Here is a 72089-nt window from a genome sequence, read left to right as displayed (position 1 = left end):
CCCCGTGCTCGGGCCAGGCTGCTCTCTTCCACCCCCCCCCCCCCCCCCCCCACTGTGGCCAAGATTTCAGCAAAGCGGCACCGCTGTCCGGCAGAGGCCAGGTGACTGACAGTGATAAGCTTCATTCCAGCTGCAAGGCCGAGGTGAGATTAACCCTTTTAGTGCTGTGAAGAGCTGAAAACCTGAGGGAAGAGAAAGAGGAGATGCTTAAAGCTGAAAGTCGGTTGTGAAGCTATGATATATCAGAGTATCCCGTTGTAATTTCATGAAGATATGGGGGGTGGAGTGTTCAACTCGTGAGCAAAAGCACCTGCGCCGAGATAGGCAGATGCTGACGCAGCTGTAATTTCATGAGAAGTTTGGACAGGGAGAGATGGAAGTAATGAGGACTTTGGCTCCAAATGGGAAAGGAGAAAACCTCATTTCCTAGAGATGCTCCCAGATAGTCCTAAAGATGAAGATGAGGAGGACCCTTTGCTCCCAGGGAAGGAGAAGGGCCTCTGTTCTTAGAGATGAAATGCTCCCAGAGATGGGTGAAGAGAACTTCTGTTTCTGAACGGCTCAAACTTAAAACTGTACCCCAAAAAACTTCAAGAGTGGACCCTCGAAAGCAGTTGCGGGAAAAGCTGCAGGTCGGTGGAATGGACTCACATGCAGGCAGAGAGACTCCTCTTCCTAAATGGACTGAACAATATTTGGAAGTGGGCGGCTCTCTCGTTGTGATAATGTTTTCATAGCATGAGCAAGAAGAGACTTCTCTTTCTAAATGGACTGAACAAGGTTATTATGGAAGTGGTAAACAGACTGAACATCTTAAGGGTTGTCTTTTTACATTGTCAGTGGGAGAAGGGAGGAAGGTGGGGGGAGGAGGAGAGTTCTGAAGGTATGGTATAATTTTTTTTCCCCTCTTTTAAGTCTGTTAATAAACTTCTTTATATTCTTTCAAGTTTGGTGCCTGCTTTGCGTTTCTCCTAATTCTTATCTCACAGAAGATAAACAGCAATGAGTATCTTGGACCAAACCACTACACTAAATTGGTGTTTCTGCCTGGTTACAAACCCGCTGAACGCGCTACAGGGGGAAAAACCCTGAATAAAGAAAAATGTATTCTGAAAGGGAATCAGAAGAGACACGATATGATGGCAGAAAAAAGGAAAAGAGGTGCAGAGAAATCAATGTTTTTATGTAGCAATATAAAACCCCCTATATTTGCCCATTAAATAATTTAGTGTGTGTTACAGTGGGGATACTGCAACATGTGTATCAATCAACGAGGCCTGTGGAAAGAATATATTTATGGACCAATTCTTGATAGCTGTTTCAGAGATGTTTATTTCTCCAGCCGCTTGGCCGGAGCTCTGCCGAGGAACTGAGGCAATCATGGGACCCGAGGGTCCTTGCCCGTGCAGGGAACACAAACCAACCAATGGGAACGAGACTGACCAGGGACAGGGAAACTCCGTGCCTCCCCCCAGGGCCCCTCTCCCAGGACCACATGGCAGGGGGGAAGGGACCCCGAGAAGTGTGTGTCAATCGGGAAATGCTAGAGGCCTTAAGAAATATCTACGCGTATTTAAATTAGGAAGAAAAAAGGGAAAAGCATTCATTTTCAAAGTAGGAAGGAATTACATTTTTTGTTTTTAGATCAATATTGCTCCTAAATCTAAATTGAACCATGATAGGAATCAGAGTGGAAAACTGGGGTTGCACCATATTGATGCATGTTAATGCACCTTTATGCTACCATGTGCAGCTCCTTGAGAAGCAAATTTCCCTATTCATAAGAGTTACCTTCTTTCTATTAGTTTTTCTGCCCCATCTTTTACCTCCAGAAGAGAGTGTCAAATAAAATTAATACTTATGAAGAGGGTGTGCTGTGTGATTCCTACATGAGCATCTCTTGAACAGGAAGAAGCTGGGCTCTGTATTACCTTTTCTGAACTTCTGAGTATTTCCAATTTCTATAGAAGTCAAAGGGAATAGAGCAAGTTGTCAGCTGTCATTTCAGACCCATATTCCCTTAGAAGAATCATAAATATTCTTGTAAGATACTACAGCATTGCAGTTACAAGATATGGCATTTTATACCTTTCAATTTTCTTCCTCAAAGATCTTCATAAAAATATAGGAAGAGAAATCACTGGAATGCTTTTCTTTAAATAATTCTGATATTTCCTAGAACTCCATATAAAGTAATACATTTCTTCAGTTGGAGATTCAGGTAGTTAGATAGATTCAGTGCTTTTGTTCTTACATTAATGAAAAAAAGATTTTTGCTGTGTAAAATTCCAGAATAACCAAAAGGGGAAACATCAAAGTTAACTTCTAGAAAACATTAAAATATTTCCTTTTGTGAAAATAAAAGATAAATTACAAAAGCCATTTTTTCTGTTCTTGAACAAAGCTTTGTTAGTACTCCTTTTTCAGCTTTTTGTGTTTTTGTTTGTTTGTTTGTTTTTGATGTGAGTTTAGTAAAGTGTAGAACCAGGAATTGCACTTCCATTTAAATGCAAAAAGATCAAACTTTGGATTTTATAGCAAAACTTTTGCTTTTCTTGGACATTCTACAAATAGAGGAAGAACCCTTGCCCATTCATTATGGCATGAGATTGTGATAGACATATTGATGAAATCTACTGAAAAAATACTTGTTTATATACATGGTCTTGCAGCCTCTATCAAAAAACTGGAGAAGATACCTTATAGATTTCCAAGTCATGGATACATTTCATCAGCAAATCCTAAACTTTGTTTCCAAAGTGATATATGTGGATTTATAAAATGTACACAAATATACAATATAAACATTAGGCTTAAAAATACTACAACACTACAAATACATTGCCAAATCCAATGAAGAATTAAAGTCTGATATTCAACATGATTAATGATTATGAGGCTTTTAAAAGGAAAATAATCATGGAAATAATTATTAAAAAGTTATTTAAAAGAGAACTTTTGTCAATCTCAAGATGGTATTTTTAAGTAAACGCACACATCAGCATTCTGCAAAAGCTGAGAAGAGGAAAAATAAAAATAAATCAAAATTATGTTCACTGTGAGAGAAAAGTAGCAACCAGATTGTAAGCTAATGCTAGAGACCTATATAAAAAGGCTTAAATGTTCTGAATTTATCTTCAGCTATCATAAATTAGGCTATGCCAGAGATGTACTGAGAGAGAAAAATATGTTCTACACCCTGCCTTTCATTCTGAAGGTTCTGCAATCTGAGTACCAGATAAGCAATTTAAGTATACTAAACCTGAATGCTCAGTCTTCAAGTTGTGCTCACTCTTTTTTTTTTTTAATACCTGAATTATAAATAGGGCGATTTGCTGTCATTGATGGAAGAAATGTTTAATAAAGTGTTGAAGTGAATAAGAAGTTTGCGTGAACAGCAGGAGAAAAGCTTCTGAGATGACAAGTAGCTCTTCCATACACATTTGGATTAGGCATAGTCCTACTTTGCCCATTAGTATATGGTATTAAAACAAGAAGCTGTGGAAGAGAGTGTTGGGCATAAATTTAAACAAACTGACATATCTGTATTATCCATATTGTCTGATAAGGAGGGGAAAAAGAAGATATGGCCATAAATCACCTCTGAGTCAGAACAAAATATATAATTTAAAGTGTGTGGGAACTAAAAATAGTGTACACTGACACTAGAACATGCCACAGTGAATGAAAGAACAAATGTAGACTCCAGTCTTGTCTGGAGACAATAAAAACTAATCATATGGAGAGAAAATAAATAAGATCTATAACTAATTACAACACTAGGATTGATCTTTCTAGTTTAGTTATCTGAATGCATAGGAATGCATAACTGCTTATTGACAGGTGTGCAGCAGTATATTTCTCGTGGTGCTTTAGTTCATGACAGAGGCTTTTTGACTACTTGATCTATATATATTTTTCTGCATCTCTTGAAGACTCTGTATTAGTCATAATGGCATTTTTCATAAATTTAGAAGACATGAGCATTCCCAGGCTGTAATGAGCATTATTGGACAAAGCAGATGGCCCAATAAAGGGCCTGTGTGATGAGATCCTCCTAAAGAGATAATTATTACAGAGTTTTAAACTTATATTAACACTGGGATTAAGTTCGTGAACGGGGGTACTTTTCTAACAAATTGCAATTAAAACAATTGTATAGTAGTATCTCTTTAAACTTTTGAAAGTTTCCAAAAGGTGTAAGCAAAACTCCATACGAAACAAAAGCTTTTTCATCATAGTATTTGAAATAGATAGGATCACTTGCTGTGCGATATGTAAAAATGGTAATGTTTTCCTTCTTGGCTGACAAATAGTTGACTAAAGATGAACTTATTACCCTTGAATGGATGGATGCTATAGAAATGAATACTACCTGAATCCTATTACACTGTTTTCCCCCCTTTTATAAAAATTTAAAACTGTTTAAAACAGTAAGGAGAAAAATCCTGAGAAAGTAACATGGAGTTTGGCAAACAAGACTGGTATTCAAGGTCAGTCTATCTTCTCACGAAAAATATTGTGTGGGTCTTGATGGTTAGGAACTGCCTTCTCATCCCAAACTCATATGTATCACGCCTACTAATATGCAAAATTCATCCAGATTTGATGTATTTGAACAAAAAACCAGTAGCAAGCTTTTTGTGCTGACTTTTGCTTGTACTAGCTATGCAATTTAACTTTGCTGTGATAGGGAACAGAAGAAAAAAACACTCACACCTTGAGCCATGACCTCAGCTGGAAACAGGCACCAACAGCTGTGAAACTACTGTGAGATGTTCCCCTTGTCAGAGCAATGCCTGACTGAGAGAAAGCTTCTCGACTTTATGTCAGTGCAATATTGAAACCTAAGCTTCCAGCTGTTTGCTCTGAATGGAGCTGTGCAGAGTTTTATCTAAGCAGACTTCCTTGCTTAACTTTTAAATTGTCCCCTTCTGTAATAAAGATGCCTGGAAAAGTGAGTATTTTCTTCCAGCAAAAGCTATGAAAGGGCTAAATGAAACTATTCATCATTACAGGAGAATTAAGCAGAGGAATAACTCTCCAGTTTAGTAGCAGTCTCAGCTTTAAGGTGCTGACCCGTGGCTGTGAAGAGCATGACAACTATCTAAGGCCATCAGGAGAGATGGATACCTGTTTACATGACCTCCTTAATTGCTCCACCACAGTGAAAATCATATTAATTTAATGCTTTTTTTTATCTTGTTGGTTTGGATTGTCAGGAGGGCAAAGTGGGCAGTTAGACCATGAGAGGAATAATTAGATATAAACTTAACTGCATGGTGATATTACACAAATAGCCATATATTGTTGGGGTTTTCTGTAACCCAGAAAAGGCTGTAGTTTACTCAGGCCAGAAAGAATTATTTTTTATTTTCCTTTTATCAATAGAACATTCAGGCAAAAATAAAAATTAAATTTTTAATAGTTGCTTTAATTCACTTTAACAGAAACATTCAACATTTAAAAGTTCATATGTCTTTCCAGAACAGTTCTGAGCAATTTCTAGGTGTGACTTCCAAGGTAGAAAATGGTGATTGCTTTTCTGAAGTTGCCATTTTTCCTTTGGAATATTCACAACTAACTTGTGTATGCATGTGACTGGTTGTGGGCATGCTCACATGTACATATACTCCCTTACTTTTTGAATTATGAAATAAGGTGAAATGAGAAAAAAATTTTGATCTGAAAATGCAGAACACAAGAGTCCAAAACCAAATAAGTAATCCAGAAATTTTCTGAAAAAAGTTTTGTACACTTTTTGTTTTCTGAAGTCTTGCTATTGAGCTCAGTTGTACCCAAGGTAGTTCTAGGATAATTCCACTGACACTGGTGTTCTTCTGTCTTTGTACTAATGAGAATGAGTCAAATTTTGTCTCTAGGCTTTTTCTATGAATTTATTATTTCTAGAACAAAAATTGTGTGTCATTTGCCACTGCTCAGAAATTACTGGGAAGTGGCTACTGGGCATATTTATCATCCGTTTGTGTTTGTCTTCTACATTTTCTTGCATTCAGCTTGGTTTTGTGTTTTTTATTTTCCTTACTACTTGTGAAAATTTAATTGAACATATTACACAGTATTTGACAATTTATTAATCCCATGTCCTGTTGTAATAGGAAATGAGGAAATCTCCAATGTCACCTTCTAGCATATTCATGTAGGTCATACATGTAATCGAGGTCAGAATTTATACAAGCAGCTACTGTCAGGAAGTAAATTTTGTAAATACTAATGAATGTAATGCTGTCTGAATACTGATACCCTGAAACAAAACCAAGTGTCTTCTCCTCTATAGTTTCATTCTTTAGCGTTAATACCATTATCAGCTTGTTTTATGAAGGAATTGAAGTTGAAAAAAACCAAGAATGCATTAACTAACTTTACCATCTGGACATATGGTAAGCCATAGGGTCATTAACAATAACACATTAGCCCCAATAATGTTTTCTGAAAGCTCACAGGGATTTCATCTGTTGTTGCATATTAAAGATACACATATTGTTTCCTGTCACCTTACAGATCATACTGAGTCTACAAAAATAATACCCAAGTTTTATTCATCTGGAAACTTACATGGAACAGCTGCACACAACAAGCGGATAATTTCTGTCAAAATGTTCTTGATTTATCCATTAGAAATATTCCCCCTTGCATAAGGCAATGGCCATTCATTCACTCTGAAACTAGAGAATCTAGCTGTTCTGATATAGCGGTAGGGTGTTTCTATAAAGAGACTTATTTGTATGGATAGATATCTGGGAGGAGTATTAGGTTATCATATGGATGTTATTCCAAAGAAATGATAACAGGATTAACTGAGTGGTTTAATAATATATGCTACTCTAGCCATTAAATCAAGAAACAACTTTGTTTGTCTGACTTAACTGATATTGCCAATGAGTTAACTCAGCTCCCTGGCACAGTTTGGCCATGGAAGCACAGGCTAGATGAGTCCTGTAAAGGTACTACAGGTTGATAATGAAGAGTTCAAATATTTTTCTGCTACTTTGGGTTCTGCAGTGTCAACACACTTTAGGTAAAATATCTCAAAATCCCTAAAAATGGGTTGTTAAATCTAAGGAAAAACTATGGGAAGGAGTTTAACAAGAATGGAATTTATATAAAGAATCATTGTGGAAAAGAGAGAAAGACTCAGCATTGGGGAAAAGTTAAAAAGGGACAGAGACTGACTGTTCCTGCTATAGCATATTCTTTCCTAGGGCTGGGCCCTAAACCTCTTCCTATATATCACTTAGTTGTCAAGTAATATTTATCAACAGCTAGGTAATATACAGTAGCAATACTTGGACAATTGAACTGGTGGCAGACTGTAACTGATGGGTGGGATGATGGCATTGCATCATAGGCTTCTTAAATCTGCTTCATCACCAAGAAAAGGTGAATGGAACTGCAGTCTGATTCTGAGTATCTCATAATGAGCTGGTCCACAGAGACAGCTTAGCACCACAGATCCAGCAAGTGAGGTCAGATGAAAAAAGATGGAAAGAAGCTATTCTTTATGACTAATAAAATTATTGAACATCTGTCAGTTTAACACACAATAAAATATAATTCACTCAAGGCATTTATTAATTTGAAAGTGCAATTTTTGTTTGAATGTCACTAAATCTATTACTTTCTTTAGTAGATTTAGTTTCTTCCGTAGGGACTTAAACTGGCCCATATGATCATAAAGTATGAACTAGAGAGTGGTATGTGGGGTACAAATTCTTCTGGCTAATGAAGCATTTCAGATTGTTTCCATGAAATCTTTTCTTCATGAATTATTTACCAAAAGCTGTACCAGTACCTTTCATGATAGCTGGTATCCCCTTTGAAAAAGTATTTTAAAAAATCCTTTAGCATAAGTTGACAGTTACTATGCTGAAGTAATCAAAGCTAATTGGATTTAAATAATACAATGAAACATTTTTATTTTAAGTTGAATGTGCAATATAATTGTATTTTTCTTTCCATTTAGAATTAACTAGACAAACTGAAATTAGTATATATACACTAGTATCCATTACTTCTAAAAACCTACATAAATGGGTGTTGACTGTGAAGATCAAAATACTTATTAGGCAGGACAGCACTTCCCAGTGATTCATTGCACATCTGAGATCTGTGGACAGCTTTCCATTAATTTTAATGGAGCCTGAACCAGGCCCTTGTAGAATTATATAAACAGCCTAGTATTCATAATTTCCTAACTCCTGAGAAACCTGTTGTCACCAGCTATTTCACTGGTAATTTGAAACCACAGAAATGCTTTCCCATTGCTTGTAAATTAAGAATGACACAAACTTGGGGATGGTTGTGATAATAAAGTGAGGAATAATAGCCTAATGATATTTAAAAGTTTTAGTCCATCCACAGAAGTATAGATAGCAATGTTGGTACAAAACCACCTATATTTTGCATAATATCTTTTTAATTATGTTGCTAACCTAGGAAGTAGTATCTGGCTTCCTAATCACTGCTTCAGCCTGAGAGGCTTTCATTCACCATTTAATAAGACTGAGACTCACAGTGTTTACCTGAATATATGACAGGGAGAGTCTCATTTCTGATGCCTAAATCACTGAACGCTAAACTTCTACTACCTTCACATGGCTTGAATTATGAAAATATTTATGTCCTTTCAGCTTATGTTGTTTTTTCCATTTTGTAGTCTGGAGAAAAGGAGGCTGAGGGAAGACCTCATTGCTCTTTACAACTACCTGAAAGGCTATTGTAGTGAGGTGGGTCTCAGTCTCTTCTCCCAAGTAGCAAGAAATAGGACAAGAGGAAATGGCCTCAAATTGTGCCAGAGGTGGTTTAGATTGGATATTAAGAAAAATTTCTTTATGAAAACAGTTGTCAAGCATTGGACCAGGCTGCCCAGGGAAGTGGTGGAATCACCATGCCTGGTGGTATCAAAATGATGTATAGGTCTGGAACTTATGGACATGATTCAGTGGCAGACTTGTCAGTGTTGGGATAATGGTTGGACTCGATGATCTAAAAGGTCTTTTCCAACATAAACTGTTCTGATTCTATGATTGCTCCACCTGAACTAGAGATCTACATCTTGTCAATGGACATGGAGGGGCTTCTATTTGCTACAATACAAAATGAGCACCATCCTTAGGAATTTGTTTCCCTGAACAAGTGTAGGGAGCAATTGCCAAGATAAGTGCCTATTAATTTGCAGGATTTCTCACATCTTGCCTGGTGTTCTCTCTTATTGGTTTGAATATCATGGCTTTTCACATGATATGTGTTGTCTCTGGATAGTTGTTGCTTTTCTTTCTCTTACATCTCACATCTATTTTAGGAAACCTAGTCTGACATTTTGGTGCTATATATCTGACCACTAGGTACTGTCATGACTAAAGTAAAACTTTGTAGTCTTGCTTTAGCTGGTTTTAAAGCACTTCTCCTTTTAGTGACTATCAAGTTTTACTGGTTTACTGCTCCTGGAGGTTGATATAAATATTGAATTAACCTCTTTTAACATCTGTTTCTTATGCCAATACATCTGAATAAAAATACACAGTCTGCCACAGGGTTTCTTTTTGCCCTTTCATCTTCATTTTCGCTATCAAATACTGCCTGTCACCATCTTAGGTTAGGCATGCTTGCAGCTGTTTTGCATTTATGTAATGAAAAATAAATATGTAGGCCATTGTAAACTGTTCTGTATTTCTCTCTTAAATGTAGATCTAATGAATGAAACTTTGATGCCCTTATCAGTTGCATCAGTTTTACCCAATTTTTTCAAGCCCAGCTCCAATTTCAAAGTTCATAGTGTAAGAAGGAAATTACCCTGGGGAAAGGTTCTTCCAGTTTATGAGATAATAGTTGTTCAGTAATTATTATAAGTCATTAACCTGTTTTGAAATCATTTGGTCTCCTACTGCTCACTTGGTGAAAGTAGCTATGAAGTCTTTTTCCAGTAACAATATTTTGAGCTAATAATTTTCATGGGTTCAGGAGAGGATTGTGTTAAAGCTTACATAACAATTAGTGTCACATCCCAAGCTTGTGCATATACATGTATTGGGATTTTGGCATTGTTAAGGGCTGCATTTCTTCCATGATAGTCATAATTAATGGGTACAAACTAAATTTGCTAGAGAATGGAAGTTGAAATTACAGCTAAATGAGTTCTATTAGGCCTAAGCAGAACAACATGAAAAAATTCTACAATGCAATTAAGAATTATAGTTGCTTGATTGGTTATAGGTGTTTGTTTCTTTCCCAGACAGAAGCATGCTGAATTTCTGAATTTCTGAAGAAAATGTCACTTGCAACTTTAATTTTAATATCAGGATTTTTTTCCCAATTATTCATTATAAATTGAACTTTTCCATAAGCCTCACATTTTGTAATGCTTTCCATTGTTTTTTTCAAGATGTTGCTGAATCTATGTGGTACAGGAATACTTTGTAAAAGATGAGAGAGAATAAAGTTGTCCTAGTTGAAACATAGTAAGATTTATCAAATCTTGTCTTGTGGTTCCTTAGGAAAAAAACAAACTCTTTCATGGTGGAAGAGTATCTGAAATAGACTTTATGACATTTATTTTTTAAATAGTTTTCTCTTTTATGATACAAAAAATGTTCTCCATCATTGCTTGAGTAGAATGACGGTAGAATATGATGTAAAATGAAAAAGACAATATGTAATATGTGATATTATATTAGATCTGCTCCAATGTGTGCATCACAGTGTTTTAGTCTTTTCAGCTGATAACACTTGATGTACACGAGTACATTACTCTCTGCAGCTATTTATTTCTTTTTCTGAAAGATAGAGAAGTAAATTCTAAGAGCACAGTGAACGAAAGTAAACCGAAATATTTGCTCAAATGGTTAGTGAAGTTACTTTCTGTCATTACTGACCGCCCATGAACCCAGCAGAATTGCCACCCACCTGTAACTTCTGACTTTGTTTACTACTATATGGAACAGTAAGTAGTTATATATTTCAAATGTGTAAATAATAATTTTGCAGAAATACAGCTAAGTCAGCTTCCACTGGAATTTTGGCATGCCCACAAGACCCCATGTTTCTTCTGGTTACACAGTACTTGTAACGATCCACTTAATTATAGCTTTTAAAACCTTGAAATTTTGTGGTAAAATGGAATACTATAGACCAGCTGAGTGTCAGTGGATTAGGCTTATAGGGGGCATATATGCCTTGATTACTTCCTGCTGTGAAGGTTGTTACGTTTGAATGTTTCTGGAATTACTTTGTAATGTTATCAGGTATTCTTTGAAACTCTTCACTATCCCTCACTGCCTATTGCTTGAAAAAATCTGCAGTATAATGTGCAATGAGCATGCCAGATAAAGACTGACAGATACCATATTCCTTCCTACTCTATAATTTAGTGATATATGTGCTTTACATTGTACAAACAGTTATAACTTTGTTGCAGCACAGACCATTGAATAGAATCACACAATCACAGAATGGTTTGGAAGGGACCTTAAATATCTAGCTCCAAACTCCCTATCCAGGGAATATCACTGATTAATGGAAGAAGGCAAAAGTCATACCCACTTACAAGAAGAGTACTGAGGAATATAGAGGCCCATTAGTCTTATCTAAGTCCCTGGAAAAGTAATAGAGTGAGTCCTCCTGGAAACTGTTAAAAAACAAATGAAGCAGATGATCGGGAAAAGCCAGGATGGATTTACCAAGGACAAATGTGGGAAAAAAAAAATTCTGTCAGCATGGGGAGAACTATGGATGTTGTTTACCCGGACTTCAGCAAAGCATTTGCCACTGTTTCCCACAACCTTCTCCTGGCAAAACTGAGATGATCCTGGATAGGTAATTTGAAAGACGGGTAGGAAATTTACTGTCAGGCTGTACTCAGAGGGTGGGTTTTACTTAGGCTGGCAGCCTGTCACAGGTGGGTCCCCCAGGGCCCCATGTTGTTCAGCATCTTCATAAATGATCTGGATGATGGGATTGGAAGCACCCTCACCAAGTTTGCTTGGTGGTAAGGTGGACATGTGTATTGGTTTTGCATGGCCTGGTTTTGGTAGCAGGGGAGCTACAGGGGTAGCTTCTGTGAGAAGCTGATGGAAGCTTCCACCATGTCTGGCAGAGCCAATCCCTTGTGGCTTCAAAAGATGGATGTGCTGCTGGCCAAGGCTGGGCCAGGTAGAAAGGATGGTAATGGCTGTGTGATCACATATTTAAGAAGAAATCAAAACAAAAAGTTGTTACACAGTTTTAATCTCAGCCAGAGAAGAGTGAGAACATGTGGGAGAACCAGCTCTGCAGACACCAAGGGCAATGGAGAAGGAGGGGGAGGAGGTGCTCCTGGTGCCAGAGCCGAGATTCCTTTGCAGGCCGTAGTGAGGACCATGGTGAAGCAGGTTGTCCCCCTGCAGCCCATGGGTCCACGGAGAATGCAGAGATCCACCTGCAGCCTGTGGGGGAGGTGCCCATGCTGGAGCAGGTTGATGCCTGGAGGAGGCTGTGATCCAATGGGAGAGAGATGGCCCCTGCTTCCAGGCTGGAGCAGCCTCTCCTTGGAGGACTGCACCCTGTGGAAGAGACCCACGCTGCAGGAGTTTGAGGGAGACTGTTGCCCATGGGATGGACTCACACTGCAGCAGTTCTCAGGCAGCTGTTGCTCATGAGATGGACTCACACTGGAGAAGTTCTTGGAGAATTGTCTCACGTGGGAGGGACTCCACAGTGGAGCAGGGGAATGACTCCTCTCCCTGAGCAGTGGGAGAAGCCAAGGGTGATGAACTGACCATAATGCCCATCCTCTGCCTCCTTGCACCACTGGGGTGGGAGGTAGAGCTGGAAAGGGTGGTGGGGGGATAGGTGTTTTGAAGGTTTTATTTTACTTCTTATTATCCTGTTCTGATTTTCTTAGTAGTAATTTCACTTCATATTCTCTAAGTTGAAACTGTTTTGCCCTTGATGGTATTTGATGAGCGATCTCTCACTGTCCTTACCTCTATGCATGAACTGTTCATTAAATTTTCTCTCCTCTGTCTGGCTGCAGCAGGGAGTGAGTGAGCAGCTTTTGTGGGTTCCTAGTACCAAGCCAGTGTCAATCCACGACAATGTGTCTGAAGAGACAGCATCTTAAAGACCTGGACAGGCTGGTAGCGTGGGCTAGAAATAACAGCATGAAGTTTAACAAAGACAAGAGCATGGTCCTGCACTTGGGACAAATAGCCCAGTACTGGCTCAGTTCTGTGTGGCTGGGGAGCAGCCTTGCTGAAAGGAACCGGTGGGTCCTGGTGGGAAATGAGCTGAGCAGAAGTCAGCAGAGCGCTGCTGCAATGACAAAGGCAAATCAGTCCCTGGAGCATTGCTAGTAGAGATACAGACATGGTCATTCCACTCTACTCAGCACTTGTTTGGCTACATTTGGAGTAATGTGTGCAGTGCTGGTCCCCACAATTCAAGAAAGGCAGGGAGAGTACAAGAGGGTCCAAAGAAGGGCCATGAAGATGATCAAAGAGCTGGAAAATCTGCCCTGTGAGAAAAAGCTGAAAGAGTTAGGCTTTGTCTGACTGGAGAAGAAAAGACTCAAGGGGGATCTTCTTCACAGTGTTCCAGTACTTAAACGGTGGCTACAAAGAAGATGGAGGCTATCTCTTTGGAAGAGCCACATGGGGATGACAAGGGGCAACAGATATAATTTGCATTGGGGAAGTTTCATCTTGACATAAGAAAGAATTTTTTTTTGTTCCATTCACTGGAACAACCTTCCCAGGGACATGGCAGAAAAATTGTTAGGCTATTTTTTCATTTTGCTTTTTGAAGTGAGAGTGCCCTGTAGTACAACTGGAAAGATCTTGGGATATGCCTTTACTTTCACTTATGGACATCTCTGCAAGTTCATAGTCACAAACCCAGCATAGTGAATCTGGGAAAATCAAGCCATATTTCAATATAATTTACCTTAAATATTTGCAGGAACATCAAAACAGGCATATGTGTGTATATATAAAGGCTTATCCTACATGAAGACATTCTCTTTCACTAGACAAAAAACCAACCAACCAACCAACCAAAACCCAATTAAAAAAAACAAAATAAGATGCCTGAAATCTCTGCTAATCTGAAATTAGGCTCATTTAATTGTAACTGGCCCCATTTCCAAGCATGAGGTTCAGCAATACCAACTTATGAAACAAGTAATAAGGTATTGTGGCCCATGGTTGTATGTCCATGATCAATTACTAAAAAATTATCACTTTTCATTAATACTAAATCATTTTAATACTTTAAAGGATGTATTATAAGAAAGGTAATCATTCATGTAAAATCTGATTGGGAAATAAGGTATGTGTTTGGTTTTGAGTAATTCACATGGGTCAATTCTACCTGCAGCAAAAGTTTAAATGAACTTGGCTGCACCTAAAGGATCTCTTGATGGCAAATAAAACTTGGTGGTAAAAGAGATAAAAAACCCCCTAAAACATCAGGGAGAAATAAAGGATTCAGAGTTTGAACGTAGGAACACCAGGAATGCATCACACCCACGATTAATGCAAGACCTTTCTTTATTATATTGAGTTTTGTGCACATTCAAATTTTCAGCTCAATTTCAAGTTTCTTATTTCTCATAGTTGTCTTTAACCCTTACCCTTTCCAAGAATGTCTGTAAGAGGATTGCTGGAAAAGAATATCTTCCTTCTATTTTTCAGTCTCGACTTTGCAACACAGGGGACTTTGAAATATTTATTATTTCTCAGTGGATTTTTTTCTGTGTTTTTTTCCCCTAAACCTCATATAGACTGCCAGCACAAATAAGAACCTTTGGCAACAACTCTCCCAGGCTTCCTGCTGGGTGAATTATTAGTTTCAGTTTTAATTGTTATTTTTGGTGTTGTTATTGTTGAATCTGCTACTTTCCTTTGATTCTTCATAGTTCTTTTATTGTAAAAGATGGGGAATGACCTTTCTAGTCCACTCATGAAAGTCAGATCCCATATACTATACTCTATATTCTCTTCACTCTCTATCATTTTTCACATTGAAGAGCTCTTAGTCTGCTTAGTAATTTCTTGGACAGAAGCTGAACGATATCTTTGAGCTTGCTTGTCTGAAGCTTTTACATATCAGCCATCACTTCAAATGCCTTTGTCAATTGTATCTGAGGTATTTTAATCCATGAACTAATGCTGACAAATCTTTTTTTTTTATTGCGCAGCCAGTGCTGACTGAGTGATTCTTTCAAATATTGAAGGACTCTTCCTTCATGAAATCCCATGACAACTTTTTGGAATTTATTCTTTAAACTCATCAGAGACTACACGAATGAAAATCCAACCTTCTGTCAGTTCTTAAAAAGCTAATGTTTTCACCTGCTCCAGATCCTGCCCACCTCACCAACTGTAGTCTTGCTTAAAAAGTCAGTATTTTGAAAGATACAGTATAAATTTTTTAATATTATTACATTTATGTTTGGCATTTGTAGCTATGTAAAATAACCAGTGCTTGAGTATGTTACACTATTGTGTTCTGAGTTTTTATTGTGTGAATGTCCTTAATCCCAAGATTATGACTAGCTCATTTAAACTCCTGCCTCATAATGGTAATTTAATATCTGTGCTACACTGAAAATATCCAATATGAATGAATTAATGAATATTAAAAATGTAATCAATTACTGAAGTAGGAAAACTTTACCTTTAGTAGAGAATAATTTTTACACAGCAAAATACAGTATGTGGAAAGGGTAACTTAACATTGAAGTAGAGGAGAAAAGTTTTATTAAAGCCATTAAAGTTCCATCTCCTCTTACTGCAGTGAAACGAATAAAAAACACAACCTCCTTTTGTCTAGGAAAAAAAAGAAAAAAAGACTGAAAAGCATGCTTGGATCTATGGAATGGAGAGTTGATGGACAGGTAAAAGAGAAGTTGGAAGCTAAAAGAAAAGAATATATTAAGTATCAAGAGACTGCAGGGGAGAATGTGAAGGACATACTGAAAAGAAAATGTTCCTGCACCAATACTTTGTGATTGTAACAAAAGTAAATATCTGGCTTTTAAGAATGAAGAGGTCATATAAAATATTAGTTTGTTTTGTTTATATATTTGAAGGATGCAATTATGTACTTCTATTTCCTGAGTTCTCCTAGATTTTCCCGCCTGCTTGAAAAAGAATTAGCCATTCTATAACCCAGAATAGCACACAATGAGTGCCATTAATGTTAGGAATTTGTCATTTCAAATCACTAAAAGAAACTATGGAAGGAGTTTTAGAAATCACCTTATGCCTGAATAAGAGGGAAAAGGAAGGAACATGGTCAATTTACAATTGAGGGGTTTTCCACTCTCTTCTTTCTGGAAGGTTGCTGTTCTGTCAAGTGCAGCACGCTGAGGACCTAATTTCTTTCTATACCTCATTACTTAACATCTTTTTTTAAAATCGATGTCTTATATACCAGGTATGGCAAATCAGTTTTAAATGGTTTAATGTCTGAAAAATAAAGCATATAAAATTTATTACACCCATGAAGGCAAGCACGTGTAAGCATATCTTTTGTAAATAGAACAAATAAGCCTATTGACAAGGTTGTCTGAGGGACCAATGTCACTTGTGTTAGAGTATTCATTCTGGAGAGAACTAAAGGGGAAAATTTAGGATTTGCATCAGTTTCTCTGAGAAAAATTTAGACCTTTTTTCTCATAACTAATTTTTGTTTAGTTTCATCACAGTGTCTCTTTTCCTTATCATGAGTTCATAAATGCTATGCACTATGTAACCAAGAATGTGACAGGCCCTATCGAAACATGTCGAAAAGCTTGTTTCTTTTCATTTGCCCAAGCATTATTCTGGAGTCACAACAGTCACAGCAACCACTGGTATTGTGCCAGAAAGAATCTGAATAAACTGATGAGATTTAACGGAAGGTTTTTAAGGCAGTGAGTCCGTCCATTAGTCTAACAAAAATATGCAGAGAGATTTGCAGATTCATCTGTCTTTGAATTAAAGGAAGAAAGGAAACAGACGAAAGAGAAAGTTATATAGCTAAAATTAGATATGATGACAGATAGCAAATCTCTAGCCTTTATCAAATGGTTTAAACCTCTTTCCTGATGGTATTTAGGCTATAAAGAGAACTCTCTGCCTTATGAGCAAAATTATGAATGCATTGTGTGGGAGGATTATGTTGGAATTCTGGCATGTACTTGTTAAACTTGTGAAATTCTGCCGATCTCTCCTATTCAATACTGACCAGACATGAGAGGACTATAGTTTCATTTTCAGGAATGGATTCTAGGGACTTAGTTTATGCTGAATTTAAAACTTTTAAAAATTTTATTCTTTTCCTTATTTCCCTACACTCTGACAGTTTAAAGCAAGGAAAACTGAACATATGTTTTCACCTTACGCATTTTCAAAACTCTACAGTTATTCAACCAGTTGAAGTCTGAAGGATGATTTCTTCTGAAGAAGAAATAGTCATATTTTCAGGAAATTTTCCAGAAATGGCAAATGGAAACCTTTTTTTTTGATAGGCTGTTCTGGAGCAGTAAGTGGGAAAAAAAGAAAATCCCGAGAAAGACAAATGTGAAGAACAAAAACCCAACTGAAACTTGTGTTTATTGTGGCAAAGACTGTTGTTATGTCAAGTCACAGTAGATGGTGCTGATGGGCTGGAAGGCATAAATTCATTCTTTTGGGTCATACTCTGGTGAGGATGTTTTATAGAAACATATAAATAAGCACTATTTGGTGTAAGTAACAATCAAGTCTATTTATTATTCACACACTGTCGTTACTACATTTGATGTTCACTGGATTTTAACTGATTCAGCTGGTATTAATGAGGATGTCCTACTACTCATCTGTCCCTAAGAAAGAATTTTTTTACTAAAAGAAGGCATCAGTGGGAAAATTATTGTTATTGCCTACAGTAATAAATGGAAACAGGGAAAGATTTTTTTTTTTTTTTATGTAGGGAGGGAACAGTGTGTAGTTTGATGAGAAAACTGAAAAGCATATTGATAGTAGCATTAACTCTGCTTGTGCTTTGTGTGTTCTTACTGCTGTTCTTTGGATTATGCAGCTGATTTGGTCTGACAGAAAGGGATCTTTCCCATGTTTGCTGTGCCATGAAAATGCTGAAAACATCCTGCTGAGCTAGCCAGTTGGTAATAGCATTACTGGATATCTGCTATGGTCCCATCATATTAATTGCATCTTCTATCCTGAGATGATGACAAGGGAAAAAACCTCCTTGAAATCAAGTTAGTTTGGCTGCAGACTTATATTTACAGCTCAGTGAAACTGGGTGAAACGTTCCATCTAAAGGCAAAAACTGCCTCCTGGAACACACAACAGAAATAAAAAAATAGTAGCATATGCAGGAGTAAGTATGAATACCTATATAGAATTTATGCTGGCAGATACTAGATAGTTCACTTTCTAAATAAAATATATGAATATTAGAAGTTACTGCACAAGTGTTTCAAAAAATATTAATGGTTGTCAAAGCTGTTATTGTTTTGTGTCACAGGATTATTCCAAATAAGAAATTTAAGCAGCAGAAATTGATCAGCTGAGTGAAATGATTCCACTAGATTTTATTTCTTTGTTAGATCAAAATTAAATATCTTTTCTGACTGAGACCCATTATAAGTAACAGATAAGAGCTAGATTTTATGAGTAACTTTTTCCTTGACTTCTTTCTAGAGCTGACCAAGGCCAAACTCCTGACCAATTCATCAGAAGGATTTAAAGTCCACTTAACTTGTGGAAAAGAGTGCTCTAATTATGGAGATAAACTGTGCTCTAGCATAGGTCTTTCACCTGGGCAACTTCTTTCACTGTTCACGAACTCTGACAAGTAATTTTCCAGGTTTTACCTTGATAGGAATTGAAATGTAAAAAACCCCTCTTTTTTCTGTTATCAGTCAGGTAGTGATAGGAATGTGAAGGTTTTATTTAATGTCACATTTGTGTGTTATTCAGCTTGCTTTTTTGTGTTTCTTTTCCTTTTTCCCTTGAAGGAAGCAATGTGTAAGTAGGTGCACTAGACTAGGGCTCTGGAGATCTGTCCCCCACCTTTTGTGAGACTTTCAGTGTCTAAGACTCTTAACTCCCAGCCTCACTCCCAACCTTTCTGAACTTTGCCCTTGCTGGCTGTTGTGATGTTAGGTCATTCAGTACAGAGTTTAAAGTCTATGAATGCAAAGTACTAAATAACTCTGTGATAATAGTAAATCCAGTACACTGTAGGACCCACTGCTATCACTTTGGTAAGACAACTATATGTCTTAAGTCCATGCACATTCGCAGCAGTGCTTTAACTATTAAAGACAATAAAGCTGAAAGCAGGTCGTATATTATAAGAAGCAATACTTCCTCTACACTTGCCTTCTGAGAGTGATAAAAGCTATTAACTTTGTGTGTGAATGTCATTTAAATTTTGCATTCTTTTTTTTTCTCCCCAGTGATCAACAGTAAATTAAACCACTCCTTGGCTTGTTTTTACAGATGAAGAGAGAATTGAAAGCAGTGCTTGAGGGAGCTTTTCATTCCTTAAGACCTCACAAAAGCCAATTTCAGTGGAATGAACCTTCTAAAAGAACAGTAACAGAACATTTAAAATGTATTCCTCTACAACTCTATTTGTAGTTTCTTAATCTGATTTTATGAAGATGATATTATGTTTGCACATGTATGAGAATAAATGGGTTCAAAATTACACAGATTTTGCTCTCTCTTCTCAGCCAGTTGTATTATTTTAAAATTAAATAAGTACAGTGGCAACCACTAAGCCTGTCTGTGATATTGTGTCTTTGTCAGCAGTTTACTTATGGCTTTCCTATTTAATTAAATGGGAAACAGTGATGCACTGCTATGCATGGTATGTAGGACAACCACACCTGCCACTATGTATAAAATCTGCTTAATGCACATGATGAAAGCACAAATGCACATAGCATATGTGCATGTGTGTAGATATTGTGAAGAGTTAATTCCTTGCCAAGGTATTTGCAGCTCTTCTTTCTTTTTGAACACACTAGCCCTTATCTTGCATTTTCCTCAGTTTATTTACAGAATTTTTAGTCTGCTTGCTCTGGCTTAAGAATCTCCTGAGCAAGCAGACTGAAAATTCAGTAAACAAGCTGAAGAAAACTTGAGATAAGGTATGAAATATCCGGAAGAAACAAGAGCTATAGAGTTCAGAAGACTGAACTAAACTTTCAACATCATGGATTTTACACAGTGAGCAAAATACTTTTCCTTATAATGTATACAAGTTCTACCACTCAGCTATTTTCCTAACATGTATATTAAATACTAACAACCCTAAAATGTTGGTATCTGCAAAAATCTGACCTCCTCACTGAACATTGCTCATCATCTGCTTTACATCTTCACTTTATATATCCTATTTTCTACAATTAAGCTTACCACTGTAAGCTACGATACCTTTCTATTTCAATTGCATCTCAGGGTCTGCATCTCAGTTTATTTTTGGCCTGAAAACCAAATGAAGTACATTGGTATTTTCTGATTCAGTGTCCAATATCAGTTTTCTTTTCCCTTCTCTACATGAAGGAAGCAAAAGGCTTTTTTCTCCCCTTTTCTTTGACACCTTCCCTTTCCCTCACTAAAAAGGCTGAGGTAAATTATGGCTCCCACATCTCCTTTTCAAAAAGCGCCACTGAAATTAGCAATGCTGTAAAACCTCCCTAACAGCCATTAATGCATTCTGCAAATGCCAGCAACTAACAATGAAATGGTTACTTCTGTGTGCGGACTTCTTTATGCATCCTCAAGTCCAGCCTTGGCCAAGACCTGAAATGGCTTCTGAATAATGCATTTATCTCTCAGGGAACACCATTCTATTTTAGAACAGAAGAAGCCACGTGAACTTATCACACTGCCCCTTCCTTCACAATTCTTTTGCTGCTTGACATGTCCCCTAGGCAGACTGTGTGAGACAGACCTTTCCTCTCTCAGATTTTGCCATTTTTGGCAGCCTTCTGACATATACTCTATTCATTGCCTGCATTTACTGGATCTCAGCTGAACCATTCTCAACTGCCCATATTTTGCTGTTGCATTTCTCATCCTGCTATCACCCAGCTCTGTAACTCTATCTTGTGTAACAAAATATTCTCACTTATGAAATAGAATGGTATGAAAAGGAGCATAAACAGGCTTTCCCTTAAATCTTTACATAACTCACTTGTGTAAGAGCCTGGGGGGAGGTAAGAGGTGCAAACACATGCCCTGTGGGCGATGTTCCAGCCTCCAGGCTGGAATTATGACAAGGACATTTAGACAGCCTTCTTGACAGACTGGTTCAACAAGTCTCTTTAAATGTAAGTAAAGCTTTTGAATAATACTACAAGATCTTCTCTTTTTCCAGATCACCCTCTATATTTAAATATTTATTCCTGGTCTCTCTGTTCTGCTTTCCTTCTCCAGGTCTTTTCTGAGCATCCTCGCCTTCATCACTGAAAGTGAACATGTGCACCAAGCCTTGTGTAGACCTTCTGGACAGTTTTTGTACTTCTAAATAAAAAAAAAAGTCTTCTTATTTGACAAGCTGTGCACATTTCTGTAAAATTTTTATCTCTAGTGTTGAAATTGTAGAACTCATTATGCTGGGATATTGTGAATGTCAAAAGAAAATTATATTAGAAAAAAGATTAGACAGATTTAGGGAGGATAGTACACATGTAGCTAGTAAACAAGGCAGAGGCAGTTTCTAGTTTAGAAAGTCCTCCAACTTTTGAACAATTGCAAAAGCCAAGTTGTTCCAGGGGATGGTTCATTCTGAGCTTTCTGGAGTTTCTTTAGCTTAATAGAAAATTTTGCAATATTTTTCATGATGAAGTGTTTACTTAAGACTTGTCCAACAAAGAAAGTATGAAATTTAATTTTTAAAGAGGTTATTTTAATGTGAGGTTTAGTCAGTTTAGGCCATATTTCAAGGATTTATTATAAAAAAATACCAGTGACACTTATTTTAAATATAGGAGCTTAGTATAATAAAAATTAAAACAGAATTGGCTGTACAGTATTTATAGATGCAGATATATATATTTGGGTCTGTAAAGGCTACATAAATGGATACATCATGCATAAAAAATGAGACTTTTTTTCCCATTACTCATTATAAGGCAGTGTTGTCTAATGGGAATAAACTAGGTTAGTAAACTGCTTCTTCAGCAATTTACCTTCACAGTTGAATCCAGCTGCAACAAAAAGATAAATCATATACAAACATTTCCAGATAGCCAAATTACAAGTAGTTTAGATTTTTTCTCCTCTAGAATTGTGTTTCACATTTTTAAGATCTTTCTTCGAGTTCACAGTCTTCTATTGTAACTCCTTTTGGTAAAAGTTATTGCAACCTTACTGCCTTGCTAGCAAAAATTACACATAGAGGACATTTCTCCTCTGGAAAATGAGTTAGTGTTTTGACCTTGATTTTTCATCTACGTCTTTTTATAAAATGTTTTCAGTATGGTCACCTAATTAAGGCCAGAGATCATGACCTGTATGATTATTTGCATTTTCAAAACAGAAGCAGAAAAATTCAAGTTGAACTTACTATCTATATAATGTGTATAAAAATGTGCATACTAGGATGTTGCTGCCTGTTCTGAGCTTCCCCTTCCCCTCCCCCTCCCTAAGACACTTGCCTCTGCCATGTGCTTTGAACTCCTTTGCTCCAAGCGGGGGCAAAACCAAATGTAACTCAGACTCTTTAGCAGTGTCTGATTGGCCGCTCACCCCGGGTCCGCCCCCAGTCCGCCCCTTTCCCCTTCTCCGAATAAAAGAGACGATCAAGGGCGGCCCTGCCCTCTCTTGGCTCTGCTATCCTCGTGTGAGCATCTCTTGTTGTCTGTTTCATTTGAAAGCTTCTAACTGCAGGGAATTGAGTGAGCAGGGAGCTATATTTCTCCCTCTTTGCTTCTGCTGATGGTATTTGCTTTGCAGCTGATACAGATACCGATTTTAGAGCTACTAAAGTGCTAGATCGCCCGTGCTACCTCTCTGGGTTGCTCGAGGCTTTCTAAGGCATTGAAATACAAGTGCTAGCCGGTAAAAAGCTGAAAAGATACCTCCTCGCTAGGAAAACTTATTGGACACACTGTTTTAAAATATTTTGAGAATAAGGTCATAATTCATGAAAACTTTCAAACCACAGACACTTTATAATACAGTGTATAAAAATCTTCTCATTCTTACTGAGGAAGTTTTATTAATTGTAAGCTTATAAATGTACATTTGAGACACAATGCTAGGCACTTTTGAGACATGGACACTTACGTAATTGAAAGATAATTTATGTGAAAATTAGATGACTATGTGCATTACCACTACCTTCACAACCTTGCTTTATGCACTTAGACATAGAAAGTGATGACACAGAACTCCTTTCCCTCCTTAAAACTTATATGACTCAGGTTACAGTAATTTCAATAAATGCTGTCCAAATTACTCTCCAAAACAGGGTTGCTATCATGCATACTGGGAAAATTCACTCTGCTAGGAACAGTCCTCAGTCCATGCGGTTCCCTGAGCATTTCCCTGGCATGTTTTTAAAGATTGTTTTTTGTCCATACATAGAGTAAGTAAAGCCATCCCTACAGCCTGTGTCCAAGTCCTGATCAGTTTGCTAATACAGCTGTAGTCTAAGAAAGCTCCAGGGACGTATGTTTTGGACATAAAATGTAGTTGTAAGATTAGAAACCTTCTACTCTGAGTGTTTGATATTCCTGGGGGACAAAGAACCCTGAATTCTGGACCACTTGTGCATTTTATTTACTGATTGTTAATCTAGAAAATAAATAAGCCATCCCCAAAAGAACAACAGAACCTTGCTCCCCCTTCCTGTCTGAGAACAGCTTAATGTCTGGCAATATCGATTTTCTCTTGCACATCTGCTGACTTCTTGGCTTATATATCCTTATATAGACTGTCTGCTTTAGCTATCCTTATACATCTTTTCTACCTGGTGGTACAGTCTCAGCTATACACATTGAGAAAGTTCTTTCTGTCAGGTAAGTTGCTGCTGTTCAAGTAGGCCATGAGTTTATGGACAGAACACCTTTCCTGAGGTATTTGAGTTGATATTTTGAAGCTGATGGGGGACTAGAATAGACATTCTTTATATCCTGGAGGAACATCTAAAGGTGCAATGAAATAAATGAAAAAAAAATTAATTTAAAAAGAAAGGGTTCTTGCTGCCATCAAAATGCCAGAAAATAATGGAGCAGTATTGAACTGTGAATCTCAGTCTCATTTAGTTTTAGGCCCACATAAGGACAGGATATTGCCCATTCCATTTTCGTCTGCATGTAGTGAGATGTCCTCTGGCTTAGATGTCCTCTGAACTACTATATGGTTGTTTAGATTGTCTAAACATGGGCAATTCTTCCCATTCAAGTGATTTAGGGATATAGATAGCAATTTAGATCACCTAAACCTCCTGAAGGGTGTTATATATAGCCATGGGAATATTTGGACCCTTTGCTAAATATTAAAGTCATGTTCATATTGTAACAATTCATTTATCTTTAAGACTGTGCACAGCATTATTAAAATCTACTCTTCTACTTAATTCCCTCAGGCCTGAGTTATTCCTAGATATGGACTTACTGCACACTGGAAACAGCTGCTGTCAGCAAAAACAGCCTATCTGTTAGCAGCTTAACAGACCACTACAGAACAGAGGTGTGAAGTTTACTGAAGTCTAGTTGATTAAAGTCACATGCCAGCCTTAGCTGGAAAGCAAAGAAAAGAGGTATTTATAAATGTTTGGAAAAGTCTTTCAAACAGAGTTGGCAAGTACAGCTTCCTTGAAGATTTCTCTGTCTTTGTTGTATTGGGATAGATCTGTAAGTAATTTAAGATAGTACACATCCTTCATTTTCAAAAGTACATCTGGGCTTGCAGGAGCTGAGACTCTCACCCTGTGAATTTTAGAGCACAGCAGGGGTTTATTTTGTATCCATAAAATACCCTGCTGTGAAGTCAAAATTATTGCCTGACAGTCATGCATATTTTTTTTAAAGAGTGGTATCAATCATTTGGCTCATGACTAAAAATTTATCAGAAACAACATTTAGCAAAATGTCAGGGAAAAGTAACCGGTTGGGGAAGATATTTTGATTTAAGTAGAGCAAATATCCTTTCTGGAAATTTGAAATAGCACAAGTCCAGATAAAATTAATAGCAACCAGAGACTATGATGCATCCTAGTACAGTTTTACAAAACTTCCAGGTAACTAGGTAAATCCTCTATTGAAATGCAAGCTTTTCTTAATTTCAACCACTAGTGAATCAGAAGTTGCCTTTTTATATTTGCATTAAGAGTTGTCATGGGTACCATTTCGTTTGTGGACAAAATGGTGCAGGCCTTCAGAGAAGAACCTTTCACAGTCACACCTGGTTCTTACCAAGCTCAAGATACCTAGCTGGGGGTAGATGTGGGAGGTGCTGCAGGAAGAAGAATTAGCAAATGAGATTTTATTTTAAAATTATTAGCATAATATTACTTTGCAGACATGAAGATTTTAGATAAGGGAATATGGAGTGTAGAAACCCTAACAGATATTCTACAGTAATTGGTGACTGATAAACTGCTAATGAAAGCGGAAAGCTTTTTCCTTATAAACCTTATAATATCTTCCCTTTAATAGACAACTTGCTTGAAAACCTCCAAAGATATTGCCTGAGAATGGCCGTAGATGCAATTTTCTTCCTTTTTATATATATATATTTTTTTTTTTTTTTTTTTTTGTTTGGTGGAATCAGTTTTTAAAAGTGTTCAAAAAATTATCTATGCACTATCAGATCAAATGGTGAATTAATATAGTATTGAAACATTATCTGTAATTACTTTGATAAATCTGAAACTGAAGAGGCAACGTGGGTGAGGATTTGTATTTCATACAAATAATTTGGAATAGAGATATAGGTTAGAAGTTAAAAGAAATTACCATTCTGATATTCAGGGATCCTATTGTGTTTGGATTTTAGTTCCTTACTCTAAAAGCTTGGATAGAAGGCATAGATTGTGAAATGAAAATTGTTTGTTACAGCGGCCTTTCTTTATGGAGGTTGAAAAAGAAATAAGAATGGTCAAAAACACGCACTTAGTTCTTGCACAAAAAGAAAGGGATGGTCGCTGCTCTGAATTTAAAGGCTTTAAAAGATGATCTCAGATGTTTCTGCTAATGCAGGCATGATTCAGCTGGTTGTATTTCCTTTCCAAAAGTTCCTGGGTTTGTGTCTCTTTTGTAAAATTCAAATTGTGTCGTAAATACTATTGGTTAGTGTTAGACTGATCTGTGATTAATTTTTTCCATGCTAGGAAAATGGTTCTTTACCTGAGGGTGTGTCCTCAAACGTTTCTGTCACTGTGTACAGTGCATACTGACATGAACAGTGTAAGTCCTAGAAAAGAAAAAAACAAGAACAGAGATTGGAGTTTATTCTGTAAAAACCTTTATTCTTCTCTCCTTCAGCAGTTTTAAGAACACAAATTTAGTTTATTGGTCCATTTTGTTTTTAAAGACATAGTTGGATGGAGAACACACATAATTTTGTAAGTACAGGAAATGAGGAAATTATGATGTTTGGGTGTGTCCAAACAAGACAGCTTTTGTAAATGGATGCAAATGTTATACACAGGTTTCAGCTCAGGTTGCAGAGGGAATATGCTGCATTAAGGTAGAGCAGTAGAGCTAATCAGCCTGTCAGAATTTAATGATAACCAAATGTCTTAAATTCTAGATAATGGAGACAAAACTCTTATATTTTTGTTTAAGTACTGTCTCAGGGATTTTTGTGCTCTTGGCTACACAATAATAATAATAATTTGGTGAGGCAGCAAGTGGAATTAGGAGTTATAGTTAAGGTCCCTCAGGCAGAGATAATAGATCTTACAGTTCCTGGCAGCCTGACCTTCCTTTTACTTGTTATTCAAACACCTTGCTCTTTTTCCACCAATATGTTGGGGTTTTTCTTAATAAAACTAGTTATGACCGTGAGCTTTGTATTGAGTAACACCCTATCTCTATGAAAGAGGTGAATGTATTCAGCATTCATATCATGCTGTACCCGCTGGATAAGGATGCAGGAGCCAGGGGCCTTCCTTTGCTGACAGAGGGTGATTCTGGACATAGGCTAAAGCTGAGGTTTAGAGATCATGGGAACTAGAGGGCTGCTCAGAGCAGCACCTAGAGAGGCTTCTGTGTCTCTGAGGTAAACAGCACTGTGGAGCAGGCTTTCTGGATCATATTCTTGGACATTTACAGTCTGCTAAATTCCCATAGAGATAGAATGTGGGTGGTCTGGGTCCTGCCATGGAACTGTTAGCAAAGAGATTAGTCTGAAAGAATGAGTTACATAGAGTGAGAGCTACATTGTTTGTCTAAAATTTAAAAATCTATGATTTGAACAAATTGTCATTTTATCTTCCAAAGAACACATTACCTCTGCTGTGTGGAATACCCATATGATCTGCACTGTCAGATTCTATTATTATTATGACAGATACTGTAGCATATAAATTTTAAACTAGTGAAAAAAACGTCATCTATCTTTCGGAGCTAAGTGTTCAAAGTGCATCAGCTATTCAATTTGATAAATCATTCTTCAGACAGTTTGAGAAGAATTGCATATTAAAAATACAGTGAATGGGAGAAACCCTCACTTTCAGCCAGCTTCACATTTCTTAAACTAATTCTGGAGAACTCATGAGAGGTCTACTTCCAAAAATGTTTCTTTACTCAAAGTAGCTGGAAAAAAAAAGGTAAATAAAATATTTCTCTATTAAGATAAATTTGATTTGAATAAAAAAATAAAACAGGGTATTAAAACTTAATAATGCTGTTTTTCTGTTTATTATGGTCTCCTGGAAATAGCTGAAAGGGGAAGGAATAGCTGCGGTTTATTGCTTTCATATTATTCTGTAAGTCAATGGTATCAACATTTATGATTCTCTCATAAAAGAACACACACTTGGGTTTTCTGGAATGGAGCAGTTGATAAATTCCATTAAAGGCTTTAATGAAAACAACTTTTTTTATGGGAAGAAAAAAAAAAGTTTTGCAGGTTCCAGATACAACAAAATTTTGGATTTTTTAAAAACTGGATAGAAAATGAAGAGCTTGAAAGGTGAAACCCTTACATAATTTCAGTTGGAAGACACATGAACACAAGGGCAAATATGAATCTAAACATGAAATTTCCTAGACTGTTTTGTTAGCATGTTCATTAGCATTTTCATGTTAGCATGTTTCATTAGCATCAGCATTTCCTTATGTTTCAAATGTGTCATTTCACCAATTAAATCATTGCTTAAAATATCAACTGGTGCTCATTATTGATGAAGGCATAAACATCACACTTCAGTTAATGTATGACTTGTTGCTCTCATCTTCCCTCTTTCTGTTACACAGTTTTGGAAATAGCTCTTCTGGTAATAGCTCTTTACTCCCTTCCTCACTTTCTGAAAGTCAAAATTTGAGAAATCCACCATTGCATTTGGCTTCCAGACATTTTCCATCAACTTACTGGGAGAGTTTCCTTTACTTATTGGGAAAAAGAGGGAAAGAGAAACATTTCTTCAGCAGTAAAACAATCCACACTTAGAATAACCTGTAAGGCTTATCCTGTCAGTGGAAGTTTGGTTGTTTTTTCAAATGTGTTTCATTTCTATGTTCTCCTTAGATACAAGGGCTTTTCTTCCCATCTATGTGTGTGTTTTTGATGCCTTGAGAGCCAATGCACAGAGAGGAAATTGGAACTTTTCAGGACTTATTTGGGCAAAGCAATGGGAAAGGAAACTTGTCATGTCCATACTCAGCTTCCTTCCAAATAAAGCCCTTGTACCACTTTGGCAGCTAATGCTGAATAATAAATCAAGTTATAGAAGATAAGATGAATGAAAACAACAGATTTTTCACTCTAAAAGGGAAGACATTCTAATATGAAGAAACTTGTCAGTCTGAAAAATCCGTGACATTTTGAAAATCATCCCTGCAGTCTGATTAAATATGGAAATGATCTTTAGACAAAGTGAACATTTCACAGTTCTGAGCTCGATATTTTTTTATTTATCTCCTGCAGATTCAAACAATTTCAGAGGATATAACTTCACATGTGGTTTACCATTGATCTTTACCATAAATCAGAAGAATGTTGAAAATTGTGAAAAAAGGTCAGTGAACTTTATTCCACTTCCCCTTCACTTATATCTTCTGTTATTTAAAATAAATTGTATTATTTTTGTGCTACAATAACTTCTTGTTTTGGGGGACAACAAGTAATATCTGGGATGTTATTTACTTTGATTTCATAATAGAGTTTTGTTCAATTTCTGGTATGAAAAAGCCTCAGAGAAACACAACAGGAGCTGTGATATTAAAACAGTTTTATTTTTTGGGCGAGCAGTAACAGGCATTTACTTGATTTCAGCTTCATTGCATAAATAAGTAGTAGTTAACCCTTGCATTTTAGTGGGAGGAAAAAGATCTAGTTTTGTTAGGATTACATTATCAATGCAATGTAATAAGTAAAGTATTTTTCTTTGTTTTTTCTGAAGAGATATTTTAGAACAGGCTGAAGTACAGACACAGTATATTTTCCAACAGGGAAATGAGAAAAAGGTGGAGCCTTCTCTCTTACTCAAGGCTGCATCAGGTTTTTGGTCATGACTTCATCCACCATTCATCAATTTTTTTTTTATTTTTGTCCATCAAAGACCAATCTGGGAATATTTCTTCTTTTTTGAAACATAAGAAATGTCCAATTCTTATGAATACATTGCATAAAAAAATCTTCAGTACAACATGTTTGACTTCTCAATAAATAATTTTACTGTATGAAATCAGAGCTTCTTATTATATTTGGTCTTATTCATTTTGATGTGCTGTGATTTTTCTGCCACATGCTGTAGGTCATGCTGTGGGATTAGTAATACAGCCATTCTGCTACTGACTAGTAACTGACAGAAGCTGTTTTCATAACCTTTTTTGAAGACTGAAACATCTATATTTTTATTTCTGTTTTCCAGCTTATCTTGACTTTTCAAAATGCTTGAAAGCTCCTTATCAGTAGAGTTTCAAAACTTGCAGTAAGGAATAAGTTCATTTTTTTAACTAGCGTGCTAGCGGTTCAGGAAAAGTCACTTAAAAACATAAGCAAAAGAGTCTCCATATATTTTAATTGTAACCTTAAGAAAAAGGAATTTTATCTCAAATGATCAAGACTAATTATTCAGGACTTTGGAGACCATTATCAAGACTTCAAAGTCAAGTTGGATATACTAGATAAGCATGACTGCTGGATGGACTTCAGAAGATCCTTGAGAGCAAGCTGCTTTGGTAGGCTGACCTTCATCTGAAAGACACATGTACATGTGCACTCACCCAACTGTGTGCTTGTGAAATGTTTTGTGCAGCAATAACATCCCAGTCTATTCTTTTCCTAAATCAGAGCGTTGGACTTCACACAGGAAAGTTTTCTTTATGCTTGAGCAAACCAAATGTACAAAAAATTGTAGATGATCTTATCTTGATGTGCATGAACAGCCTAGAGTAAGTATTATTATGCATGTGCCTAAAGATGAACCATCTTATTCACCTTTGCAGATGGAGAGAGCAGCATTGTGCCTGGGTTTAACATTGCTGCTCTTCTATTACGAGCTATTGAAGCAGCTTAAATTCTCTAGTTAGATAAAAAAACACAGTAGCAGTGGCTTTAGAAGTGATGAGTCAGTGTAGTAAGGAAAAAAGCTCTTTCTGTACATTTTCATTTTGTAGTATGAAGGTTTTCTCTGAAGTCTGAGTTTGAAGGTTTTTCCTGGATTTTAAAATGTATTTTATTCTGTGTTACAATCTGACTGGTGACAGATGCCTTTGCCCAAACTAAGTGCAAACAGACCATATGCCAAAGTCAATAATATGGATTGTATTTAACAATGAGTGTGAGGTAGAGAGATAGAAAGAAATATAAAAGGAGGATAGAGAGAGAGAGATATCAAGGAGAAAAAAAAGCTGTGAATCCAGCAGTGTCCCTTGGTCCTTCTTCATCCTGGGCTTCTCAGTTGTGGGAGTCCCAGAGCCATTCTTCTGTGGGTACCACCTTTACACAGTCCAAGTTTTGGTATCCATGGGGCGGTCACAAATGCCGTTCCCATAACTTGGGTATGTATGGACAGTTGCTTCCTTTCCCACAGTCTGTAACAGTGGGAAATTTTTGTCTAGATGCATTAAGCAGGATGTGCTAACCAGCTTCCTCTGCCAGGCCTGGAATTAGTGCCTTTCTCTTGCAAGTGCCTCTCTTCTGTGTGTATCTCAAATTCCTGCTGTGGTGGCTTATCTTGTGACAAGATCCTTCTGTGGCCTTGACAGTGTTTGAGACAGGCAATTGGGCTCTTTAAGTTGTGAAAAGTACATTTGATGGTGTTTTAGTATTTAGAATTTAGTATTTAATAATTAGTGTTTTAGTAGATGGTTTGCTAACTTTAAGATTGACTTTAAATTAAATTGTTTCTTTTTTCCTACTCCCGAGCATTGTTATTTTAATTCAGAATTTGCTACAATTTGACAGGAATATGATATATTAAACGTAATGATACTATAAAGGCTTATGGAAATTATTTTTTACACCGACTACTTTTAACACTGTATTTTACTGTATTCTAACAAATAAACAATATGTTCTCAATATACACCATCATAAGCCCTACAGCTATTTTAACAAAAAGCAAAGCACAACACGACACAGCACAACACAGAGAATTAATTTCATAGGGTATCTAGTTTGATTAGTGCATGGTACTACCCATGAAACGTCCTAATGCATTTTTACTAGACTTAAAAATAAAAATGAAAGTTAAATTTCTGAAGGTTCAGTTCTACTCTTTCTTTTAAGACAGTAGGTAAATCAGAAAGGAGATGGAACTCCTCGTGCAGTAAGGGAAATTCAAATTGGAAGGGGTAATTTACTGTGTTAGCAGGTCTTCCATCACTGTTTCTCTGACCTGAACAACCTCATTTAAATGCTAAGTTAGGGCAGGATGGGCTTTGAGGAAAATTTTGATAGAGAGTGAGTGCTTTCTAATAATTTTCTTTTCCATCTTCATTTGAAACACTTTGCCACACATTCATTTTTTGTCCTCCATCATTTTCTTGTTTGAAATATTTTGTCACAAATTTTCAGATTAAATGATCCCTTATCAGTCATAATACAAGTCAATATTAGTGATTTTTACTCTATGTGAAATAGTCTACAAATAGAAAAAAAAATCATAAACATACTAAGCAAATGGATTGTGTAAGAAAGAGAAGAAAGAGAAGAAAGGATGTATGCAGTCCTCAAATCAAATCGTTTCAGGTTACCCCATGAAGATCCATTATCAGCTATCTGCAGTGTGGGAAGGATGAGTTATGAAGCTCATAACTGCTGGGTTTTGTATTTTGTTTTCTTTGCGATGTGTATGTCTCAGCAGGTAGCTATTCACACGCATTCTGTCATGCAGTGAGGTGGTGAGGGTCATGGCAGGAAAAATTCTAACAGATTCATTAAAATCATGTTCATATTAATCTAAAACTCAGATATGTTGCAAATAATGAATGAGCTCTGCCAGCAACTCCAAATGAATAATGGCAAAATCTATGTAATAAATAATTCAGTTATATGTGTCTTCTATTTTATAGAAACTTCTAAAGTGCTACGAGAAACATTTTTCTTAAGGAACAAACTTCTGGAGGTGAGGCAAATCTCTCTCTCCAGCTGTAATGATAAGTTTCTTTTTAAGAACTATGACATGGAATACTGCTTCCAGTTTATCTTTCAGAACTGTTTACTTGATCACAAAATGAGAAGCAAAGGCGAGTGCATAGATGTGTTGCTGGGTCCTTTAACTGCTATTCTCAGCAATACTTCTGCAGAACTAAGGTATATGCTTGTCATTAAACATGTAATCTAAGGCATATATATTCCAAAAAGGAATGCCTCTTGTTATTGTTTACTTTTAAAAATAGGAGATATGTCATAGCTGTGAGCTAAATACCTCCTTTGCATTCACATCTCTGAGTTTCCAAGCAAAACAATAATGTTAATGGAAGGTAGAGCATTTAATTTCAAATTTAGAGGCTTTTGTTGATAATGTTATTTAAACCCAGGAAGGTTATACTTAATTATAGATATGGCAGTGTTCTTGACAGTTCAACCTCTTTAATGGATTATCTTTCCTCATTTAAATATAAGAAGTAGGAATAATAAAAAAAATGAATCTACAAATGTAACAAGCTTCTTTTTATATGCTTAATAACTATCTTTGAAGAAGAATACACACTACGTTGAGCTTTAAAAAACTGACAATATTTATTAAGCCACAAAAGAGCTTATGTAGCTTTGTGATTATGGACAGGAAAGAATTTTAAAAAAGGCAAAGTTAGCAAAAAAAAAAGCTTTAAAGTAAGCAGAAATTACATGTCAGTCATAGACATTAAAGCTGGCTGTTTTTAAACTCCAACTGCTAAGCCCTGGGCATGAAACAAGAAAATGATGAGGTAGGCTGAATGAAATGCACACAAATGCTAATGTTTAGAACCTTACCTAAAGTTAAAAATACAAATGCTTGCTTTAAGGAAAAGGTTTCAAAAATAAAAGAATCCATCACATGAGTCTCTATGAATACAAATATGCTGAAATCCACACATACGGAATATGTTAAAGATAGACTTTCCTTTCTGTTGAGAAATCTTCCTACTGTATGCTCTAAAGAATACTGGAGTTAACTGTTACAGGAATTCAGAAATAAGGGTTTTTTTGAATAGAAACATATGATTTTATTGGGGGGGGGAGGAACCCAGCAGTCTTCAAGCGGAGTAAGACTGTTATTGTAGCATACAATACAGTCAGCACCAATTAATTTATTTCCTGCTTTTTTTGAATGTTTGCTATGGTAAATCACAGCATTTACTGAGGAATTCTGCAGAAGAATATGGACTGAGAATGTTTCTTAGAATAATTTTCAGATGTTGCATAATTATTTGATTTAGGAAACCGCATCTTAATTTCCTTATCTATGGCATTAGATATATTTACATGTGCCTACTATAAATGCATACTTACATGAGGGTGTCTGTTTATGTGTGTATAGTATTGAAAAACATCCGTATTTTTTTCTACTGTGTTCATCTGCAAAATAAAGCAACATTGTAAAAATTAAAAAATAGACATCTATCATAAAAAAAACCCCAAACCAACAAACTAAAAAACATTTCAAGTTAGAATATTACTACTTCTCTTTCCTGGCCAAGAGTTCTATTATGTACTTTCTTAGACTTCAAGAAAGGAGCGCCGAGAAAGCAGTGAAGGGGCAGGATTCCCAAAACTTACCATGTATTCTTCACTGAAGCTGGGAAGAAACACAGAGGAATCAGCTCACATATTTGCCAAAGCATTTGTATTCCCTTCTCAGACTCCTCTGTCCTACAGACTTTTTTCCCACCCCAGTCTAATCACCTGGTGTGCAGCTGAACTGCAGCCAGTGGACTTGGTCTCACCACTTGAAGCAACCCTACTTTAAAGGGAAGAGCTGATGAAACTGCCAAACTCCACCAGTCTGAACAGGAAAATCTACAGTCTCTAGGGGATCTGTCTCTCTTTTGTCTGCATTCATATTTTACCCTAAATGATTGTTAATTTATATACCTAGAGTCAGCAAGAATAACAGTGATTCATAATGACCCTATTATGCCATTGCATATGCTATTGCTTTGTTTTGTTACTGCTACCATATAATTTCTGTTCCCTCATAGTGTTTCCGTTTTATAACAAGTTCTTTTTTTCCATGGACCTGGCTGTGCACAGTACAGTCAGGCTGAAGCACTGCGTGGGATCTTTGCATCCTCCCATCACAAAGAGAGATAAACACTGTAGTTTTTGCAACATGAAGTTCATTTTCAATTTCCTACTATATGTGTTAAAATTAAACATTCAAATTAAAAGGCTCTTTTGAGTCACAGCTAGGACATCCATCTTTAATGGAACAGTTCATCGATCAAGACTATTTTGGATTTGTCTCAGTTGTGTGTGAGCACGCATTTCTATGTTTGTGTGGCATCTGTCTTCAGAAATTAAAAGAGTATGGAAAAAATTAAGGGTAACATCCCATCCAGAATGCTCTCCCTACAATATCACAAGAAAACTGTTTTAACAATAACAGCTAGATGGACTCTTTAGTCCATTATTTTAGTCAGAAAACTTGAATAAAGATAACTGAATTTGACCTAATAATAAGGAAATAAATTATGTGACTATTGTAGATAAAGCCTTGTGAAATATAAAGCCTTGATGTAATGGCAACTGCTCAACTCATACCTTTGAAGTAAGAGCAGTGCTAGCTGTTTGAAATGTTGCAGGCAAATGCAAGCTGCAAACAGCAGTTTCAAGAAAGTTGGAAAACAGAATAAGCTTTGTTCTTCTATAAGAAATACCATTTTGTTCCGAAAAGACATACCTGTATGAAGTAATCAATACTTTTTTAATATGAGACAGATAAAGAACAAACACAGCTCTTAAGGTTGTCTGTGTTGAAAAGAAGTACTTTTATCTTCATGAAAGAAGTAGGAAAAAAAAAGTGAGCATTCAAAATTCCAGCATTAATGTCCTTTCATGATCTGACATGAACAATGTAATTCAAGGGCCATCAGAAACAAAAGGTCTAGCAAACTCCACAGCATTTCTGCATCTGGAATTTACAATCAGACCTAGCAAGGTGATGTGTCTGACCATTGTGTTTTAGTCTGTTCTCCTGCAACACCACCAGTTTTTTGCCATTAATATATGAAACCAAGTGCATTGATACAGCTGCCATTAGAATAAAAACCTAATCTCCATTTTAAGAGTTGCTGTGCTCTAAAATAAAATAAAAATTATTTCTAGACATTGCCACAAACAGCACCTCAGGGATTTCAGATTTCATAGAGGAAGCACTTAAAATCATGAACTCAGATTTCACACAGAAACTACAAATACGTATTTTTAAAATAACAAGAGCAGTATCCAGGTACTTCACTGTTTTCTGTGCTCCAAGCCCTTATTCCCAGCAGCAAAAAAGCCAGTGCAGAGATGCAGTACGCAATAGGTTTAGGAAAGGTACACATATCATTGTACATTCCTTGTCACTGAAAATGGGCTGGGTACACCAGTGGAACTATGTAAACTTGGATCCTGAAAGATTCACCCTACAGGTTGTTTTTCACGAGCTTTCTGAAGGTGATATTTCATCTCATGAATTTTCATCAGAAAATATGTTTCACTCCATACAGGTAAAAACTATTGTCTTAAATATATGCAGTGAATATTCTTATCTGAAATTTGCAAACATTTATCAAGTCAAGAATAAAGCTGTGCACTCTGTTGCATCAGTCGCAATTAAGAGCTGTAACTCAGTCATCAAGTATGCAGCCCTTGTGCTGCATACTTATGGAGAATTCTATGCAAATAAAGAATGAAATCTAAAAAAAAAAAATTAAGAAAAAGGAAAAAAGTTACACCAAAATGATCATATTTATCATTATAGATGTAATAGAGGTATTAGCTGGACACAAATCCAAAGGCTACTCCTGCACTAGTGAACTAAATAGTGATAGAATATGGTTTTCTTGCCAGCATCAAAGACCTGTTGCTACATCCTTGTCATTAAGATCTCAGCCATCAAAATCCTGTGCTTATGTATCACACTGGATTTTTCAGGGGAATAGTAGGAGGCAAGAACAAAACTATGCCCCTGACCTTCTTATCATGAGTGTGGATGATGGCTTTCCAGTGCTTTTCTTCACTCCCTAACAATATATAGTTACTTGTAATGGAAGTATTGTGAAAAGCTAAACATGTAAATATGCTGGATGTGAATTATTGTAAATGTTGCTAAAAGACAGTCAGTGGTATACTTTATTGTAATCTTCAATTTAAAACCATTTTATTTTAAGAAGTGGTCAGTTCCTATTTTCAAAAGTGACCCTAAGACACTGGGAAACTTAGGTTTCACTAGCTGCAGGGTGTCTACATGTATTTTTATTCCAAAATGGGTTTTCTTGATTTTTTTTACTTATTTTATTTGGAAACTTACTTACTTGGTGTCCCTCTGTGCTAGGTACATGACAAGCTTCATACAGAGATCACAGTCCTGGAACTAGTCACTTAAAATCTAAAAATAAATGGTATAACTTAAGGCTTAAACAAACAAAGGCAGAGAAAAATAATAGTAGTTATAAAAAATGAAAAGACAGAAGAAAAAAAACTGCTCTGGACTTTGCCCAGAAGAAACAAATGGTAAAAGAATTATATCACTGAATCTGAAGAAGACACAGAGTTTAGAGACAAAAACTAGGAACCCCTGATTTTCAAGAGAAAAACCATTCTATGGGTTCTATAAGAATGTCGCTTCCTAACTACTTCATATACTTCATACTACAATTAGATGCCAGAATACACAGAATACGAACCAGTATTTTCTGAAAGTGGAGAGGAATCCCCTTCTAAGAAACTTCCTTGCTTTTGTCCTTACATCTTCTTTCTGTAGGCATGTTCTCCATGAAAAAAAAAATTATATTCTTTTGAAAAACATTCATTTCAGTGTCAGCAGCAAGACACAGTGAAAAAATTATCTGTTTGTCTGCCTTTTTCTTCATCTATCAGGAAAAAGACAGAACCATGTCAAAGAAGCAGGAAAAATGAAGGATATTTTATCACCTTAATATACTGTAATACTTGCTTTATGATAGTCACTTATTTATGTAATTTTTAGATTCTTTTCTCATTTAATAGTAAGACAGTTCCTAATATGGAAAGATGACTATTTTCAGATAAATCTATTTAGTCATAATTGTTAAAATATTTTCTTTCTCCTTTCATAGTAATCTGTGATTTCTCTCTCCATTCCATTCATATTGGCTGGAAATTTCAAGTGCATAGCCTTTTCTTTTCAGTAATTCTTTCAAAAACTATTTCATATTAGCAGAGCTAGTGATTTTCTCCTTTACTGTGAGTCACAAAATCTTTTTTATTTCCAAAGATAAAGAGTTTTGATAGCAAATTTGGTGAATGACATAATGAGATTACCTTTTAATATTATTATTCCTTCTTTTGCTTTAGGAAAAGAGAAATATTCTGCAGTTTAAACCATAAATAAGTCATACAGCTATTTAAAAAAACCCATCCTTTAGAGATTTGACACAACCGGTATGATCACACAAAATTGTGCTATTGCAATACTGCTGTGCAGATTTGTCTGCAACGTTGGTGAGCAATTTTAACAGCTAATGCAATGGATCAGAATATTTCCTCCAGGATGAACAATGATGAAAATTTTTTGGGTCAGGCAGACCCAAAGTGTAACACATATTCTTCCTAAAATCTACAAGGACTGAAGAGAGAGGATATGTTAAACCTGCTTCTCAGTGGTTTCCCAGTTTCATTTTGAATGTATTTCTGTGCATAAGGCCATGGGTTTTGGTTAAAAAGACTTTTTTTTTTTTTTTGTTTGCTTACAATCTGTGCTTGTAAGATCATCTTAAATTAGAACCCATGCTGGCACTATAAATGTGTGTATTTTTCTGTAACTAAACAAAACACAAAAAAGAAAAGGGAAAGTATCTTCTTAAAACAGTAGGCTTATCAAAATAATTAGGTGTACAGCACCAGTGTATTGGATTTTAATAGCATCTCAAGGGTTGTTTGATTAATTTTTCAATTGAACGAAGGTGAATTTTCAAAGATTTTACAAACATAGGATATTCCTTTCAAAGTAAAAATTCCTTCTCCCTCTTCCTCAAATGAACAGTTTTGCTTAAAAAACCAAGAACTTGGTAAGTCTTAAATGCAATTTTGTTCTCTCAGGTAACGAAAATGTGCAGACAGAGAATCAGTTCAAACTGTGAGTTAATGCAGCCTCCTCAGTCTGTCAGAAGAACTGTAAATCCTATACAGAAGATTTGCACCCAAATGAAATGGATTTTGGCTATGCTCCTGCCCTAGATGGGTACTGTGAAGGTATCCATGAACTTTCTATTATTAATCAGAAAATACACAGAGAGATGGAGACTCAGAACCCTGCAAATTCTGTGGCATCTCACTGCCCCACTTTTGCTGGAGAGAAAATAGATATTTTGTACTGATTTTTGTTGAAGTGCCAATCACTTTTTAGCGGTAGTAATAAACCAGGAACTCTAGTTCCCACTGTGGAAATACAGACAATCAGAAAACATTCTACACATCTACACCTTTGCTTCACAAGGGGATAATTTTGAGAGAAAGATTGCGTGAGCATGTATTAATAAGTCCCAATTTTCGATCATAGCACAGTAGATAAATGCTAGTGGCTCATATTGGTAAAAAGTTTTAAAAAACACTTTCATGGCTAAAACTACATAACTAAAAACAAAAAAGAAAGATACAGGAATCTGTTTCTAGGTGTTGGGTTTTCCCTCCCCTTTCTTCATCTTTTGAGAAAATCACCATCTTCATTAAATGGGTCTTGCTAATATCATACTCCTAGATATAAATGCTTCCATTTAGGCTGAAAATCAGTTAGCAAACCTGTTTTGGTCCATATGGAATTGGCTTAATTAAGACAGACTAATATTTTGGACCAAACTAATTAATATCTTAGGAGTGGATTCAGCTTTAAGATTTTTAGCAGTCTCTTAAAAGTACGGTCTCTCAGAGGGAGGCAGCTGCTCATCATTGACATGCAAGACTAATACATTCAACTTGAAAATGAACCTGAGTAGTTCCAGCTGAGCTTTGCCACTGCAGTTATTGGAAATCTTCTTGTCACCGGAGTATTCCTAGTGCTTCTTCTTCCATCTAATTAGGTCTCAGATCCTGAAACAAAGTTACAGAAGAACTGGTATACTCTTGCTGACTGAATTCATAGTGAAGTAGAAAAGAGCAAGGAGCAGAGAGGGCTGAATACACTGTCCTGCCATCTCCCATGGAACTGCAGCACTGCCACCCATTTCCAGAGACTGAAGAGGTGAGGAGGATAGTGCTTCCTCCAGGAGGGGGGGAAAGATGAAAGAGGAAGCAAATAATATAAATGGGACCTGCATTACTTTCCTTCTTTTATTACGGTCCAGGTAACAAAACTCATCTGGTCTCCTGACTATTACTGAACATTGCTTCTCACATTTCCTTCTAATTTATTGTTTCACTTTTCCCTTTATTATATTGCATGTATAATCACAGGAACAGGGTATTGTGTTTATTTTATACTTACACACTTCCAATAGCACACCCAAGTCACCTGAGATGCCTGGACAGGATGTAGGTTTACAAAAGCTGCTGAATCTTGAATTTGCTTACTTGAGTTAAAGTCAGTCATGACAGTATGATATCTGAATTAATTATTTAGTCCTTCAGCTTGTAACTTCTGAAATAGTTTTCTTTCAAACATAAGAATTGTACATGACCTTGCATCTTCTTGTTGTCTCAACAGAGTGTTCTCCTGTGGGAAAAATGCTTTCTTCTCTACTGGAAGATCAAATCCTCAGTGGATCAAGTCCTGGACAAAAATTATGATGGTATAAATTGCCTGCAATCCTGCAATTATTGTTAAACATATATTATCTTACATATGCATACTACATATTTATTTCTTGCCTGTATATACAGTGAGAACTAAGAAAAAAATAAATCAATCCTCAAAACTCACTACAGCATATGAATACATCTGTAGCAATTTATTTTGCTCTGAGTAACATATGAATGCTTCCTTAGAGTAGCCATATCATCCTAATGACTCTTCTGAGGTTTGTGAATTATGCTAACAATGATCTTTTCTACAAGTAAACATAAAATTCACTAATATGTTAACATTGTGGTTAATATAGAGAAGGGATTTCCAATACATATGGGTTTTAATTTACTCCTTTTTTTCTGCCACTTTATTGTCCCTTCCTTTGGATTAAGCAGCACAAACATTTGGTAATTATTTTTCTCACTGCAGTGTATGTTTGTGGTGCCAGCTTTTAGTTTTAGTCCAGGTTTCTTCATACAGACAATGTTTCTGAAAATGTTATTCTTACAAGTTAATAAAAAAAGTATTACCTTAATTATAGGTAGTTTCTTCTGTGAAATCAAGATGAAAGAAAAATATTTGAGAAGGTGACAGCTTTTGTATTTTGTGTTTCCTCGGTCAGAGCTCCTGCTGCTGCACAGCTCTCAATGTAAACGGTTTGCTTGAAAAATAGGGGTGTTGTTTTTCTTGGTACTTTATTTCATTTGGAATTGATCATACCTCTGCTTTCAAATTTACCAAGATTAAAAGTACATCTGAATTAATGTCAGTTTTAGATATCTATTATAATGTCAGTAGCTTGAAATCTATTATATTAATCTCACATATATCTAGTAAAGTAGCAACATGAGTCTAGGAATAGGGATTTTTGGAGATCTGACACTATTTTCTTCTTTTCTATAACTTTCTGCCTGATAATAAACAAACTTCTACTGGTTCACATTCTCTGAAATACCTAAGTGCCAAATTGTCATTGAAATCAGTTAGTCATATATATCTGAGAATATTTAAAAGATATCAGCCCCAGTCTCCTATCTGTAAGACAAGTTATTCAGACAGGAGATATCTTTAGATATCTTAACCTTACTGTCCTTGCAGAACTGAAGGCCAACAGTGTCCTGGGCCACATAGGTAGAAGGCCTACCAGCTGCTCAAGGGATGTCATCCTTCTCCTGCAATAAGCACTGCTGAGACAAATTTGAAGTGCTGTCTTTGTAAGAGAGAAATGGACATTCTGGATCTAGTCCATCAAAGGGTCACAGATACAATCAAGGAATGGGAGTGTCTTTTATATGAGAGGCTGACAGAGCTCAGGATGACTGTTGTGCCAGAGGAGAATGCCCCAAGGGGGCAATATCAATATATGTATATATTCCTGTTTGGATGGTGTAAATATGAGCTAGACTTTCCTCAGTAGTAGCCAAGGAAAGGGCAAGAGGTAACAACCACAAACTGTAGGTACAAAAATGCTGTTAGCGAGGATTTTCTTGTTATTTTCTAAGTCCGTGAGAGACTTTTCTCTCTCACAGAAGAGGTAGCAGGGAATGTAAACAACCAAGCCACCTGCAACCTTGAAAAGTCTTGTTTATGGTATAGTAGAAAAATACTTTGACAATGGATGTTTTAGGATTTTAGCCAATCACCCCCAAGGGGTGGCTGATCCTTGTCCAATTAGACTATGAAGAAAAAAGTCTATAAAAGAGTTTGTAAAATAATTAAAGAAATCAATCTTGCTGCACAATTCCTGCCTGCTGGATCTTCTCTCCTCCTCCTCCCTGTGGCTGTGGGACACAGTGATATACCGTAGGAACCAGGCTGGCGGTAATAACAAACTAAGATACAGGCAATTAAATCAATTAAATTTAAACATCAGAAAAACACGTTTACTGTGAGAGGGTCTGCCTTAATCTGGGACCTGAACTAGGTGATTTCCAGAGGTGCCTTCCCACTTCAGACATTCTGCAGTTTTGTGATTTTGTGGTGGAGATCTTTCCATATTTTAGTTGAGGAGGAAAGGCAGAGAGAAACAAAAATATCTCTAAGAACACACCTCATAAGCAGAATTAATTTAAAATGTAAGATGCACACTTCTCCAAGTATGCAATCAAACTGTTATCATACATAGACTCACAGAATAAGCGGAGTTGGAAGGGATCCATCACAATCATTGAGTCCAACTCCTGATCCTGTGCAGGACACCCCAAGAGTCACACCATGTGCCTTACAGCATTGTCCAAATGGTTTTTGAACTCTGTCAGGCTTGGTGCTGTGACCACTTCCCAGGGGAGCCTGTTCCAGTGCCAAACCACCCTCTGGGTGAAGAACCTTTTCCTAATATCCAATCTAACCCTCCCCTGACACAACTTCAGGCCATTCCCTCGGGTCTTATCATTTGTTCACCACAGAGAAGAGATCAGTGTCTGCCCCTCCTCTTCCCCCCACAAGGAAGTCGTAGACTGCAATGAGGTCTCCTCTTAGTCTTGTCTTATCCAGGCTGAACAAACCGAGGCACCTCAGCTGCTCCTCACGTGGTGTCCCCTCAAGGCTCTTCCACCATCTTTGTTGCTCTCCTTCGGACACTCTCTAATAGTTTAATGTCTTTCTTATAGTGCCCAAAACTGCACACAATATTCAAAGTGAGGCTGTACCAGCACAGAGCAGAGTGGGACAATCCTCTCTGTTGCCTGGCTGGCAATGCTGTGCCTGATGCACCCCAGGACGCGCTTGGCCCTTCTGGCTGCCAGGGCACTGCTGACTCATATCCAACTTTCCACTGACCAGGACCCTCAGGTCCCTTTCCACTGTGCTGCTCTCCAGCCTCCCATTCCCTATACCTGGAAAAGCATGTGAAATCTTGGCAGTTCCACATAATTCTTATTCATTAAAAGATCATGGGATATCTTTTTGCTTGTTCTCGTTCCCTCCTGATCTCTCAAAATGTTGTCATGCATCATACTGAAGAGGTTATACATAATTGTATTAAAATTTCTGTCAAATTAATAAACTGAACTTATATATGAAACAGAAACAGTGGGACAGAATCATTCTATGAACAAGGAAGTAGATATTCTTCTTCGTGAAAATGCTAGGTCTACAGCTCTTCAGATTTTCTTAATATGTTAAATCACATCTGAATAATTAAATCAGAATCTGTAGATTTAGCAGATTAAAAATTACCTCCTTTGAAGTGAGAGAGGTTTGATGTTCATGGAGAGGGAATATAATGATTGATTTAACTTTAGAACAGATACTGGGCAGGACTGTGTATCATTATCAGCTCCGTTTACCTATTAAGGGAAAAAAGTATTGTCTCTCAAAATACAAGAGTTATTGTTGGAAACTTAGCCAATATGTATGTTCAGAAATAAAAAAATCAGCACAGCATTTTTTATGATGTAGGACAATTGCATAATTTCAGAAAAACTAAGAAAAATTAGAAGGAGTTGGAGGGTAAACAGTGCATTTTTGCTGAGAGATAGGAGAAAGACTGGTAACAACTGAAATGATAAAATTGTTATCATGTAAATATGAGGATGAGCTGAAATTTACTGAAACTGTAAAGTAGTAGTAGTCCTTTTAGGAGATTTGAAATAGAATTTAGGGAATCTATAGAGATCTGGAATTACAACTGCTAATTAGGGAAGCTCACATTTCAAAGAGCAAAGGTTTTCTCATAAAGTGTGAAATGAAACACACACAGATATTGGTCTTCAACATATTTATGCTTTTGAGACATGAATACCAAAGGAAAGAGGACAGTAAAAAGATTTTTGATAAACTAAATTATTACAGATGAATGCTGCGAGTCAGTTATGCCTTTGTTACGACTAAAAAGAATAGAAGGATCCAGAGATACAAGACATCGTTTGGTCTGGCATTTTGTACCACTAAGATGACCAGGTAAAGAAAATTCAGTTCTGTGAGGCCTGTATGGGCAACTTACAGTAAGCATAGTTAGTCTCGTGGCAAAGAGTAAGGTCAATCTGCTTGTAATGACATGACAGCAACTACAGGTTTGTGACCATGCTTTGCTAATATACATGAAGCATATGTATTCAATAGAATATGCTAATTGGCTAAGACAGAAATCTGTGCCAGGCACCATGCTAACAAATAGAGAGCATTGCACAGTTCAGTTTACTAACATAAATATGGGCATAGGTTCCAGCATCTGTTCTGGTGATAACTAAAGATGTCCTGACTTTGAAGCATTCTGGTCTGTGCTACACATACATAGGTACAGATAGCCCAGAGATAAAAGTCTGGCTATGCTCCATATCTGATCAAAAGAAGTGTTATTTCTTCTTTCAGTCTGGTATCACACCATCTTTTTTGTTTTCATCCCACAAAGCCCTCATTCTCAAGTCTAAATTGTCCACTGTGCTGTTGCTTGTTATGCAGTATGTTTATTAGACCCCTTCTACCAAACCCTCAACAGATTACAGATCTGTAAAAGAAATAAAACTGCATAAAATCTAGAGATGTCATATCTATGTCTCTCTCTATTGTCCTAGAAAATCAGACTTTGTGAACATTTGCTTTTTATTCTTTGCCATCTTCTGCTTCCCATTCACTACATAATGTAGCTAAAATGATCTTTTATTTTAAAAGATCTTATTTTTAGTGTTTCTTAGAGCTTCTCTCTCCTTTCCACACTAAGCTACAACTCCATTGTCAAGGAGCTGTAGTAAACTGGTTGATCCAAGCTAATCCAAGATAGAATTAGTGACCAACTACCATTCTCCATCTACATTGGAAGATGGAGGTGTGGTTAAGAACAGTACTCCTAGATACTTTAACAGCTTGATATTCTTTATCTTTCTCTTGTGTTTCTGCAAGATATTTTGCCTGTTTCTCTCATCCTCACACAAGACTTTCTATAATTTGAAAGATTTGACCTGGTTAGAACTGATCTTTGGTGAGGTTATTAAACATTTTTGTATGGCAGGTTTATTTTTATTGATTTACAGGATTTTCAGATTAAAAAAACTCCAAAAACAAACCAGAAGTGATGTTTCTAGACCCACCAAATCTACAGTGAATCCTCCTGCCTCCACAAAATGGAAAAAATCAGTTTCTGAACTACACTGTCCTTTTAGTAGTATTTCATGCAGTTACTGTTAGTACGGTCAGTAGTTCAGTTATACCAGCTGGAATTTCTCCACTTTTGAATGCTTAAATTTTTAAATTTGGAAAAAGTGAGAAAAACAAGAAAAATTCCAAATTTTTAAATTTAAAAACCTCAGCAACAACCTTGTTTTTCTTAATTACCCACCATTTATGACAAAAATTAAGTCCTGGTTGAATTGTTACGGTAATAAATTATATACTAGGAAATATTTACTATGGACAAACTCTCATGGGCTCAAAAACTTAGAATAATGTCCAGGTATGACCAGGGTCATTCTTTTAATGAAAAAAAGTAGACTATCCATGTTGACAAAGGAAAAAAAAAGAAATGTAAGTTTCCTAATGTTGTTATGTCATAATTAGGAATAACAGGAGCAGTGGGATTTAACACTGATGGGATTTACTATTCATGGACTTAATCCACAAGAATTCATAGTACTAAGATTTCTGCTAGCATCAGTTAGGGTCCAGAGTTTCACAAGTATTTGTGAGATCTCATTATGAGATTTTGGGGTGCTTCTAATCTGTAACTTTTGGTGCCTCAAGTATTTTTGCAAATCCAGTCTCTCTTGCTTTGACTTTTCTTACAGAATCATCATCTGGGCCTCAGATATCTCCTGTAAATAAGTACATGGGCTAGGCAAGTTCTAGGCATGACTTTTGAGCTCTCAGTAGTGATAGTTTAGCTGAGCTATTGGCACAGTGAGCAAAAGCAGCAGCCTAGAAGATCTTTTAACTGTACAGCAAGAAGTATTTAACACTCCTATTTTCTAGGATTGAATAACCTTCTAGATTTTTTTAACTGAAAGTGGATTCCTTTTCCTTTGTTCACTTCTTAGTTAGTCTGTTTCTTCTAGGTTTCGTTTATATTAATAAATTGTACCTGACTCCTTTTCGCCCTACTTAGGCATAGTTGGTAATGTTCCTTTGTTTTTAATGTTAGACATAGATTTTTCTTTTCTCATCTTATTACTTATCATTCATATTTAATGCTGCACACAGAATTATCTTTTAGACTCTTTTTACCTTTTGATTTCTTATATTTAATGACACACCCAATTGTTTGATATCCTTTTTTTCCCTGGGAACCTGTCACTGCTCTCTATTTAGCTGCTTTGAACTAGCTTTCATCTTTTAGTATTTAAATCATCTAAGTTCTCATGTATCATACTGCATTGTTCCTCATTATTTACTCCTTCTGACTATAATGTCATTCTCTTCAAACTAGTGCTACTTTTTTCTTTGTTTCATGCTCTTTGTTTTTAATTTTCCAAGTCAGATTTACGCTTATTACATGACTCCCACACCTTAGCTATTGTCATTAACCTCAGATGTGAGACTTTATCAAAAGGGTTTTCAGAAGCCTGTCTGAAGTGTCTTATCTACAGCAGCTCATTTGTCGCCCGCGACTGAGGAGAGTTGTTGAATGACAGAAGGCTCCTCTCCCTGGAAGCTAAGTGCCCAACCCTCCGAGTCCTTTGTTTGAATGTAGGTCTCCAACATGGCAGTCTACAATAGAAGCATTTGACAAAAGGATTGATTTTTACATCCAGCACTGGAAGAATGCATATAATTTCCATGTATTACATGGTGTATGTACTACGTAATTTGAAACATTTTTTTCTAGCTGCATTGAATATCCCGTTTGAAGCCTGGGCTATACTGAATGTGATTTGTATTATAAAAAATACACCCATCACCATCACCACCACAGAACTTTACCAGACATTATGAATTGTTCACTTCCAAAATCCAAATCTAAAGTGCAATTCCAAATCCAAAATCGTGCTTGTGAAGTATAAGTCTATGTAAAGAGCCTTATTGGAACTGGATGAGTTTTTCCTGTAGATACTTCAAAAAACAAACTTCACTGAATCTGCATTTACATTTAAAAATGCTTTAAATCCTGATGATTCATAAGGATCAGTAAATAAGGAAATAAAGTAATGCCTTCAAGAAAGTCAGTGCTGTATTTTGGTCCTGAATACTCTGGGTAACACAGTTCATTCAATTTCAAGAAAAGTATTTCGTCATTGATGAACAATGAAAAGGGAATACAGGGAAAATCTAAATTATTAGTAGAACAGGAAAAAAATTTTCTACAATTACCAGCATGTTTATATAGTAAAAACATAGAGAATGCCCAAGTAGCAAAACCCAGAAGATCAGGGTCAGTTATTCTCCATACCCTAGGCTTCATAAATAGGAGAAATTTCCTAGAAGGCAGTAAATGAACTTCAAAACTCATTGTCATCGCATCTCAGTGTCCGTAAAAATGCTAGGGAAAATATCATACCCCGGTATTTAAGGCTATATTGAGCAACAGAGACCAAATCAAGACTTTTTGGAAACAAGGGTCAGAAGGCCTTTATTCCACCTCTACCTACACCATATTTCTCTAATGTATCTGTTACTTGGTTTCACTTGAGACTGTATGTAACACTGATGACTTGAATGACACCTTCTGCTGGTGCTCACTGCAAATTGTGTTAATACGAAATAAATTAAATCCATTAGAACTGCTGTCTTCATATCTGACTTTAATTCAAAGAAGCTTTGAATCAAAACATAATCAAACTTTTAGCCTTGAGGCTTCACAATCAAGTTAGACTGATCAAAGGGTGAAGTTTTGTGTAATGTTTAATCTAATCTAATTGAGGACCTAACACAGGTGCTTTTGCTCTCCTTCATGTTATCCTTCTTCATATGATCCTGCCCTTCTTAAGTCTTTGTGTCTGTTTCACTGAACTTTCTGATCTAGCTTGTTCTGCAGTTTCTTGCATGCTATATCTGATACTAACCAGGCACTGGAAAAACGATGGGTAGGAGAGCACGGCAGCCCTTTTGAACTGGATTATGCTTAGTGAAAAATGAGCAATTAGATAATTTTTTCTTCTCATACTTATTTGCATGTTCTGTTTCCATTTTTTGACAGTGTGCTGGTTTTGGCTGGAGTAGAGTTAATTTTCTTCACAGTGGCTGATATGGGGCTGTGCTTTGGATTGTGCTGAACATAGGGTTGATAATATAGTGATGTTTTTGTTATTGCTGAGCAGGGCTCACACAGAGCCAAGGCCTTTTCTGCTTTTTGTACTGCCGTGCTGGCAAGGAAGTTGGGGGTATACGAGAGGTTGGAGGAGACAAAGTCAGGACAGGTGACCCAAACTGACCAAAGGGATATTCCAGACCATGCGACACCATGGTCAGTGTGTAAAGTGGGGGAAGAAGGAGGAAGGGTGGGGCATTTGGAGTGATGGTATTTGTCTTCCCAAGTCCCTGTTACACGTGAAGGAATCTTGTTCTCCTGGGGATGGCTGAACACCTGCCTGCACATGGGAAGCAGTGAATTAATTTCTTGTTTGACTTTGTTTGCGTGCACTGCTTTTACTTTCCCTATTAAACTGTCTTTATCTCAACCCACGAGTTTTCTGGCTTTTTCCCTTCTGATTTCCTCCTTGATCCTGCTGGTGGGGGACTGAGCAAGCAACTGCATGGGGCTTGGTTGCTGCTTGGTATTAAATCATGACAGACAGCTAGAGTGGTTACAGAGCCCAGCAGTTGTTTGGGGTTTTTTATATATATGATTCATACCATAGATCAAAATAAGTAAAGTTAATGCAAGAGAATAGCAAGGAAGCCCTGGTGAGAAGGTGAAGGTAATTATGGACAGAATTACCCTTTCTAATAGCTGCCTGGTTTAGCTTGATTTAAGCTGACTGTGGAGCTATCGAAAAAAGCCAAATTCAGGTTCCTCTAATGAGCATATTTCATACAACCTCTCAAAACAAAGTGAAATAGGTCAAATAGTAATCATAGTCTTCTATTGAAAAAGGTTTTCTGTCCTAGAGAGTTCAATACTAGCTCTGTTCCCGATCTGAGAGCCTTAGATGACTTGAGGCTGTATGCAGAATAAACAACATAGTGAATTGTATCCAGAAATAAAAATGTAACTGCTGCAGGGCAGAGAGCAACCATTAAATATGTTCCTCACAATGACTCAGTTGACTCCAAAGATGAATAACTCCAGTTAGCAGTAGATTAAGTTTCCTTGCTGGGTGTTTCTCTAACATAGTAGGATAAGCTGTTTCGGTAGAGCTTGGGCTGCATGGGTGTGTCTCCCTGCTTTCAGCTCAATCTCAGAGAAGAATGCTCAAGCTGTACAGGGAAATAAGACAGGGAGAGTGAGAGAGAAAAGGCATATATGCCATTCTGAGGGCTAAATATGTCTTACAAAACTGTGACAGTAAAATGTATTGACAGAGGTCAGTAAAATTTACTCTGTAAAAAATACATCACCAACAGAGTTGTGCAGATTCTGTCTTTGGTCCTCAGTATCATTTCTGTTCTATAGGGAATTCAGTTATCTGAAAATCCCATCCCTGCCTTGCTAGAGTGAAATGGCTCTACTTTTTATTCTCCTTTAGCCAAGACACCAGAATTACTTTGAATATTGATGACACTACAAACTTAGATATTACTGCATTCTTGTTTTACCACTAAAACCCAACCCAAAAAAAAAAGCAGGCAAAACAAAAAGCAGGCAAAACAAAATAAGAAAGTTGGAGAAAAACTGCAAAATAATTTGCTGATGGCACTCTTGGACAGGGAGAATAAAATGGGAGTCTTTGTCATTCTGCAAATTCAAAGGAGTAAATTTACCAGATCATCCTAACCAACTCAATAGAGAAATTATCAAAGCCCAAGGTGGTTTTGGCAATATTTACTGATGAAGCAACTGAAGTGTTTTAATGAACTTTGTCTTTATTTAATACTATCAGAAATTTCCCAGATTGCATTGAAACTTAATGGTCTACTAAATAAAGACATCTATAAAATTTAAAAGAATACAAAATTGCTTAAACAGGACATCAGTTGGCAAGGCAGGGCAGCATTTGAAGATGAATTGATGTGAGTGTTAGTTTCAAAAGATTTTTTTTTTCTTTTAGTAGCCTTATCATCACTTGTTTATAGGTGTTTAAAATCTACATTTCTGAAGAACCACATCTATATCTAACAGAGTTAGGCTCCTTTCAATTCTGTTAGTTATGTCCTCAACTAGTTAGGTGTAGCCAGGACTACCTATGGGAGATATTATCATCAACACAGATTCTTTAGAGTTCATTTTTGCTGCTGTTGCTCAATGACTACTCAGAAAAAGATGCAGGAGTTGATTATTTTCTTCTCAGCCATCCAACAGTATTCATGTCCACACTCATGGAAAACAGGACCTTTCGTTCCTACTTAGCAGGTTGCTGATGGGTTAGATACCGCCTGACTTAGCAATACCCATCCACATTATGTTAATAAAATCATGTTCATATTAATAATAATTTCATCTTGCTCCCTCTCTTTTCTGCATATATATATACACACATGCGTGTGTGTGTGTATTACATGTGCCTATAATAACACACACAAACCTATACATTTTGTGTGTTACATACACTCAAATCCTTATAATATAAATAAACTTATTTAAATTAAATACTTTGGTGGCACAGACCTAACATATATATGAACATAACACAGATTTATAATTGTAAGTCACCAATGTGATTTGTAAGTATTTATGAATTAAAGTTTACTAAAACCACATTTCAATACATATTTTAATCAAAAGGTTCTTTGCCAGACAGTAGACAGATGAGTTACTTAATAATTCAGTGGACCTATAATAAATAGTTTAGAATCCCACACTGTGGTGAAGTTTCATTAATTTGTTTCTGCTTATAGTGAACTCAAGCACCTGAAGTTCTTGTAACATAATGGCACACTGACAGGGAAGGGACAGCACAGGACAAAAAGGAAATTACATTATTATTTTTAGGACATTTCATCATTCCCACTGGAACTGAATCACATTATAATTGTACTCATATGCACATAACAATGTAATTCATTCTTCAGAGCATTAATAAGAAAGTATCAATAAGTCTCATAGTAACAGGTTAAAATTCATTGCATTTATTGTCAAATGAAAATTGGATCAACTTTCAGCAGATACACTATTTCTTTGATGTTTCATGCCCATTACACTCATCATATTGTGTTACATACGGTACTGTAACACAATATGACTCTTCAAACTGGATATGGGTCACATTTGAAATACTGAGTTGGGGAATAATACAGGGTGACATGGATAGAATGAAGGATTTTGATTCTGTTTGATTTTGAGCTCCTTTACATTTTTGGATATAACTAAAATCCTAACGATAAAACTGTATTTGCTCATCATCACTGACTTGAAAGATTAAAAGAAATCTGTGCACACCTTAACTATTAATTTAATGTGAAGAAAAGGATTAATTGTAATTTGCATTTCTCAATTCAGTGAAAAATTGGTGCTATTAATGACGGTGAGAGCCAGGGGTTGGGAGCCTGAGTCTACAAAGCATTTTCATACTGTAGGCATTCTCTCTTGGTGGTTTCTTTAGGAATCTGTTGCAGGAGCTGATAAAGCAGTAGACATCTGAGATGTTGAAATATATTACTGAGAAGACTTGTATAGTCCCCTGATAGACATTTTGAATTGTAAAGCCTTGTATATATCTGTTACTATCTACTACCATTTTCCACAGCACTTTATTACACTGTTGTGAAGAGGTAGAACCCAACTTTGATGTTGTATGTTGACAGCTGTGACCAAATTGCTTTCTTGTATGATCAAACTGACACATAGAAGGAGAAGGGAGGAAAAACTCAGAAACAGTATAAAACATATTTGAAAGCTGTAATTGAACTTAAGTACAAAATCTCTAAGATATTCTTCCTTTTTTGTGCTCTGTCAGATGTTAAGTACATTATAACTTCAGTTAAAATTGAGACCATATTACATTGCTTTTACTTTATTTTGATATCCTGTTTTTCCTGCATATAGTTATTGAATAAAATTGTTTATAAAACCCTATTGCCTGAAAGACTGGGGAAGGATGATCAACATACCTATTTATTCCCTTTGGCTGGGTCTGGACTGGAATTTTCTTAGTCTCTAAATATTGAACACTGATTTTGTTTTTTCTCTCTTCTTTTAGTTTACAGTAAATTTAATACATACTCTCTGACACTGGACTTCTACACAATTTCCATAATTATAGACTATGTTCCATAGTCCATAACTGTGCTTCAGGCAGATGGACTGTCACTAGCTGGAGTTTTGAGTATAAAAATTTTTTTTTTAAAATGTATTTTATACATCTTGGTTTTGGTTTTGTTTTTTTTTGAGAAGGAAGGTAAAAATTCTAGTAGTGGATAGCAAATACAGGTCATACAGAAAAGTATGTAAGAAATGCAATCATCACAAAGGATGCATCTTTTAAATGTTATATACCTGAAGAAATCAATGTGGCCAGATTGTATAAATAGATTGCATCAGAAATAGAACCATCAAATGTCATCTTTGAGAATTCAGGGAGTAGATTGGGTAATTCATAGAACTTGTTTTTATAAGTCTCTTAAGTAAGTACTATGTATGAGATCAGAGAAATACTTCAATAAATCCTTTAGCACCTTGAGGAGAATTGCAGGCAGCAAGAGTTCATAAGCAAGAAATCATGTTATATTAACTTGCTATCAAAGAAAATTCAGCAATTTGCTAAAGAAGGTAGGGTTAATGCAGTGAGCATGATAGGCACTGTTTAATTCCTCTGACTTCAGTAAAGATCTAACCTATTAAGTCATTGGTAAATTTGAAATATTTTTCAAGACACCAGAAATGTGGAATATATAGAAATGTGTAGAATGAGAGCTTGAGAAAAATAAATAATGGCATTATGTTTCATTATGATTAATCTCTGATTAGATTTTTTTTACTTGTCACAGTAGTGTTACTAATGATCTACAAATCCCAGTGCTGTTCAAATCTCGTTGAGCATCTTCATGAACATACCAGAAGAAGGTAACAAAAATAGAGCTCAGTAAATTATGTAAGCTGAAATATCTTTCTTTTTTGGGGAACATAACTTTAAATATCATCATCCAGATGCTGTACATAACATTTTTTATTTATTTCTGTCACCCTGGAGGAAACAGATTCTATTCTCTGTAATACTAGATTTCAGCAGGGAAATATGTGAAATGGCATTTCCACTCCAGGTAGATTCTGACTAAATTTATTGCCTGATTGAAAGGAAAGAGAAATTTATAATATGGTCATTGATTAGAGAACTTCAGGTACTAAGTTCTGGAAAAAAAATAATTAAAAGAGTTAAACACACATCATCTTCACCACATAAAGGTTACAAGGGGTTATAATGACAGGTCTATGAATATTTGAGGGAGCAATGCCAAGCAGGGTCATATAAAAAAGAGAAAGAAAAGGCTTATTGAAAATTACCTATCAAATCAATAAAATAATGAAATAATTTAATCTTAAGTTTGTCAAACTGAAGCCAAGTGTGGAGATAAGATTGTAAATGTAATGTGGGGATGTATTCTGTGCTGGCAGAATATTAGTCCAAAGACTAATGACACATTATATATTTCCTGATATATATATTTCCTGATTTTAGATTTTTGGATTCTCTGATCCTTTAGAGGCTAAGAAGATTGGGTAAAATATTTTCCATCTGAGAGTACTTAAAAGATTAAAGTGGGGGTACTGGAAATTTCTCAAAGAGTCTGAAAAACTTACTGCTATTTGTATAAGTACTCACAGTGAAAAGAATAAAAAATGATTAGTAACAATTCTGGCAAGTTTATTTCATGTATTGATTTATATGTGTATATTCTTATTCCTATATATTTAAATACTTGTGTCTATAATCTCTATAATCAGAAAGATACACCCAAAATGGAAGCTGTGATGTATTTTAACTTCATCTATGAAATTCCAAATAATTTTTGGAGACTGAAGCTCTATGCCTCTGTTTCACTTAGAAAATCTTTGGGATTTTAAGAGTTGAATGCTAAACTCTTTCCTGTTCCGGTTTATCTTACTGAATAGTAGAAGTCAAGAGGTCAACCTTAAGTCTGCATGTATCCAGTCATTCATCATTTTACCAGATGTCTTATGAAGAACAGGTTATACTTGTTACCTTGCACGTATTGAAGCAATCAAGCAGTCCAGTAGAAAAGGGGAAAAATCCAAAATTCCAGGAAGGAAAAATTCAACTCTCAGTCTCTCTCCGGAGAAAAAGCAGCTGAACCACTGGCCAAAAAAACTGTCCTAGGAGCAGCCAGCTGGGTGCTTCCTCCCTCCCCTGCTGCAGCTGGGAAAAAAAAAATTGCTGTCTGTGTGTGACCTTGAACAAGCTGCAAAGTGCTTTGAAAAAGTTTTGCTCAGTTTTTTCCTTCCCCCTCTCAGGCTCAGTTTAGAGGCATAGAAAGGCACAAAAATTAATTTCTGGGCATAGGCAACGATATGGGATACACATCATAAGGTCACCCCAAGACACCTTATCAGAGAACTTTATCAGAGATGAGTTAAAAACCTAAAACAGTAGTAACAGTAGATTAGTCAACAGCAATGTCAAAAAATAGTGTTTGTTCTCTGCTTCATAATTTCCACTGCTTCCATATACATCTATATTCTTCAACTGCCTCCTAAGAAAAAAGTACAGAATTTTTCATCCGAAAAGAAATAAATTGCCTCAGGAATCTGTTCAAAGAATTTGTGTATCTACTAGTGATGCAAAGTAATAAATAAATAAACCTTTATGGCATTTCAATGGAAAGTAGTTCGTTTGAAATTAAAGCAGTCAAGGACCATCAGCTAGCAGGCTAATCGATGCAAATATTCCATTCTGTACTGAGAAGGCACTCACAGCACATCATCCCAACTTAGTGCTTCATTACAGGCAAGAAGTAATATCACTGTCCATTGGTGCTAAGCCTTCATAGTGACAAAGTACCACATCAGAAGAAAACTGATGTGAATAAGAGCACTCTGCTGATCAGAAGACTGCCAGATGAGTTTTAGTGTCTCTGGCTTCATCAATGATAGACTTATTAGCTGTGGCCAGAGAGACTGACACTTGAATACGGAACTGATCTTCAGCCATAAACTTGAATTGCTCTAGGTGTCTGCTGACTAATCAGTACTCAGCAGCAATTCTGCCAGGGTCATCATCTGCTCAGATTCACTTCTGTAATTGGTAGCAGTCACATTGTTAACACAGCTCAGCCAACACCCAACCAAGGGTAAATCATGCAACATTTTGCATGGCTTAAGCAGATGTAAGACAGCAAAATTCCAGTCCCACAGCAACAGTTCACACTGCTCCCTGGAGAGACTCTTGGTGTCACTTATTGCACGTCCCTTTCACTCTCTGAAAGTTAGCCAACTGGTTCAAATTAGCCTATCTAAGCTTCCCCTTGAATCATCAGAGAAAATTGTAAGAGTCTATGAAAAACTGAGTTGCTGCTTGGGAGATGCTTCTCTCTTTCTCTTGACTAAAGAGCAAGAAAGCCTAGATAACTTAGAGCAGAGGCTATTCACCAACCTTTTAGAACCTGTGTTACTTGAGATATGACTGTAAGGCCAAGAGCATCAGCATCAATATAAAACTAAACTAATAAAATTGGTAGGCTCTGATGTCTCCTGGGCTAGCAACTACCTGTCTGCAGTGCTCATCACCGGATATCTGTCAGGTCTAATGGATTTATGTGGCTGTGCACCTTTTACAGGTTAACCATCCCATCATTTCTGGTACAATGCTATTCATCAGACACTCTTGGCAATTTGCATTGTATACTATGAAGTTGTACAATAAACTGCTTTTTAGGCAACAAATTCAGTGCTATAGGAATGACTGTGACACTGTTTGGCTTTATTTTCCTACCCCAAGTCAAATCTATGTACCTATTTAGACACTTATACTGCTAACATGTGAATAGAATGTGGTAAGTAGAGATAATAAAAGAGTGATGGACAGATCTATGTAGAAATATTTTAATCATATTTCCCTGTATCTGATGCTGCACTTGAGTAAAGTCATTGGGTAAAGTTCATAACTGCTATTAAGCCAAACATTTGATTTTTCCTTTAACTGTACTGTGATAAGATCTTTGCATGTTGTTTAAGGTCCTGGAGGCTGTATGAGTAACAGCATGAGAATAGAAAGCATTTACACTGTTTTTTAAGGTCTGTCTGGTCTAACTGGTAAAGGAAGAAAGAAGGATACTCATACTCCCTGAGTACAGTGCCAGTCATTCTGGTTTCTTGACCAAGGTGACATACTCCATGTGATCAAAAAGGAATTTCTGTAAAAAATTTCCTTGTTTCAATTAAGAAAAAATAAAACAAAAATGGAGGTGAAGAAGTAAGAATAACTACCAGAATGCAGGAAAACAGAGTGTGAATTGATGGCATGATATATACAGCTAAGGAAGACAGTATACATTAGATATTGAAATTTAAAAAAAAATTAAATTATAGCCCCGCTTCTTAGGAAAACACAGGTAATTCTTCAAATAGCCCTGGCAACGTGTTCCAACAAAAAAGGGAGATTTGCATTTTTAGCTTAGCTCTAGGGTTGGAGGAATTTGCTGCATCCAACTACACCATTTTTTCCATTTCTTGCAGCCTTAGAATATAGTGAAGACCCCAATATGCCCTACTGTGATCAGGGTCTAAATACTGCATAATTGACCTTTTATCATGTTAAAAGTGAAGTGTGAAAGACCCTAATGTGTAAAATGGAGAAAGACTAATTTAGAAATTTCCATGGCTACAGGAAAAAACAGGCTCAGAGCAAACCATAAACTCTGCAGAAGAATACAGAGTGATATGCAGCAGAATGGCAAATACCATATTGAGCATGTACAGTATAATGAGAGGAATTAGGTCAGGAGAAGGGGGGCAGGTAATTAATTTTTTATCTCAGTGCAGAATTGGTGAAACTGTGTTTGAGTGCTTTACACTGTTTTGGGCTCCATAATACAAAAAAGATTTTGCAGAATTGGTAAGACTCCAAAAAAGGATAACAAAAATGATAAAAAATGTTTATTAAGAAAAGAGAATTTGCAAAGCCTGGGGAAAGTAGGACTAAGGCACAACATGAAAGCTAATTCTAAATACTTGCAGGGGATTAACAAAAAAAAAAAAAAAAAAAAAAAAAAAAGACTGGGAGTGGAGTAGGGAAAGAAAAAGAATTTCAGCAACTAGTTCAGGTACACGAAAATAATTACCTCAAAATAATTTTGGAAAAGAGTAAAAAAAAGGTGTCAGTGTGCAGCTTGCAGTCAGTCTCTTGAGTCAGTTCTTTGACTTTCCAATAGGGAAACCTGCGAACCAGTTATTTGTCAGTGGGAAAGAAGTATTTGTCACTATGGATAAAGGCATAGTGTTTTTTCTGTTTCTGGAACTATGACTATAGGCTGAAAGAATTTCTTTTCTTTTCTTTTCTTTTCTTTCTTTCTTTCTTTTCTTTTTCTTTTCTTTTCTTTTCTTTTCTTTTCTTTTCTTTTCTTTTCTTTTCTTTTCTTTTCTTTTCCTTCCTTCCTTCCTTCCTTCCTTCCTAAGTGTCTGGAACTACATAACTAATTTGTTCACACATATTTGACCAGGAAGACAAAGAGCTGGTTCTTACTTGCATTAATTCCAAGTGGTTTTCCCAAGTTTTCCCAAGTTTGGAACAGTATTTCAGTGTCAAACCAGACAATATCTATTTAAATTCCAGTATTTAAAATAAAATAAAATTTTAAAAAGCAGCTAAATTCAGGTAGAATCAGGATCAGATCTGTATACTTAGGCTTAGCAACTTCCTGAGTTTTTATATGCCAGGTATATTATATATGTATGGCCAAAGAATCTGTTAGGGAAAGAAAAATAAAAAACCAGTTATAGGAGTTTTTTTTTTAGTTAGACCCACTGCATGTGCCCAAATGCAAAACTGTGAGAAGAAATATTCTTTTTTTCCCCCAAACTTTTGAATTATCATTTCATTCTCTGCAATGGAAATGTATGACACTGCTCAACAAATGTCAAAGCAAGCTGAATCTTCAGGAAGCTCTAAGAATTCCTGAAATTCCCTATCTTTGTGTTAACAGGAGTCTAAAACTAGATGAGCAGAATTTCAGTGATGCACAGTTCATTTTCTTTATATTAGCTGGTATGGGACTGTGCTTTGGATTTGTGCTGTTTTGATAACAGAGGGATATTTTAACAGGTGCTGAGCAGTGCTGACACAGAGTCAAGGCCTTTTCTTCTCACCCCACCCCACCAGTGAGGAGGTTGGGGGTACGCAGTGAGTTGTGAGGGGACACAGCCAGCACAGCTGACCCCAGCTGACCCAGGGGATATTCCATGCCCTGTGGCATCATGCTCAGCATATACAGCTGGGGAAAGAAGAAGGAAGTGGAGATGTTTGGAGTGATGGTGTTTGTCTTCCCAAGTCACTGTTAAGCATGATAGAGCCCTGCTTTACCAGATGTGGCTGAACACCTTCCTGCCCATGGGAAGTGGTGAATGAATTCCTTGTTTTACTTTGCTCTTGCACGAGGCTTTTGCTTTTCCTATTACACTGCCTTTAGCTTAGCCCAAGCTTTTCCTCACTTGTACTTTTCTGATTCTCTCCCCCTTCCCACCAGGGGAGTAAGTGAGCAGCTGTCAAGGGCTTAGCTGCTGGCTGGTGTTGAACAACAACACAGAAAAACCACCTTACTAGCTGCACTTGATATATAACAAAATACTCCAAAAGAGAATATTTACCTATATTTATAAGAGGATGGGGTTTTTTACATCAGAACAGTAGGCTCTTTGATCTGGAGTATTTGTCTCTCTCCCTGTTTTGCACTTTGCATTTATTTTAAAGTGAATTTTAATTTTTTTGTTTTCTCTGTTTGTCAGTAAAGGACTGTGATGTATCATCTCTTCAAGGCTGGACACCTGAAATTACAGTACGTAAGTTCTAATTTCTACAGAAAAACATACAGATTGAAACACAAAACTATATAATGGAAAGATATTGACCATAGGAAATCAGAAAGTGCAAATTGGTGGAGAAGCTGGCTCCTGTTTTCCTAAGCAGTGAAAGAATTTTAGTTGAATGATTTCTCTGGAATATAATGGGAAATGTGTGGCTTAATTCCCAGACACTACTGCAAAATCTTAAGGATTAATTACCAATCTCAGTCTTCTGCTTTACATGTTTAATTATATACAATAGCTATATGAATACATTGCAGATCTGACAAATGGTGAGAGAAATATACTTTTAGTTTCTGGAAATATGCTGTTGGCACTAAGCATATAATGCTTATAACAATAAAATGAAATATACATTCCTGTTTTAAATTTAGCCATGTTTATTAAGGATGAAAGAATTCATGTGAAATTTTGTGAAAAGGATGAAAGAACTCCCTCCTCTGGAGTGTACATTTAAATTTCACATCACGCCACCTCCAGCTAATTGTTAAACTGGGTCAGAGAATTCTGATCCATTATGTTAACTCTTCATTGAGAATTTAGTACCTTCTTGAGTCACATACCTAACCTCAGTTCAGCAATGAATGTACCAATTAACTTGACTTATTCCAATTAATTGACAATAATTTTGCAGTAAAATTATTTGTGGTCAATATGGACTTTTCCTGGATCTCACTGTATTTTCCTCTTTCTCCTTAATGAAAGAGAAAAAATGAAATCTTGTACCTTTCTAAAATCTATTTCTCAGGAAGAACAATCAAATGTAATTTCTTAGGTATGCTAGCAGTTACAGAAAATTGGCTATGTAAAATGAGTCCAGTGGCTTTAAGCCAATGAGTACATCTGGATAAACCTTTTCTGTGCAGTAGAAGACTGCCACAGCACAGATACAAATCTCTATTCACCTAGAAAAGCCCACAGAAGTGCATGCTCTGTGCTGCAGTTGTTCTATTGCTTTCATTTATCATTTCAAGCTGTGTTATTTTGATGGCTTTTCAGTTGCAGGAGTACCAGTGCTGATGCAGAGATAATGAAATACTGAAAGCATCAAACAACAGGGATGTCTGTAACTGGTAATGGGCAACCTTCCTCAGTTTATTAACTCCAGCTGTGCTGTTTGACAGTTTTTGTGAAGAGATACAGCGCAATGTGAGAATACTGAATGGAGAATGAAGAATCTAGTGTCAGGAATTAAACTGCATCACACACAAGCTCTATGAGTAGAATTTCAGAATGCAAAAGCATCATCGTATTTCAAAATTACAATTTCCATCAGATCATAAAGTGACCAACATAGAGACCTTCAGTTCAAGTTTCAGCATACAGCGCTTTTATCACAGTGCAGTTATTTTCTGATCTGAAATATGTTTCCAATACCTTGCATATTTACTAAAGAAGGTAGTATCTAGTCTTTTTTAATAGTAAGATTAGGTAGGACTTAAAATTATACACATCACTGCTTCTGAGAACAAACTAGTTGGGATTCATCATTACCAAAACTTTGCCCAGAATAACATGTGGATGTTATATAGAGATCTGGGCACTGAGGACTGTTGAGGAGGAAATAAAAGCAGCCTAATATTGCAAATCTTTTTGCTTCTTATGGTGGTTATCCTTGGTTTTTAGGTGTTTTAAGTGTCTAAAACTGAATATGCCAGGAAGCTTTGGAAAAACCTGTGAAAACTTTTTAGTAATGTACACTAAGTGGAAGTATTGCACAGTGTGTTCTCAAAAGTGGGTTAACTTAGACATGCCACAAAGTCCTGTTTCTGTATGAGTGGTTGTGAATGAGACCCACAAGCAATCTACAGGTATGGACACAGAAGTACTTACCAGAAAATAGCAGGACAATTAGAGTGAAAGCATTTGCTGGGAGCTGTTGCTTGAATGTATCATCAGAAAAGAGAAGTTTTGGAATGAATGTAGTGGTTCTGCTGAATCTGCAAGAACTGTTAAACTCAGGACACTAAGTGTCCATCCAAGGCCACTCACACACACTAGCACCAACAACAGATTGTATAACTCAGGCCACATGCAATCCTACTGAATTTTATATATAGATCTGTAACAACAAAACTTTGAGTTATATTACCACTACCAAGGAATAGTGTTTTGGGTTTGGGTGGCAAGTTTTGGTAACAATACAGGGTTTCTCCCTCTGAGAAATTGCCAGATGCTTTTGCCATGTCCAACAGGGCCAATGCTGCTGGCTCCAAAACAGACCTGGCTCTGGCCAAGGCTGAGCCTGTCAGTGATGACAGTAGTATTTCTGGAACAATGTATATAGGAGGGGAGAAAAAGCTGCACAGAACAGCAGCCAGGAGAAACAAAAGAGAAAAGATGTGATAGAAAGAGCTCTGCAGACACCAAAGTCAGTGAAGAAGGAGGGGCAGGAGGTGCTTCAGGCACCAGAGCAGAGATTCCCCTGCAGCCCATAGTGAAGACTGGTGAAGCAGCTGTGCCCCTGCAGCCCATGGAGGCCCATGGGGATACAGAGCCTGTAGAGAACTCTGCAGCCTGTCTAGAACTCCATGCCAGGGCAGGGGGATGCCTGAAGGAAGCTGTGACCCTGTGGGAAGCCCACGTTAGAGCAGGTTTCTGGCAGGACCTGTGGACCCATGCAGGGTGAAGCCCACACTGAAGCAGGTTTTCTGGCAGCACTTGTGACTCTGTGGGGGCCCCAGGCTGTAGCAGCTGGTTCCTGAAGTGCCTCGTGGGAGGGACTCACACTGGAGCAGTTAATGAAGAACTCCAGCCTGTGGGAAGGACTCACATTGGAGAGGTTCATGGAGAATCATTTCCCATGGGAGGGTCCCCTCGCTGGAGCCAGGAAAGAGTGTGAGAAGGAAGTGGCAGAGACAAATTGTGGTGAATTGAGTGTAATCCCCATTTCCTATCCACCTGTGCAGCTGGGGAGAGGAGGTAAAAAAATATCAGGAGTGAAGTTGTGCCTAGGATGAAGGCAGGGCTGGGGACAAGACGGTTTTAAGAATTAGTTTTTATTTCTCATTATTCTACTCTGATTGGATTGGTAATATATTAAATATATGTTTATAATATATTTTTCCTGTGATAGTAATGAGTGAGTGGTCTTTCCCTGTCTTTATCTTGACCCACGAGCTTTTTATCACATTTTCTCTCCTTTGTCCAGCTGAGGATGAGTTCAATCCACTATACATTAGCAAATGATTATGACTTCTCTCCTTGGTAAAGAGCTGGCCTTCCAGCTGTTACAGCAGCTGCATACATATGAGTTTGTGTGAGGAAATAATTGAGTGAATCATGACAATACTTATCTGCTGTTAATAATAAATTCTTAATAAAGAAATAATTAATTGTGCTGGTTTTGGCTGGGATAGAGTTAATTTTCTTTACAGTGTCTGGCCTGGGGCTGTGTTTTGGATTTGTGCTGAACAGACAGTTGATGATATGGAGATGTTTTTGTTATTGTTAAGCAGGGCTTACACAGGGCCGAGGTCTTTTTTGCTTTTCATACTGCCATGCTGGGGAGGAGACTGAGAGTGCATGGGAGGATGGGCGGAGACAAAGCCAGGACAGGTGACACAAATTGACTGAAGGGATATTCCAGACCATGTGATGTGGTGGTCAGTTAGCCTGTGGTACAAGGCACAAAGAGTTCTCTGGTAAGACAGTCCCTGGTACCAGAGACTTACATCTCTGTCACTGTGAGAAAAGAAGCCTCTCCCAGAATGCTTTGTTCTGTTATGGTAATGTACTCCAGTTCTGTGTTCATGGCTGGCTGTTGGCCACCCAGCCTCCTTGCTACCTCATATGTTTCATGTCCTAGAAAGCTCTCCTCTCCAGGTTCCCCCCATTGGCCCTTGACCCTCACCACTCCCCCAGAGCTTCCCCATTGGTCCCCATTCCTTAGTCGTGCCTTTGTACCACCCCCCTGCCCTTGGATCATTGGTCCCTGATGCTCGCCCAACTCCTGTACTTAAACCTGAGTTCTCCAGTGTTCTCGGTCTTAGTCCCTGGAATCCTTCACGGTGTGGAAGCAATAAACTGCTCCCGTGGAACTCTATGCAAAGATCCTTCCTGCCTCTTTGCCATCGACTCATATTACTAAGCTATCCGTGTGTTTGTGCATGTACACATGTGTGTGTGGCTGCCCTGCTGAGTGGCTTTGCTAACGAGACGCTCTTGGAAAATCAGAGCACCTCGTGCTCCGGCACAGAAGCTGCAGAGAGCTCGGGTTAGCGATAATGCGACACCATGGTCAGTGTGTAAAGTGGGGGAAGAAGGAGGAAGGAAGCGTGGGGCATTTGGAGTGATGGTATTTGTCTTCCCAAGTCACTGTTATGCGTGCTGGGGCCCTGCTCTCCCAGGGGTGGCTGAACACCTGCCTGCCCATGGGAAGCATTGAATGAATTTCTTGCTTTGCATTGCTTTGCATTGCTTTGCATTGCTTTGCATTGCTTTGCATTGCTTTGCATTGCTTTGCTTTGTGTTGCTTGTGTGCATGACTTTTCGATTCCCTATTAAACTCTCTTCATCTGGACCCATGAGTTTTCCAGCTTTTACCCTTCCAATTCTGTTCCTAATCCTCCTGCTAGGGGACTGAGCAAGCAGCTGTATGGGTTGTTGGCTGGGGTTAAATCACAACATTAATAAATTGTGATCTTTGTCTCTCCTGAGTCACTCTCCTACCACACAGCTTTATACAATTCAAGTCCTGCAGTAAGAAGCCAGTGCAGGTGTTTGATGCATCACCACTTCTGGTGGGTGCAGCTAGAGCACATAGAGCCCTTCAAGAAGTAGGCTGGAATTTATATCTAGTGCAAAGGCTCAAATCAACTTGTAAATATGTTCTGTTGTTAACAAAGTCTGCCATGTACCTGCTATCTTGATGGGAAACTGGTGGTTGTGACGAGGGCAAGGGGAAGGAATGCAAGCTACTGCAAGTGGATGAAGAAATTAATGTATCTTTCTTCTTTTTTTTTTTTTTTTTTTTGTTTTAAATTGGTCATTTATAGAAACTGTTACAACAACATCAAAAGCAGTAAGTTTACAGTGTTGCTGCTGTTAACTCTCTTACCCGAAAGTGCTTTGATGTTAAGGTCAATGTAATTAATAGGCTGGAATCTGCACTTGTCAAAGTACAAGGCTGCTTTCACTCACACCCTGGGGTTTTCTGTCACCAGCTTTCCCTACCAGCAACTTTGTGGACTGACATTTCATTTTCAAGCCAGAGGCTTGAAATTTTTTGCTATTATGCAACTTGTCAAAATACCAAGGAGATGTCCAGAGCCTGGTCATAAACCTAAGCAATGTGTACAGGTGAAGGTTACAAGAGATGAAATCGTGTTCAGGAAACCATTGAAAAGGCATTGCCAAACCTGTTTGCAATGTGTAAAATAACACAGATTAGTAAAACATGCAGTTTGGCTATGCTGTAGCCGAAATAGAGGTTGAAAATAGGGTCTGCTGGCAGGTTTTAGATAACTTTAAATTACGTGCTTAGGAATGCCCCAGTAAAATGGTGTGAATGTGTATGTATATGTCAAAATACTGGCATTTTAATACAAATAAATAATAAAAATATGTGAGGGGTACTGGATATAGATAGAGAGGATGGCAGAGGCATCAGTGTATGCTTTTATCTGTTTGGAAGGGAGAAAGAGTGAGTGTGGCAGCATACCAAATCCAAGACCCCAGGACACAGCAGCCCTGCCTATTCTTGGATAGTGACTGCTGCTGAATTGTATGCACTAGCTGCCAGGATCATTCTAGCTCAACCCACAAACTATGTTTTCTTGAAAATGCCATACAGGGCCAATATGTTAGCAAGTCATGTCTTTTATTCTTCTGGAAAGCTCATGTCTTTTATTCTTCTGTTGAAGAAAAGAACAAAAGAAATAATATTTTAATATTTTTTTCCTGACACTAAACAAGATCACAAATTAGGGTTGATTAGCCTTTTACATCTTTCTTAATTGGCTGGAAGGCTTGAGGGAGCTGTGAATCAAAGTGCTGATGAGCTGGACATATGCCTACTGCCTAATGGCAGTTCTGCTTTGTTAAAAGAATCCTACTGGCTAATCTCAATACTCCTTTCCAATACTGGGACTGATATTTGGGAAAGGTATTGTTAAAAAATAATCTACTTCCCTGTGGCATTGGAAACATCTGGGAGTAAACCATTTGTAAATGCCCCCCAAAATGCTGTATCTGTGTGACAAGGAGAATCATATAAGTGAACACAATCTTTTTTGTGTTCCTTCCTCATAAATTGCCTATAATACTTATCCTAGATTTCAGTAAAATTAGGACTAGCAAAAGACTGGGCATCAGTCTATATTTTAAAGAAACCCTTATTCTAAAAGAAATGTTTAGAAAATCACCCAGCAACAAAATATAATGTTGAGTATAATTTAGTTTAAGACTGGCAGGTGTACAAATCTGTTGTTAACAGCAGAACTGGCTTGTATCACAAAAGCCCAGTATCTAAAAGCTGAGAGTTTTTCAATTTCTCCTTGTGGTCTGGGAGGCTCCAATTTTCTGACTGTTTTGCTTTGGTCTTTATAGTGTCAGAAAATGTGGGTTTTTTTTCACTGCTATTACTAACACCATAAGTCTGGAGCCACAAGGCAGAAATGGCAACACAGTCCCTGATGCACCACTCAGGAGACATATTCTGAGCTAGCCTGGACAGACACTTTATGCCATACATCCACCAGATGCATCAGGTAGCACTGGGTGTTTCTCCTGAGGCTGGCAGCACAAAGCTGAGTTCAGCCTACAGTCAGTGAAAGACAGCCACCCAAGAGTAAGAGAGATGCTCCAGCTTATACCTGGATCTTGGTCAAATGGTCAGTTAGTCACTTTGGTGGTCAAAAATCTGCTCAGTGCATTGAGTCTCTCTAGATTCCAGGGGAAAAGTCAGTGGTGGGATTTTCAAAACAACTTATAGGTGGTCTAATATTGCTCTGATATGTATGGTTTGATCTTGCCCTTGACCCAATGTATTTCTTGTACTCTTGTGTTATTCCCTTCCTCAGTCATCTCCACAGGCTCTTTCCTCACATGTATATGTACGGGACATTTTTTTCTGATTTTCCCCCATGTTTTACCTCATAAAAGTTTAATCTTTTTGATCCATATTATTACAATACTCTGCAAAAGAAATAACAATACACTATTTTGAAGTTGCCTGCTATGAACATAGAAAAACTAAATGCCTCAGTTTGATAGAGAAAAAAGTTCTACAGAAATGAAATGAAAAACTTTTCTTAACTACCCACACAATGGCTTACTCGTCAGTGATATCAAGTTTCTTTCTTTCATCATGTCTAAATGCCTGCACAAAGGAGAAAAAAGGAAAACGAAAAAATATATTACATACTCCTTGTCTTGATCCAAAGCCTGGAAAAACTTTTAAGGAATCTTTTGTTGTTCAAGACACTCATACATCATGCAACATACCACCTTATTCTTCAGCAGTCACTTTCTCCACTCAAAGGTAGTATTTTGACTATGAAAAATGTGTGTTTTTCTTCATCTTGGACTCTTACTTTCAAATGGTGCAGGATAAAGAGTGGCAAATAGTCTTTTACCCTTTGTAAATACACCAAATTAAAATGTATTTTGCTTGTCCTTGAGAAGTCAATATATGTAAAATAACTGGGTTCGCTACAGTAGTAATGACCCACCCCAACTTCAATGTTCTTCTTACTTTTCTGTGGTGGAGTGGCTGCAACATTCAACAAGGGAAGACTCATTGATGTCATTTACCTAGATTTCAGTAAGGCCTTTGGCATGGTTCCATATGACATCCTTATCTCCAGATTGAAGACTCGTGGATTTGAAAGGTGGACTATTCAGTGGATAAGGAATTAGCTGTGTGGACACACTAAAAGAGTTGCAGTCAATGGTTTGATGTCCAAGTGGAGACACATGACAAGTGGTGTCCCTCAGGGCTCTGTCTTGGGCCTGGTGCTCTTCAATATCTTTTTCAATGGCATAGACAGTGAGAAAAAGTGCACTCCCAGCAGGTTTGCAGGTTACACGAAGCTGAGTGCTGCAGTTGACACAAGAGGACAGGATGCTGTCTAGAGAGACCTGGACAAGCTTGAGAAATGGGCCAATGATAACCTCATGAAGTTCAACACGTCCGAGTGCAAAGTGCTGCACCTGGGTCGTGGCAATCCTAGACGCGAGCATAGATGGAGAGAAGAACTAATTGACAGCAGCCCTGGTGAGAAGAACTTGGGGGTGCTGGTGGATGAGGCACTGGATGTGAGCTGGCAACTGCAGTGCAGAAAGACAATTGCATCCTGGGCTGCATCACAAGATGTGTGGCCAGCAGGTTGAGGGAGGTGATTCTCTCCCTCTACTCTGTTCTCATAAGAATCCCCCCTGGAATATTGCATCCATCTCTGGGGTGCCCAACACAAGAAAGATGTGGACCTGTTGGACCGCATCCAGAGAAGTGCCATGAAGATGATCAGAAGGCTGGAGCACCTCTTCTGTGAAGACAGCAAAAAAGTTTGAGTTGTTCTTCTCAGAGAAGAGAAGGCTCTGAGGAGACCTTGGAGCAGCCTTCCAGTACCTAAAGAGGACTTCAAGAAAGCTGGAGAGAACTTTTTGCATGGGTATGACAGGACAAGTTATAATGCATTTAAATGGAAAGAGAGAAGTTTTAGATAAGATATTGGGGAAAAATTCCTTACTGCGAGGGTAGTGAGGCCCTGAACAGGTTTCCCAGAGAAGTTGTGGATGCCCCATCCATGGAGTTCAAGGCCAGGCTGGGTGGGGTCCTGAGAAACCTGGTCTACTGGGTGGCCACCCTGCCATGGTGTTCCCTCTCAATCCAAACCATTCTATGATTGTTTAAGTCTATGATTCATTATATAAACTGTAGCATTGGTTTTCTGTGGCAAGCTTTTGGTAGTAGGGAGCCTACAGATGTGGCTGCTGTGAGAAGATGCCAGGAACTTCCTCCCATGTCTGAGAGAGCTAATGCCAACGAGCTGCAAGACAGAACTGCCACTGGCCAAGGTCAAGCCATTAGTGACCCTTGTAACATCTCTGAGATAAGAGAAACAAGAAGGAAATGAAGTTGCTTCAGAGAAGCAAATAGCACTGAGAGAAGAGAGGAGTGAAAATATATGAGAGATCAAGCTCTGCATACACCAATGTCAGTGAAGAAGAGGGGGAGAAGATGTTTCAGGCATCATAAGAGATTATCCTGCACCCCATGCTGAAGGCCATGGTATGGCAGGCTGTCCCTCTGCAGCCCAAGGTGGTCCACTGTGGAGCAGAAATCCACCTGCAACTACATGCTGCAGCAGGTGGATGCCCAAAGGAGGCTGGGACCCTTTCTAACAGGGGAAAACCATGTTAGAGCAGGTTCCTGGCAGGACCTGTAGACCCATGCAGAGTGAAGCCCACACTAGAGCCGGCTTGCTAGCAGGACTTGTGACCGCATGGAAGACCCACACCAGAGCAGCTGGTTCCTAAAGGACTGCACCCAATGGAAGGAACTCACACTGCAGCATTTTGTAGAAAAACTGTAGCCTGTGGGAAGGACTCCTATCTGAGAAGTTTATGGAGGACTGACTTGCCTGGAATGGACCCCATACTGGAGCAGTGGAAGTCCTGCTTCTGAGGAGGAAACATCGGCAGAGACAAAGTGTGGTGAACTTTGGTAACCCTGATTCCCCATCCACTTGCATCACTGTGGCGAGGAGGTAGAATTCAGGAATAAAATTAAGCCTGAGAAGGAGGAAAGGGTGAGAGAAAGGTATTTTTAAAATTTGAGTTTACTTCTCATTACTCCACTCTGATTTGATTGATAATAAAATCAACTGATTTCCCCAAGTCAAGTCTGTTTTGCCTGTGGTAAGTGATCTCTCCTTATCCTTATCTCAACCCAAAAGTCTTTTTGTTGTATTTTCTCTCCACTCCACAGCTGAGGAAGGCAGTGATAGAGTGGCTTTGGTGGGCACTTGACATCAGCCAATGTCAGCCCCCTACAAGCTTACAGTAAATTACTTTGACTTTCAGTACTGTGGAGACAGAAAGTATGTCATGAACATACGGCAAAACAACTTGCCTCAAATCAGAACTAATCCTTAATAAGAAAACAAGCAATTCTTTTTCTTCTAAGGAGGAGACACTTTGAAAGGTATGTCAGATTTTTTTTCCAGCATCTCTTTTCTGATTGTACCTTAGTCCATCAGGACAGAAATGAAGAAGTATTCTCAAAGAAGATTTGACTTAACAGTCCTGGAATTCAAGGAGCTAATCCAGTTTACACCAACTATGTTCTCATCCTATACATATGAGGATATAAATGCAAAATCCTTTAAGTGATGTAGGATTTTGGCACATATTTTTTCTGAAAGAAACATGCTATGCTGCTAAGTAAAATATTTTTTATCATTCCTTCTATTTATGCTGACCCAGTTCTCGGTATCTAAGGTGTTTGGTCTGAGCATTTCAGTTCCAGCTTTGCAAAAAGGACCTTTCCAGATAGACAGCTGAGAAAATCAAGACTTTTTCTCCTGTATTAACAATTTGAAGTTATTTTTTTCCATACTAGTTCAAATTAAGCTTTTTATAATCTGGTCAGTTGTTCTATTTATCAATATATGTTCAAATTAAAAGAAGGAAAATCTAATAGGCAATAGTAATGAAAATACACCCAAAGGAAGATAAAATATATGCTGTTTTTCAGGGAAAATAAACATTTGCATTTCTCTAAATAGGAGACATGAATACTGTGTTACTAACAAATACTTTTAGTATTGTAAAAAATAGTGAGTCCGGTTTTATATCCCTTTGTAATCAAAGGAAATTGGAACTACAGCAATTGACTGTATCTGTTGCCTAAAAATTATATCAATGGTTATGATCTAATTTAAACAAACCCTACTGACTGAACTGCTATCAGCAGCTATACACACTTGTGTGTGTGGAAGGATTATAAGTAGTTTATATTTGGTTGAATTGTAGCAAGGTGCTTGCTGGATTAATTAGTTAATTTATTTATTGAATGACTTGACAAATAATAGTTGAACTTGATGTAAGCTTTCTGTTTCAAATCTGTAACCACTTTACAAAGTATAAGTATTTTCTGACAGTACTTTTCATGAAAATAACCACTTTGTGAATCACTGAAAGTTGTGCTGCCTCTGACTGACAAGATAGTGACTTGCCTAGACATTTATTACAACTTTAGGGAAAACTGCTCATAGACTACACTTTTGGAAAGAGAAATTCTCAATACAAAAATAAATAGCATTTGAAGACTGAAAAAACAATCTATCTGGAGAAACAATGATAATAAAAACATTCCTTATTCCTCTAACTGGAAAATAGACAACCAAAATCAGAAAAATCTAGCCAGGTAGAAAAATCTGTTAGAGGCATTATCTGTCTTCTCCTACCTGATTCTAAAAGGAATACCCTAATTATCACTAATTATATTGAAAATATTTATCTATCTTCTAATTATCTGGGTCTCTAGGCAGTATGTATATACAAAGGATGGATGAAGAATTCCAAACACTCAGTTTCTTCCTGCAAATGCTACTCACAACCACAAATCTGAGCCCAATACTAATTTTTTGAAGGAATGATGTTAATGAAGAAGAAAAGATGAGACAGGCAAAATAGAAAGGACAAAGAAAAAAGGACAATAATAAAAAATACCCCAACAAAACAACCCCCAAAATTAACAGCCAAACCCCCCACACCTCAACCCACCAATGTGAAAAAGACAGAAAAAGAAACAACAAAATTAAAAATAATGAAATAAGAAAAAACCAAGATAAACACAAAAAGTCATGTGTTCTCAGTGCTGAAACAATCCAGTGAAGAACCGTAAATGACAAGGAAATGCAGTGTCTTTTGCAGTTTTCCTTGAGAGAATTGTACAGGAAGAAAATCCATTTTTACTAAAATTTTTACCTGAAATCAGACTTTTGGCAGCTCATGTGGACTCTGAACTATGTAACTGGGTCTTTGCCAGGTATCTCCTATGTTCTTGTGGAGCCCCTTGATTTCACACACTGTTTCCCTACACCTGATAGTAAGAGAGCCTCTCTCCTTACTGGATATAATATGAAAGCTGCTTTCCCTCCTCCGATGGTCTTGCTAGAATTGTTGAAAGAAGTATTATTATTTTAAATATCTCTTTTCATTTATGTTTTCTTATTTTAGTGCTGCTGAAACATTCACAAGTCTTTTTCTGCTTCCTTGGAGGCTAACTTTCACGCAAACTGATAAACCACAGTATACAGGAACATATATTTCATAACATACTCAGTTGCCAGTATCCAAAATCCACATGAAGATATGTGTGTGGCAGTTGACTACAACAAGTAACAGCCATATGGTGTAGTGAAAATCACCAGAGCTGACGAGTTGCATATATTTAATCAAAGATGAATGTAGAGTTTTTTCTCATTTTTTGAGTAACGGGAACTGGGCTTGCAATTCATAGCAAGTTATTTTTTTGTATATGGGGACTTGGAGGCTAGACTGAGAAAAC

At 37.1% G+C, this 72089-nt stretch overlaps 2 long non-coding RNA genes across 4 annotated transcripts; one reads left to right on the top strand and one right to left on the bottom strand.

Moving 5' to 3' along the window:
• Positions 1–26355: 26355 nt before the first annotated feature.
• LOC109144871 lies at positions 26356–37647 on the bottom strand. Of its 2 annotated transcripts, XR_002045899.2 has the most exons (4): positions 37499–37647; positions 37127–37200; positions 34119–34184; positions 26356–26423 (listed from the first exon to the last, which is right to left on the bottom strand). It is a non-coding gene; the product is annotated as an uncharacterized LOC109144871 (long non-coding RNA). The 2 variants fall into 2 exon arrangements; XR_002045901.2 differs by lacking the exon at positions 37127–37200.
• LOC120409858 lies at positions 26418–40706 on the top strand. Of its 2 annotated transcripts, XR_005601672.1 has the most exons (5): positions 26418–27942; positions 29103–29193; positions 38892–39044; positions 39869–40029; positions 40492–40706. It is a non-coding gene; the product is annotated as an uncharacterized LOC120409858 (long non-coding RNA). The 2 variants fall into 2 exon arrangements; XR_005601671.1 differs by lacking the exon at positions 38892–39044.
• Positions 40707–72089: the final 31383 nt, after the last annotated feature.

Source organism: Corvus cornix, chromosome 4 (genome assembly GCF_000738735.6).
Source record: "Corvus cornix cornix isolate S_Up_H32 chromosome 4, ASM73873v5, whole genome shotgun sequence".
Classification (NCBI taxonomy): Eukaryota; Metazoa; Chordata; class Aves; order Passeriformes; family Corvidae; genus Corvus; species Corvus cornix.
This window is presented reverse-complemented; position numbering and strand designations above follow the sequence as displayed.